The sequence below is a fragment of the Symphalangus syndactylus genome, chromosome 4 (assembly GCF_028878055.3).
Source record: "Symphalangus syndactylus isolate Jambi chromosome 4, NHGRI_mSymSyn1-v2.1_pri, whole genome shotgun sequence".
In the NCBI taxonomy this organism is placed as follows: Eukaryota; Metazoa; Chordata; class Mammalia; order Primates; family Hylobatidae; genus Symphalangus; species Symphalangus syndactylus.
Window position 1 is genome coordinate 85,849,841 of NC_072426.2, and position 71,414 is coordinate 85,921,254.

General features: G+C 48.0%; 2 protein-coding genes across 11 annotated transcripts; one reads left to right on the forward strand and one right to left on the reverse strand.

Moving 5' to 3' along the window:
* The first annotated feature begins 18,869 nt into the window (after nt 1–18,869).
* RBP3 (retinol binding protein 3) lies at nt 18,870–28,412 on the forward strand. Its single transcript, XM_055275424.1, has 4 exons — nt 18,870–22,045; nt 23,848–24,038; nt 25,898–26,040; nt 27,613–28,412. Exons 1-4 carry the CDS (start codon nt 18,992–18,994, stop codon nt 27,966–27,968), a joined length of 3,744 nt encoding a protein of 1,247 aa, XP_055131399.1. The 5' UTR covers nt 18,870–18,991; the 3' UTR covers nt 27,969–28,412.
* Nucleotides 27,982–55,001, reverse strand: ZNF488 (zinc finger protein 488). Of its 10 annotated transcripts, none has more exons than XR_010120522.1 (8): nt 54,891–55,001; nt 52,952–52,997; nt 51,598–51,730; nt 51,333–51,510; nt 50,158–50,276; nt 37,633–39,488; nt 30,523–30,730; nt 27,982–28,360 (listed from the first exon to the last, which is right to left on the reverse strand). XR_010120522.1 is itself a non-coding variant. In XM_055275426.2 (6 exons), the coding sequence occupies exons 4-6, from the start codon at nt 51,375–51,377 to the stop codon at nt 38,357–38,359; spliced, it is 1,296 nt and encodes a 431-aa protein (XP_055131401.1). In that variant the 5' UTR covers nt 51,378–51,510; nt 51,598–51,730; nt 52,952–52,997; nt 54,891–55,001; the 3' UTR covers nt 36,049–38,356. The 10 variants fall into 10 exon arrangements, 2 of the variants coding, with proteins under 2 accessions (XP_055131401.1, XP_055131405.1); XR_010120523.1 differs by having other exon boundaries at nt 29,950–30,730; XR_010120520.1 differs by adding an exon at nt 54,392–54,496 and having other exon boundaries at nt 27,982–30,730.
* Between the last annotated feature and the right edge of the window lie 16,413 nt (nt 55,002–71,414).

Here is a 71,414-nt window from a genome sequence, read left to right on the forward strand (position 1 = left end):
GCACACTGGGGTGAGTGATGTGGTGTGTGCACCCTGGGGTGAGTGATGTGTGTGCACACTGGAGTGAGTGATGTGGTGTGTACACCCTGGGGTGAGTGATGTGTGAGCACACTGGGGTGAGTGATGTGGTGTGTGCACCCTTGGGTGAGTGATGTGAGTGCACCCTGGGGTGAGTGATGTGTGTGCACCCTGGTGTGACTGATGTGGTGTGTGCACACTGGGGTGAGTGATGTGGTGTGTGCACACTGGGGTGAGTGATGTGGTGTGTGCACACTGGGGTGAGTGGAGTGCTCACGTATGGGCTTCTATGTGTGAGGGGGTGGGATGTCTATGTGTAGGGGTTTGCAAGTCAAAGATGACACTTACTTCCCTGCCTTCCTCTACCTCCCCACGTCTGGAGAAGGGGGCCCTGAATTGCCCTAAAAGACAATCCTTAACTCCTCCCCTCCTCTCCAGCCTAACACCACCTTCTTGTTCTCTGCCCCCGGGGGGGCTACCTTGCTGGCCCCACTCCCAGCCTTATATCTCCAGCCAATCTTCTGGGTGGCCCAGCTACAGTGCCACCATCCCCACCCCCCTCCTGATGCTCCTGATGGACCTCTCTGGCTCTGAGGAGGGCCGCAATATTCCTCCTGCATGGTCATCATTGGCCTGGCTCTGAGAGCTGCTGACATCTTTTCTTGAGTCCCCTGGGGAAAAGTCCTGTGCGCCTCTCACCTTGGTCACTCCCGGAGGGCCAACATAATTGGGACAGATGTGCAGTGACAGAACATACAAGGAAACACCCAAGGCATGTTCCCTGGCCTCCGCGTCACTGGGTGATTCTTGTGATCAAATTTCCTCTGCCTGATGACTGCCACGTTCAAGGCTGCATTTGTAATGTTTCCTGAAGTATTTCCCTTGCATTCCATCAGGATAGTAATCTTATCAATGTCACATGGATGAAGAAGCGGAAGTCCAGCAAAGCCAGGGGCCTGTCCCCAGCCATACACTGAGTTGGCAGGATGGCCAGGCTGTCCTCTGCCCCTCATTGTGACCTGACCTCTGTACCACAGCAAGTGGAGAGAGGCTGGGGAATGCCATGTAGAAAGCAGCAGCGAGACACATGGAGAGACAGAGGCAGTAAGGTAATGGGGATGCAGAGAGGCTGCCTGGAGCACCTCTGAGCACCAGCCCTGGCCCAGCGCTGCCTCCAGTGCCTCTAAATAACCAGCAGATGAGTAGGAGTCTTTATCCTACCTTTTACAAACACATAGGAGACAGAAGCACTTGGAGCCCTCACACTTTGCCAGAGCCACAAGCCAGCAACTGCTGGAGCCAGAATTTGAGCTCCAGTTTGTGACACCAAGCCCAGATTCTCTCCTGTAGGGACTACTGTCCTGGTGCTTTCCTCAGTGTCAAAGTTAGTCACACTGAAAGGAAAAATCAAAACGAGGGCATAAAAAAGATAAAACAAACACAATCTATGCTCTCCTGGGCAAATGCTGCTCTACCAGGGTGCTGCCCCATCTTGGGCTCCACCCACACTGGGCTCCACCCTCTCTGGACTCTGCCCTCTCTGGGATCACGCCTCCCTGGGCGTTGCCGTCCCTGGGCACTACTCTCCCTGGGTTGTCTCTGCCCTTGACTCTTCCCTCCCTGGACTCTCCCCTCCCTAGGCTCTTCCCCACCTAGGGACCACCCTCCCTGGGCATTGCCTTTCTTGCCCTGCCAGTGTGAGAATCTCTGGTCAGCCTGGCACCTGTAGGTCACTACTCACTTGAGAAGGAGAGGTCTTGTTAGCAGGTCACTAAACACTGGGGCTGTCCCACTTTCAGAATTCTACCAGAATTGCAAGAGGATAATCCCTGGTCAGTACTTTTGGGAGTGTGCAGCCTTGTCTTTTTCAAGCCTGGCTTAATTCCCCAGCGCAGATGGAAGTGGGAGGCCCTGCCCCACTGAACTCAGAAGCTCTTTTTCCCTGTGGGGCACCAAGGCTTTGGTTCCGTATCTGGTTCTTCTGATCTGCTGTCTCTGCCCTGGACATCAGCTCCTCCTCAGAATCTTCCTTAGATTTCTGCTATGACTGCCCCTGGGGCCTCTTATTCTGGGCCCCTAAGATAGGCCCGCTTGGACCTGGAAGGCTCCACGCCATCATCTCTGGTGGTCCTTACAGCAACCCTCAGGGAGGTGGGTTTGCTCCTCTGCAGATGAGGAAGGGAGGTGGAGGAGGCAGTGCTGGGCACACAGCAGCGGAGCCCGGACCACTGTCACCTCTGGGGCTGCACTCCCTTCCCTGACAGGCCCTGCAGCAGGCCTGGCCTCCAGCTGTGATGGTGCAGAGATGGAGGAGAGGCCAGTAGGACCATGCTGGCCTTTCACCCACAAGGGGCCTGGCTCCGAGAACGCTACAGTGCTCGCAGGCTCCAGTGTGTGGCCCACTAGGCGCTCAGGCTCTGCGCTTGGTTTAATGGTCTGCTCTTGCCATCTTGAAATGTGTAGTAAATTTAGAAGAAGGGGCCCATGTTTTCATTCTGCACTCAGCTCCACCAACGATACAGCCAATTCTAAATGCATGTAGGGGGTGGCATCTTGGTTTCCTAAGTCCCAGAGATACTTGGGAGCTGTTTCAGGCCTCAGGGGTGACTCGGTCTTGGGAAAACAGGAGTCTGAACATTGCTGCTAAGAGCTTTCCCAGGGAGTCCAACAGCCCTGCCTGCCTCCCCAGGTGCAGGGTAAGAAAGCCCTGAGGCTTCTCCAATGTGTCAGCCAAGGTCAGAGAAACTGCTCATCTCTCAAAGACCAGCCTGTGACATCCGTGCAGCAGCGCCTTGGAGGAGGGGTCGGAACTGCTGCCACTTCTTCCCTGGCCTTCTCCCGAAGCACCAAGGAAACCATGCCCAGGGCAGGCCACACCTCAAGCCAATAGGGAACACAGGCGGTTTATGCAGGGTCAGACTGAACAAATCTTCAGAACATTTTTCCTTTCCTTTACAAATTGTAGAATCTGAGCCTTCAAAAAGAGCACCTACTCCAGGCAGAAACCTGCACAGCAGTGGCCTCAGCTTCCCTGGAACACTTTTGGCTCAGCCGCCCACCACTCTCCCAGAAAGCCCGGTTCATGTGAACACGCCCATTTGTCAGGAGGATGTTCTCGAGCCTCAGCCAAAGTCTGTCTCTCCGCAGCACCCTCCCATGAGCTTCTGCTCTGACTCCAGGGTCCCCTTGGTCCTGGAGAGCCATGATATATGACCCATCTCCCTGGAGGGTAGAGGGGGTTAGGCTTGGGCAGAAATGGTCAGGGTTCTAGCCAACCAGGGGCCAGGGGCTGGGTCACTTTCTGGATCAAAGTGAGAAAAATGAAGACAATGAAATATCGTTTGTAAAAGCCAAATACAGTTTCAAGAGTGTCCAAATATCTTCCTGCTTTTTATGAAATAATAGAGACAGTAAGGTAACAGGTTTGTGGGGTTTTTTTTAATAATGTTCAGACTTGGCAAAATAAAATTGTGACAACTCTGCATGATTTTCAAAATGATTGTTTGAGACAGGGTCTCACTATGTTGCCCAGGCTCGAGTGCAGTGATCTTAGCTCACTATAACCTCTAGTTTCTGGGCTCAAGCAATCCTCTCACCTCAGCCTCCCAAGTAGCTGGGACTACTACTACTACACAAGTTCTGACCGGAGCCCAGAGGTGGGAAGACGAGATGAACACAGATGCTAGTCCCACGCAGGCATCGGCACTGGCATACTCTGAGCCCTCAGTGGAAGGCGGCTGCTTTTACTACTAACCAAAGCAATGAAGATCAGATCAACAAGAAGTTTCTATTAAAGAGCCTCCCAATACTCACACTCTCTGAAAGAGAAATCTTGACTCCAAGTCTATATCTTAAAAATTAATATTTAATATGGAAAGATTCAGTATATTAAAATTAAATTAATTTAAAAAATAAGTTTAGCTTTAATTTAGTGTAATTTGATGTTAACTGAACATTGCTTTTCGTAAGGAAAAACAGGAAACTATCTAAAATGACCAACAATAGGATAATAATTTAATGAACTGTGGTTAGTTCCTTCCTCTTTCTTCCTGGACCTGATTTGGGGTGAGGTTAGAGAGCATCCAATTTTTCTCCAGAAGTCACTGAGACATACAGCTGAGGGGCAGCAGGAGATAGAAAGATAACAAGATTGTGTGTGTCTTCAGTTACCCCAGAGACCAGCCTCTTTGCCTCATACAACACAGGTTTGAATTGAAGCACAGCCTGACCAGGAATGACAGCGCCCTCACCCACACCCGCCCTAGACACGTAGCTGGATACATATGTCCACATGGACACACCACACACTACACGTGGACACGTCCACACATGGACACACCATATATAATTTAATATATTACATTACAACTTAATATATTCAATCTTTCCATATTTCATATATTTTTTAAGAGAGAGGCTATAAGTCAAGATTCCTGTTTCAAAGAGTATGAGTATTGCAAGACTCTTTACAGAAACTTCTCACTGATTACATAGACATCACCTGTGTGCATCCATGGACACATCATACATTAACACATGCATGCATGCACGTGTGTGCATGGTATACATATGTGTACCACACATGTGCACACCCACGCAGGCTCACACATGCATGCAACAGGACTTTCTGATGCATTAGGCAACTTTCGAAACTACTAAAAGGCTCAGAGGAAATACCCTCTTCTTGGGCAAACTGAGGCAGAAAGAAAGGAAGAGAAGAAAGGGTGTCTGAGGATGCTGTGGTTTACATTCAGGGCCAAAGTCAGATGTCGAAGAGAGAATTTGCATCAAAGTGTTGTCTGTGTGTGTGCTTAGCCTTATTTATAATTATGGAAAAGCAAATGGAAATGATAATAAGATTCCATTCTATATTCATTAGATTTGCAAAAATGAAGGCGTGTAACAATATAGCATATTGGCACTGGTAAGGGGAGGAACGAGCACTATCATCAGTGGCTGGTGGGACTGTCATGGCTTCAATCATCCTGGAGGACAATTCAGCAGCATCAAGTACAGATGAAACACCTAGAAACTCCATTTATTTACACCCATTCTGGAGAAATGCTTGCACAGGAGCAAACGGGCACTTCAGAGAGAAGCACTGGAGCATCACTTGTAACCATGAAAGGCTGGCCATGGCCTCATAGTGGGTGCCGAGCACCTGCCCAGATCAGGACCCCTTCCCCTGGAATTGCCCTCAATGGCCTATAGGGAGCAACTTGCCCAGGTCCCATCCCATCCCTGAGGACAACCTCCATCCGAGAATGGCATGGGGGGCATGAAGGCTTGGCTCTGGCTTCAATTTGGGGTGACTTTGAAGAGACAACCCCACTACCCTTGGAATTGGCTGAGGTCCGTGGCAGCTGCATCACTCTCAACCTTTCCTTCTGTCTGTGCAGTCCAAGGCCCTCCCCTCCTGACAACTGCAGCTCCCTAGGGTGCCACCTGCATGCTTCCTGCAGCCAGTCCCATCTCAGTCTGTTTCACTGGAAACCAGACCTGTGACAGACCAAATATCCATCAGTCAGTGAAGAGCTGACTAAAGAGTGATACACGGTTATGGTGACATAATGTAGAACCATTAAAAATCATCCTAGTTGACGCACACCCGCATGGCTACATGTCAAAAATATAGTGCTGAGCAAAACGAGCAGGTTGCGGAGTGGCATGTGATATCTGGCACATACATAAAAACCCACAGAGCGTCTGTGTTCCAAGGATATGCTTATGTATAAGGAAGTAGTTCATAAAAGGACCAGAAAGACACACAGCAAATGGCAAGAAGGAGAAGAATGTCAAAAAGACATGTCACTTAATTGATAATGGTCTTTTTTTCTTCTGTGATTTTGTAAAATCCATACGTGGAAAAAAGAATGGAAGTGAATGAGCTGGTGTTGAGAGTAGGTGGTTCTGGGTGACTTTGTCCCCCCATTGCACAGACACCTGCATGCCTGATGTCTCTTACTGACCTGTTAGCTCTTAGGAGAACATGTAGGCAGAAAGCTAGGGAAGAGAGGTCTCAAAGTCCATCTGCACTCCCAGTCTCCTGGTGTTCTGAACTTGTGCATTGACATTTCTCCTCGGTTGGCGGGGGGTGACATCCCTAGTACTAAGGGCATTTGGAGGTCTCAGCATAAGTAAAATGAAGCTGACCCTGGAAATGACTCTTGGAAGCAACAGACTGTCCCCAGGCCAAACTGGACCGGGCACTCTGAGGCTCAGCAGTGGACACAAAAGGAAGGGAGACCCAGCTCAAAAGGCATGAAGCTGCAAACATTTCTCAAATCCCCGACAATGCCCGAGGTGTGACCACCTCATGTGAGCCAGGTGGGGAGTGTGTGAGCACTCAGGACCCCCACATCACACTCAAATCCTGGAGGCCATGCTACACCCCAACCTCTGGCACCTTTTGTGGTCATCTATGTTAGTGCTAGACCATTCTTCTTCCCTTCTCTGGACAATGCTCTCACTAGGCAGTACTTGGGCCACCTCTTCCTCTGGCTCAGTGACCATCATCCTAGTTTGCCTGGCGTGGTTCTGGTTAATGCCTGCTGTTCCTGCATAACTAGTACTAGGGTACTGGACGATGTTATGCAGTATCCCCAGTCAGGGGGAGCTCAGGAGCCAATAGCAGAGGCCAGCTTGAAACAGCGGGGTGGCTGGCAGGGCGCGGAGGGAGAGTTGGCCCTGCCTGTGTTCAAATCCTGACCAGGTCTCATACTGGCTGCATGGTCACAGCCAGGGGAGGTGGCTCACTGGGTCCTTGCTCATGATCCACAAAGTGTCACATACACAAATGTTTCCCGGGCTCTTGGGAAGCCTGTACTTCTGTCCTTGCCTGCTTCTCTTTGTGTGTAATGCTCAGGAAAACATTTGAGCCACTGCGTTCTCTGTCACCTGAAACCTTCATTTTGTTCCTCATTCTTTTTTTCCTTCCTCCTCTTCATTATCTTTCCCACGCTCTCCTAGTGCCGTCGGCCTTTCTAGTCATACCTGAGTTAGAAGTTGCTGCGCGCACACCCCCAGGCCCTCCGTCTGCTGGGCAGCCACAGCCTCCCGAAGGCGAGCCAAGTGCCCGTGGCTCTCAGGGAAAAGATCATAACGCCTGTTCATTGCTGGGGTTCAGACACAAGCACATGTCTGATGGGCTTAGGAGAAACAGCAGGAAGAAACACAAAGAGAGAGGCCACATCATGGAAGAACTTTCCTAAATGAGGATGGCACCCCACACTGCAGTGACTAAGAGTTCAGGCACAGTGAGAGGAGGAACGTATGCTTTAGAGAAACTCTAGTCATTCACACAATGTGTGTGTCTGCCATCAATGAAAAGGTACTTTTTCCTGGAACCTACTTGGAGTTCTGAGAACTCAAGTGCTCCCTAAGTCTGGACTGTTCTCAGAACAGAGAGGCTTAGTATGGGCATAAGAATGGAGTGCCTTGAGAAGCCAGCTTCCGGTCTAAGTGTCGTTTTTATCTGCGAGCTTTATGAGATGTCATTGACAAATAAAATTGCATATATTTACGGTATACAATGTGATGTTTGTGTACACATTGCAAAATGATTGAATCAAGCTAATTAACATATCCATCACCTTACACGTTTTGTGGTGAAAATGTTTAAAATCTACTCTCTTTTAATTTTCAAGTATACAATACGGCATTATAAATCACAGTCATTAGGCTACACAGAAGATTTCTGGAATTTATGTATCTTTTGTACCCTTTGGCCAACATTTTCCCATTTCCCTTTCCTGACTCCTCACCCAGCACCTGATAATCCAGTTTATGTTTAGACTCTGCTACTGACTGTGCTTCTGGAGAAATCTTTTAACCTCTCCAAGCCTCAGATTCTTCTCCTAAGAAACGGCAACCATACTACCTATGATGACTGATTTTATGTCAACTTGACTATCCTGTGGTACCAAGCTGTTTGGTGCAGCACTAGTTTAGATGCTGCTGGGAAGGTATTTAGTGGATGCAATATACTTTTGCTACCAGTAGCCTGTACATGAAGCAGATTATCCGCCATAATGCGGGTGGGTCTCATCTAACCAGTTGAAGGCCTTATGAGCAGTTTCCTAGGAAGAAGCAATTCAGCCTCAAGACTATAACAGAGAAACCCTGTCTGAGTTACCAGCCAGCTGCCTGCCCTGTCAAATTTGGTCTCAAGACTACAGCATCGACTCTTGCCTGAATTTGCAGTCTGCTGGGGCTTGCACAACAGATTTCAGACTTTCCGGCTCCCACAATCACATGAACCTATTCTTTAAAATAAACATCTCCGTTTTACATCTCCCCGTAAGACTCCTTAAAGGGAGGATGTAAAAGGGAGATGTTTATTTTAAAGAATAGGCTCATGATATCTCTGGGTTGTAATGATTAAATGAGAACATGGTGGGACAACTGGATTTCCATATGCAAAAGAATAAATTTGTTTCTTTACCTCATAGCATATACAAAACTTAACTCAAAATGGATCAAGGAACTAAAAATAAGAGCTAAAACTATGAAACCCTTAGAAGAAAACATAAGGGTAAGTCTTCATGAGCCTGGCTTTGGAAAAAGATTCCTAGATACGACATCAAAAGCAAGAGCAATGAGGGCAAAATTAGATAAACTGGACTTCATCAAAATGAAAAACTTTTTTGCTTCAAAGGACATCTTCAAGAAAGTGAAAGATTAATCCACAGAGTGAGAGAGAATACTTGCTAATTACATATATCATCGGGGACTTCAATCTAGCATATATAAAAAACTCTTACAACTCAATAATAAAATGATAAATAACCTAATTTTTAAAATAAGCAAATCATCTAAATAGACATTTCTGCAAGGAAGATACACAAATGGCCAATAAGCACATGAAAAGATGCCCAATATCATTAGTCATCAGGCAGTGCAGATCAATGCTGTAATGAGATACCCCTTCACACCCACTGGGATGGCTATGATCAAAAAGTTGGATAATAATTGTTTGCAAGGTTGTGGAGAAAGCAGAACTCACACATTGCTGGTGGGAGTGCAAAATTATACATTCTCTTTGGAAAACTGGCAGTTCCTCAAAAAGTTAAACATAGAGTTACCATATGACCCAACAATCCCATGCCTAGGCATGTATCCAAGAGAAATGAAAATGTATGTTCACACAAAAACTTATACAGACATTTTTATAGCAGAATTATTCATAATAGCCAAAAGGTGGAAAAAAAACAAATTTGTATCAGTTAATGAATGAATAAATAAAATGTGGCATATGCATAGAATGGAATATTATTCAACCATAAAAAGGAGTGAACTTGAGTCCAGGAGGTCGAGACTGTAGTGAGCCATGGATGAACCTGAAACATGGATGAACCTTGAATACATTTTGCTAAATGAAATAAGCCAGTCACAAAAAATCACATATTATATGATCCTATTCACGTGAAAAATTCCACAACAGGAAAATCTATAGAAATCAAAAGTAGATGAGTGGTTTCTTAGAGCTGGGAGGCAGGGATGTGGGTGTGGATAGTGAGTAAGAGCTGAAGGTTACAGGGTTTTATTTTGAGGTGATGAAAATGTTCTAAAATTATTGATTTTGGTAATGGTCATACATTTCTGTGAATACTAAAAATCATTGAATTATATACTTTAAATGGGTGAATTGTATCTCAAGAAAATCATTAAAGAAAAGATTAAACGAGACAATCTTCATGACAGGGTACAAACAGAAGCGGTAAGTATTTTCCAAAGCCATTCTGCTTTTGTCCCAGGTTTTATGAGTCAAAGCATCTCCTCCAATCCCTCACAGTTAGGCTGTCCTCAGATGCCAGACTCCAGACTTTTCTTCTCAGAGACAGATCCACCGGTGGGGAAACAGATGCCCCTGTAGACCAAGTCCTCTCTGCAGCAAGGCTCAGGACACACAAGCCCAGGTTTCCAAAGCACAGGACTGTCAGGGCAGCGCCCGGCACAGGGCTTCGTGGATGTGGTGCTCCGCTGAGATACCTACCTCAGCATCCCTGCTCAGCTTCTAGAAAGTGCCTAGGGTGCTGATGAAGGAGGACACTCAGGGAGGAAGATGACTCCTGTGAGTGCCTGCTAGGGACCTCCTTGCCTTAGACCACCCTGAGCCCCTGGACCAACATTTCTACTTCCTTGAATCAGTTCCACATCAGACACCTTAGGCAAGAGAGAGAGAAGGCTGCCTCCTGCTGCCTGGCCACGCTTTACACCCCCTGCTCCCTGCATACTCTGTCTTGCCTAGAAGTCGGCCCTCATGTTGAGACCACATCCCTATGAGTGGACCCAGCCTCGCTCCCTGGACTTTAAGCCAGCCCTGGGCCCTGAGCCCTCCCTGTTCTCAGGCCTCCCCGGTGAACCCTGCTTCCCAAACCCTGCAATGTCCTGCTCTCAGATTCCCAAGGCTGTGTTCCACTAACGACTCCCAAGCCCCCTGTGTCATCCCACCTAATGGCCTGGATTCCTGAAGGCCGCCCGGGGTGCTCTGCCTGTTGGGTTCAGGCTTCCCCCTTGCATCTGTCAGTGCAGGGTCCATCTCCTCCGTCTCCTCTAGACTAATGCCCTGCAGTTACTGGAGACACAGCCTTGCCACAGCCACAGGGGTCCTAGTCCCTGCTGGAGCCTCTCTCCCCACCCCACCTCCTGCCACAAGTCCGTGCCTGGGATTACGACACAAACAGGAACCAAAGCTCAGGGCAGTGTGTGTGGAATCCTCTCTCCCTTTAGCAGGTCCATCTCTCCTCAGCTCTGTGCTCTTGAGCAAGTTCTGTGCTCTCCCTAAGCCCCAGCTTCTTCATCCCCAAAGCAGAAGGAGCAGTGGCTCAGGAGAAATGGCCTGGGTGGGGAGTGATGAAGGCATCATCCATAAACACGGCACATGCCCTGCAAATTCAGGCAGCAGGGACCCGACTCCGATCCTGGGTCGCTAGCCTTGTGGTCTTACCTTCCTGTTAAACAGTGTCATTCATGCATTGTCTCCAGATGCAAATTGCTTCCTCATTTCTTTGTGCAAATCAAGCCTTCCAAACCACCTAAGTCCCCGCCCTCCTGTGTTCAGTCTCTAGGATATCTCTGGCCGAAATTTACTGTAACTGTCTGAAAACTTGAATTTCTGCCCTCACTGCACAGAAAAGGTGTCGCGCAGGGAGGGGCAGGACAGCCATGTGCTTCCGAGGGGCTTCCATCCTGCAGAGAAGGGACTTCTATCCTTCCACCAACCACTGTGTGAGTGATGAGCCCCTGGCTGACGGGAACTTGGTCACTATTCTGAACCCATTACACACCTCAGAACTCATCCAGGTTCAAAGGCCCTGGGCTCCGCTGCCTGACACACAGCACCCCCTGGGGGCAGCAGTGGGTAATGCACCCCCATGATTCCAGCTCCTGCCTTCCATCAGGCAAGTGATGTCATCTTTGAGGCTGTGAATACTTTCTAATATAGATCATCAACAGCTGGAATAATCTATGTTCTGATACTTCAGTTATCGTTTTCCTCTGATGACACAAAACTGTGAAATGCTCAGTCGAAAAGTAGGAATAAGGTATAAGCACAACCAGCCCTCCTTTCATGCTTAGCGCAATACTTCTCAGCCCCTCAAGTACTTGAAATAATATCAATTCCATACAAACTTTTCCCAGCAAATAGAAAGAGGGAGGAATAGGAAGAGAAAAAATTACTTTCCAATACTTTTATGAGGTAGACGTTACCTTGATACCAAAACCAAAAGAAAAGAAAACTTGAGAGCGATATTCCTTATAACCATGCAAAAGCCCTCAACAGAATACCAGTACATTAAATCCAGGAACATATTCGAAGGCTAATACATCATGAACGAGTGAGATTTAACCCATAAATGAGTGGCTGGTTCGAGATTAGAAAACTAGTCAATATGATTAACTATATTAACAAACTAAAGAAGAAAAAACATCATGTTAGTAGATGCATCTGACTATATTCAAAACTCATTCATGATTTTTAAAAAATTCTCAAATTACTAGGAATAGAAAAGAATTTTCAACTGATAAAGAGCATTTACCAAAAAAAAATCTACAGCTAACTTTATACTTAATGGTAAACCGGATGTTTTCCCCCTAAGATCATGAACAAGGCACTGGAGACCCTAGCAAGGGCAATAAGGCAAGAATAAAAAATAGCATCTCATGGCGGGCACCTGTAGTCCCAGCTACTCCGGAGGCTGAGGCAGGAGAATGGCGTGAACCCAGGAGGTGGAGCTTGCAGTGAGCCGAGATCACGCCACTGCACTCCAGCCTGGGCAACAGAGCGAGACTCTGTCTCAAAAAAAAAAAAAAAAAAATAGCATCCATAAGTTGTCAATCAAGAAATGCAACATGAACACCCCTTTAGAAAACTCCAAGGAATCTTCCAAATGTATACTAGAATAAATGAAGGAGTTTAGCAAGTTGTAAAATATATGATCAAAACATAATGAATAACTGGACATCAAAATTTAAAGAAAAAAGTGCCATTTACAATAGCACCAAAAAAAAACCCCCCACAAAATACATGGGTATAAACCTAGCAAAATATTTGCATGATCTATATAGTGAAACCACACAACACTGATAAATAAATCAAAGAAGGCCTAAGTAAGTAAAGAAATATAACATATTCACGGGTTGAAAGACTCCGTATTGTTAAGAGGTAAATTGTATGCAAACTCATCTATACATTCAACTCAATCCCAATCAATAATCTGATCGTAAAGTCAATGATTTGAATCAAAAATGTATATGGATAATCAAAGGAACTAGAATAGCCAAAATAATTTTGATAAACAATAACAAAGTTGGTAGATTCAGATTACATAATTTCAAGACATAAACTGTAGTAAACGAGAGTGTGACGTGGGTAGAAAACAGACAAATAGATGAACGCAGTGGAATAGACTGTGTAGAAATAGGCCCACACAAATGCGACCAATTGCTTTTTTATCAAGATGCCAATACACTTCGCTAGAACAAGGAAAGTCTTTTCAACAACTAGCGTGGGGTCAACTGGATATCTACTTAACTGAAAACAGATCATAGACTCACGTGAAACCTAATGCTGTGGAAATTCTAGAGCAAAATACTAAAGGAAAGATTCTGTGGCCTTGAGATCAGCAGATTTCTTAGCTGTGTCACTAAAAGCATGAATCATAAAGGGAAAAAAATGATAAATTTGGATTCATAAAGAAAAACTTTTAATCTTCAAAAGACACTGTTGACAGCATGAAAAGACGAGGGATGGACTGGAAGAAAATATTTGCAACACATACATCAGGCAAAAGACTTACATCCAGAACATAAAAATAACTTTTACCTTATCAATAGTAAGACAAACAACTGCCTCCCTTCCCCAACAAATGAGCAAAAGATTTCACCATAGAAGACATACAAGTGGTCAATGAATACATAATAAGATGCTCAATGCCATTAATTGTTAAGCAAATACAAATTAAAATCACAATGACATGCCACAACATACCTATTTGAATGGCTAAAATTTAAATGCCTCCCCTTATCAATTGTTGCCACTGATGTGGAGGAACCGGCAATCTCTTGCTGCTGGTAGAAATTTAAGTTTTGGAAAACAGTTGAGTCATTTCTTAAAATGTTAAATATACATTCCTATCCTAGGTATTATATTATTCCAGCAAAAAGAAAGACATATATCCACATGAAGACTTGCACTCAAATATCCATATCAGCTTTCTTTTTTTTTTTTTTTAAACAGAGTCACGCTCTGTAGTCCAGGCTGGAGTGCAGTAGTGCAATCTTGGCTCACTGCAACCTCTGCCTCCTGGGTTCAAGAAATTCTCCTGCCTCAGCCTCCCAAGTAGCTGGGATTACAAGCATCTGCCACCATGCCTAGCTAATTTTTGTATTTTTAGTAGAGACTGGGTTTCACCTTGTCGGCCAGGCTGGTCTCGAACTCCTAAACTCAGGTGATCTGCCCACCTCAGCCTCCCAAAGCACTGGGATTACAGCCGTGAGCCACCACACCTGGCTCATATCAGCTTTCTTTGTAATATTCATCACTGGAAGCAACCTGAAGGGCTATCGACAGGTGCATGGATAACAAATTGTGGTCCATCTGTGCAATGGAAGCTACTCAGCAAACAAAATAAATGAACTATTGGTACACTCAACAACCTGGGTGAATCCCACAATCATTATGCTGGGCAAAAGAAAAGAGATTAAAAAATACACATGGTATCATTTCATTTATAGCAAATTCTAGAAGCTACAAGCTAATCTATAGTGTTGGCAGCAAGTAAATCCATGTTTGTCTGGATATGGGAATGCAGAGGGCGACAGCAATATATGTTGCCCAGGTGGTGGCGAGAGTTTCGGGGGGGGTATGCATGTGTCAAAACTGACTAAATGATACACTTCAAATAGGTTCATTATATGTTAATTATACATCAATTAAGTAGTGAAAAAAAGGACTTACTTATTAGGTAATTTAAAAGGTACTGAAAAAAATGCAACAAAGAAAACAAACGTGTATATGCCCTGTGACTCAGCAAGCCCAGGTTTGGGAATTTATCCACAAACAAAAAAGCACCTTAGGCCCTTAAGAACGTGTTTTCAAAAACACTTATCACAATATCACTGAAACAATATTGAAGCAAAAACAGAGACAACTTAAAATATGCCTCACAAAGGGAACAGATCAGTAAATCATCGAGAACTACTACAGGATGAGTATCCCTTATCTGAAAGTTTTGGAGAAAGAAGTGTTTTAGATTTCAGATTCTTTTTGGATTTTGGAATATCTGTATGTACATAATGAGATATCTTGGGAGTGGGACCCTAGTCTAAACACAGTATTTATGCCTCATGTATGCCTTATAACACATAGCCTAAAGGTAACTATATCAATATTTGAAATAATTGTTTTCATGAAACGAAGTTGGTGTTAAGTACTTACGTGTGAAATTTTCCACTTGTGGTGTTGTGTCGGTGCTCAAAAAGTTTCAGGTTTTGGAGCATTTCAGATTTCAGATTTTTAGATTAGGGATCCCCAGACTACAGGTAGCCATTAAAAGGATGAATTTAATGAGTATACTTCAACTGGGAAGGATGTTTGTGTTGTAAGTTTAAGTGAGTAAAACAAAATGCAAATTATCATCTATGCTAATAAAGGGCTGACAATAGGATGGACAAATGGATGGTGTGCCCATAGATGTGTGGATGGATCTCTCCTGTATGTGCACCTCCCTGCGTGTACACAGAGACAGGTGACAATGGCTAGACATTCAAGGCTGATTATTTGTTACTAAAGGAGGCTGGATTTTAAAAGCTTTGGGAGAGGTTTGTTTGCACATTTCTACAGAAATGAGTATGTTTTACTCCTCTGATTTAAGAAAAAAGTAAAATGAAAATACATTAAAATGAATAAAAAGTCAAGGTTCAATTTGCTTTGAAGTGCATCTAAAAATGTGTTCGTTTGCAGGGGAGAGGAGGCTTGTAGGGTAGAGGAGGCTAGTGAGGTGGAGCTGAGATGAGAAAGGGGTAATAAAATGTCTGTGGTAGAATCTAGGGAGGCAACCATTAAACCAAGGTGGCTCTAACTCCCTGATTTCCTAGAAGAGCAAATTGAAACCTAACTCAGACTCATTTACTGTAAGCAGCTAATTTAAAAGAAACCGAAGCTTAAGTCCAGCCAATCTCTGACGGCCAACGGGACATCAGTTGCATGGTCTCGAACTTTCCACCAGCATGTTCCAAATCATGCAAGGGCCGAAACGCTAAGCAGCCAAAGCATCTGTAATATTTATTCCACTTCCGCCTTCACCCTGTGGAAGCCTCCCCTTGTGCTCCCTTGCAGAGCCCCAAACTACCTCTTGTGGGGAGCTACCGGATTCATGAATCGCTGTCTGCTCAGATAAGTTCTTTAAAATGTGAACATGTCAAAGCATTTCTTTAAATGATAGCATATAGATATTTGCTGTACCACTTGAACATTTCCATTATAAAACATTGAGGGGAAAACTAACATAAAACAATAGACAGACGAGGGCTTTGGCCACTGAAAAGACAACATCTGTGATGCAATAGGCAAGACGCTCCTTCCTGTACTGCCCAGCTCCACATGCTCCCTGACCATCCCTGCAGCAGCCCTGATGTGTCATTGTCCTCCTCTTAACCAGCACTGCAGGTGCTGCAGGGCTGGGCTCTGGAGCCTGGGTCTGGGCATTTCTCCTTAGATATGTAGAGGCCCAGGAAAGGTTTGGAGCCTAAGAAGCCCTAGGACTCCAGGTGTCCAGGGCAGCCCCAGACTCTTGGAATGACTTTCCCTAATACCACAGGGGTGTTCTAATCCCAGGCAGAGCCAAGCTGCCCCTCACCAACTCCTATGTCCTCAACTTCCTTTCATAACTTCTGGGATGGTAACACCTCATCCTCCAGCAATACTGAGGCTTTTCTCTTTATTCTGTTTTCCCTTTTGAAGAAGCCAAGGCTCAGAGCAGTCGAGTCACCTAATCATGGTCTCATGTCACCTGATCAAGGTCTCATGTTACCTTATCAAGGTCTCACCCACTCACCTATTCAGTTCTCGCCAGTTCAGTTCAGGGTGGCTTCTAAGCTACCCTCCACAGCTCTGCCCACAGGACATTTGTATAAGTGAGGGGGTGCAGGGCCTTCCAGCCCCCTCCAACTCCAAAACTCAGCCCCCAAGATCAAGTGGACTCTCTGAACCCACCCCGGGCCTACAGTTGTCAGGGACTGGATGGGAAGATGTAGAGCTCTCGGCTTTCACTCTGGGGACTTACCCAGAACATATTCTCCTCATGAGCTAAGGAGGCTGGCTGCCATCTTCTTACATCCCCCCACGGCCTGGGGGCAAGGACACCCTGGCCCCCTGGAGTTTGGAGAACTCTGAGGACAGAACTTGCTCTTCCACCTGCTTGGGCCTTACCCACAGGAGAAGCACTGCCTCTCTACCATGCCCCATCCAACTCAGGCACCCCAGGGACTTGCAACAGACTGATTTTTTCTCATGTCCCTCTTAAGGCTCCGGGCTAGCCACACAAATCAAATCCCAGTGATAGGTCCAGCCATCCTATCCTGGAACTACATCTTAGTAAGACTTCAGGGAATCCTTTCCCCAAAGACAGTCTTACTCCTGTTCTCCCTCAAGCCCTTTCTGGGCCAGAAGCTTTGCCTGGACTCAAGCAATGGCAGACAAGTGCCCTCTGAGGACACAGAAGTGCATGCTCAGAACTGTGATTCTCCAAGTGGAGGCAGAGGAGAAGGCTCAGCCTTCCCAGCAGGGCTAAGGATATGCAAGGAGTGCATTCATCCCGAGGTGCTGGCAGCATCCCAGCCCCACCCCATTCTCATAGTAAATCAGGCTAACTTCCATTGGCTGCATACAGTGGAGTGATGTGACCATATGTCACTTGAGCATTACACAAATCCTAATGAGCTAAAAATATGTTTGTTTTAGCTAATTGACCTCTTTGGCCTTCATAAAGCAGTTGGTAAACATCCTCAGATAATCATTTCCGAAGAGCAGATTGTGGGTCTCAGCTGTGCAGAGAAAGCCCACGTCCCTGAGACCACCTTCTCCAGCTGCCTGCTGAGGCACACAGGGGCGCCTGCCTGCTGCCCGCTCAGCCAAGGCGGTGTTGCTGGAGCCAGCTTGGGACAGCTCTCCCGACACTCTGCCCTGGCCTTGCGACCACTCTCTGGGCCGTAGTTGTCTGTCTGTTAAGTGAGGAAAGGCCCATCTCCAGAGGCATCCAGCGGCAAAGCAGGGCTTCCAGCTTCCGACCCCATAGCAGGACTTCTTGGATTTCTACAGCCAGTCAGTTGCAAGTAGCACCCACACTATTTCTATAAGAAGTGGCAGGAGCTGGGATCTGAAGAGTTCCGCAGTCTACCTTTCCCTGTTTCTTGTGCTTTATGCAGTCGGGAGGAATGATCTGGATTCCATGTGAAGCCTGGGACCACAGAGGCCCAAGACTTCCTGCTTGATTCTCCCTGCTGTGGGCTGAGCCTTCAAGAAGCAGGAGTCCCCTCTAGCCATTAACTCTCAGAGCTAACCTCATCTGAATGGGAACACTAGTCCTGTGATGTCTGGAAGGTGGGCGCCTCTACACTCCACACCCTATGTGGTGGTCCAGACACATCATTCTTGGCATTAGAAAGCTGTAGGGGGACCCGTTCTGTTCCCTGGAGGCATTAAAGGGACATAGAAATAAATCTCAAGATCTGAGGCTAATGCCAGCCTCAGACTCAGCCTCTGCACTGTATGGGCCAATTGTAGCCCCAAGGACTTCCTCTTGCTGCACCCCCTATCTGTCCACACCTAAAATGATGGGCTTCTATTAGTTACAGAACTCTGGCCTGTTTTTTGTTTTTTGTTTTTTTTTTAGCTATGAAACAGAGGTAATATCTAATACAGAGAACTTACCAGTAATGCTTCCTACTTACTGGGTACTGGGAAGAAGTGCTTTATACATATTTTCTCATTTAAGCTACACAATAAGTAATTAAGACATTTCCCTGAGGCCACGGGAAAGACAGTGGCAGAACCAGTTCTCCAAGGAGGACTTGCAAGTTCATAACTGGACTTTGCAAGGCTCTGGTGGAAACTGTCAGCTTGTAAAGGATGGCGCACAGTGTCTGGCATGTAGCAGGAACTAAAATAATGGCAGTGATTAATGTTGTGATATGCAGACACAACACAGCAAGATAAGATGCAATGTACCTTCTGGGTCAAACCACCCTGGCCACTCCTCCCCGATACCCAGGGTTGATGTGCTTGAATTAGACAGGATTAAAGGCTTACTGGAGCTGGAAGCCTTGCCCCAACTCAGGAGTTTAGCCCCAGACCTTCTGTCCACCAGCTGAGAAGGACAAGGGCAGAAGGCAGCTGCACACAGCAGGGCCACGGCCTTGCACACAGTCCAGGGAGCCTTGGTGCAGGAGCCAGGCCTCCCCCTGGGTCCCCATGATGAGAGAATGGGTTCTGCTCATGTCCACGCTGCTCTGTGGCCTGGCTGGCCCCACACACCTGTTCCAGCCAAGCCTGGTGCTGGACATGGCCAAGGTCCTCTTGGATAACTACTGCTTCCCGGAGAACCTGCTGGGCATGCAGGAAGCCATCCAGCAGGCCATCAAGAGCCATGAGATTTTGAGCATCTCAGACCCGCAGACGCTGGCCAGTGTGCTGACAGCCGGGGTGCAGAGCTCCCTGAACGACCCTCGCCTGGTCATCTCCTATGAGCCCAGCACCCCCGAGCCTCCCCCACAAGTCCCAGCACTCACCAGCCTTTCAGAAGAGGAACTGCTTGCCTGGCTGCAAAGGGGCCTCCGCCATGAGGTTCTGGAGGGTAATGTGGGCTACCTGCGGGTGGACAGCGTCCCGGGCCAGGACGTGCTGAGCATGATGGGGGAGTTCCTGGTGGCCCATGTGTGGGGGAATCTCATGGGCACCTCCGCCTTAGTGCTGGATCTCCGGCACTGCACGGGAGGCCAAGTCTCCGGCATTCCCTACATCATCTCCTACCTGCACCCAGGGAACACCATCCTGCACGTGGACACTATCTACAACCGCCCCTCCAACACCACCACGGAGATCTGGACCTTGCCCCAGGTCCTGGGAGAAAGGTACGGTGCCGACAAGGATGTGGTGGTCCTCACCAGCAGCCAGACCAGGGGCGTGGCCGAGGACATCGCGCACATCCTTAAGCAGATGCGCAGGGCCATCGTGGTGGGCGAGCGGACTGGGGGAGGGGCCCTGGACCTCCGGAAGCTGAGGATAGGCGAGTCTGACTTCTTCTTCACGGTGCCCGTGTCCAGGTCCCTGGGGCCACTGGGTGGAGGCAGCCAGACGTGGGAGGGCAGCGGGGTGCTGCCCTGTGTGGGGACGCCGGCCGAGCAGGCCCTGGAGAAAGCCCTGGCCATCCTCACTCTGCGCAGCGCCCTTCCAGGGGTAGTCCACTGCCTCCAGGAGGTCCTGAAGGACTACTACACGCTGGTGGACCGTGTGCCCACCCTGCTGCAGCACCTGGCCACCATGGACTTCTCCACGGTGGTCTCCGAGGAAGATCTGGTCACCAAGCTCAATGCCGGCCTACAGGCTGCGTCTGAGGATCCCAGGCTCCTGGTGAGAGCCATCAGGCCCAGAGAAACTCCTTCTGGGCCCGCGCCCGACGCTGCAGCCGAAGACCCACCAGGGGTGGCCCCAGAGTTGCCTGAGGACGAGGCTATCCGGCAAGCACTGGTGGACTCTGTGTTCCAGGTGTCAGTGCTGCCGGGCAACGTGGGCTACCTGCGCTTCGATAGTTTTGCTGACGCCTCCGTCCTGGGTGTGTTGGCCCCATATGTCCTGCGCCAGGTGTGGGAGCCGCTACAGGACACGGAGCACCTCATCATGGACCTGCGCCACAACCCTGGAGGGCCATCCTCTGCTGTGCCCCTGCTCCTGTCCTACTTCCAGGGCCCTGAGGCCGGCCCCGTGCACCTCTTCACCACTTACGATCGCCGCACCAACATCACGCAGGAGCACTTCAGCCACATGGAGCTCCCGGGCCCACGCTACAGCACCCAGCGTGGGGTGTATCTGCTCACCAGCCACCGCACCGCCACGGCCGCGGAGGAGTTCGCCTTCCTCATGCAGTCGCTGGGCTGGGCCACGCTGGTAGGTGAGATCACTGCGGGCAACCTGCTGCACACCCGCACGGTGCCGCTGCTGGACACACCCGCAGGCAGCCTCGCGCTCACCGTGCCTGTCCTCACCTTCATCGACAATCACGGCGAGGCCTGGCTGGGTGGTGGAGTGGTGCCCGATGCCATCGTGCTGGCCGAGGAGGCCCTGGACAAAGCCCAGGAAGTGCTGGAGTTCCACCAGAGCCTGGGGGCCTTGGTGGAGGGCACAGGGCACCTGCTGGAGGCCCACTATGCTCGGCCAGAGGTCGTGGGGCAGACGAGTGCCCTGCTGCGGGCCAAGCTGGCCCAGGGCGCCTACCGCACAGCTGTGGACTTGGAGTCTCTGGCCTCTCAGCTCACAGCAGACCTCCAGGAGGTGTCTGGGGACCACCGCCTGCTAGTGTTCCACAGCCCTGGCGAGCTGGTGGTAGAGGAAGCACCCCCACCACCCCCTGCTGTCCCCTCTCCAGAGGAGCTCACCTACCTTATTGAGGCCCTGTTCAAGACAGAGGTGCTGCCCGGCCAGCTGGGCTACCTGCGTTTTGACGCCATGGCTGAACTGGAGACAGTGAAGGCCGTCGGGCCACAGCTGGTGCGGCTGGTATGGCAACAGCTGGTGGACACGGCTGCGCTGGTGATCGACCTGCGCTACAACCCTGGCAGCTACTCCACGGCCATCCCGCTGCTCTGCTCCTACTTCTTTGAGGCAGAGCCCCGCCAGCACCTGTATTCTGTCTTTGACAGGGCCACCTCGAAAGTCACGGAGGTGTGGACCTTGCCCCAGGTAGCGGGCCAGCGCTATGGCTCACACAAGGACCTCTACATCCTGATGAGCCACACCAGTGGCTCTGCGGCAGAGGCCTTTGCACACACCATGCAGGACCTGCAGCGGGCCACGGTCATTGGGGAGCCCACGGCCGGAGGGGCACTCTCTGTGGGCATCTACCAGGTGGGCAGCAGCCCCTTATATGCATCCATGCCCACCCAGATGGCCCTGAGTGCCACCACAGGCAAGGCCTGGGACCTGGCTGGTGTGGAGCCCGACATCACTGTGCCCATGAGCGAAGCCCTTTCCACAGCCCAGGACATAGTGGCTCTGCGTGCCAAGGTGCCCACGGTGCTGCAGACAGCTGGGAAGCTGGTGGCTGATAACTACGCCTCTGCCGAGCTGGGGGCCAAGATGGCCGCCAAACTGAGCGGTCTGCAGAGCCGCTACTCCAGGGTGACCTCAGAAGTGGCCCTGGCCGAGATCCTGGGGGCTGACCTGCAGATGCTCTCCGGAGACCCACACCTGAAGGCAGCCCATATCCCTGAGAATGCCAAGGACCGCATTCCTGGAATTGTGCCCATGCAGGTGAGACCAAAGAGAGACCTGGCTGAGCCCAGTCCCGGGAGTGAGTTGACCCATTGTCCGCACATGCGGGGCTCTGGGCACAGTGCGTGACAATGGCTTTTAGATTTGTTCTCATGTTTAAGTTTTGACCAGTCAAGTCCTTTCCTTTTTCTCAACCTGTTCCATCCACTCTCTGTGACCCTGAGGTTGCTGAACACCTCTGTAGAACATTCATATTAGGTTGGTGCAAAAGTACTTTCAGTGGCAAAACCCGCAATTACTTTTGCACCCACCTCACAGGAAGCCAGTTTGAAAGCCAACCAATACTCACAGGAAGCCAATTCGGAAGCTCCTGGGATAGAAGGCATTTCAGCCTTGGCTGGGTGGAAGGTGAGTGTTGGCAGGGCTTCTCATTGTCAGTGTTGGGGAAGAGGCCAACACCTGGCAGAGGTGGCCATGGGCTTCACCAAGTGCCCCACCGCTGGCCGGGAGCTCCATCTAGGCAGCACTCACACCTGCACGCTGTTCTACCTGTGGTTTGCTGCATCGTCACAATTGGGCAGGGCAGCATTTGTCATGGGATCCCTTGCAAGGAGGGTCTGAGACCAGGACTTGGGTGCAGACAGTTTGTCTGGGAGGCGGTTGCTGAAGCAGGCATGAAGGAGGGAGCAGGGAGAGTGAGATGGGAAGCTGACAGGCAGGTGCTTCAAAGCTGTTCTGCTGAAGCCAGGACCCTGACGAGTGTGGGGATGCTCCCCAGCACAGCCCTCTGCAGGCGGGGCCCAGTGGCTCCTGTCCGGCATTGGCCAAGAGTTGCCCTGAGAACATGACTCAGGGTGGGACAGGCTCCCCCTTCTTGGAGAAGGCCCGAGCTGAGGGTGGAAACACAGGGCTGTGCTATAGGACAGCCTGTCGGTGGGGTCGTGTGCAGCTGAAAGCAGAGGGGGCTGAGAGTGCCAAAAGCATCTGCTACGGAATTGTCATCCCCATTTTCTGCAACTGAGGCCCAGAGAGGAGCAGAGGGGAGTGGCCTGAGGCCAGAGAGCTGTGACTGAGGGCAGGGCAGGGCCTGGAGGGCAGTGTCTCTGTCAACGAAGGCTCCTTGCCGGTCAATCTCACCAAGACCTGCCTCCCTCCAGCAGCCTTAGTGAGGGAGGAGGAGGTGCATCCACTTGGGAGTAGCCTGTGCTAGGCTTGCAGAATCCCTAGTTTCCAAATCAACAGCTCCTTCCTTTCCAGTATAGCCAAGGTTCACGATTTGGAGTCAGATGTGGATTCAGATTCTGGCTCCACCACTTACTGACTGTGTGACCTGAGACTAGTTACTTAATCTCTCTGTGCTTCAGCTTTTCCATGAAAAAGATGGGGATCATGTTATCTCCTGTAAGGTGGCTGTGAGGATGATGATAAGCTCTACAAAGTGCTTAGTGCAGGGCCAGGCGCCTGGTAAAGGTAACTAACATGTTCCAATCCTGCCCCAGTGGAGCAGCTTAGAGACGTTAGGAAGTATCTGGTGAGGTTGGAAAGGTCAGAGGGGAGACCATTCCTGGGCCTTCTAGCTCAGGACACCAGGGCATGTGGGTGGCAGACAGGAGCATCCTCTGCAAGGAGGCTGCCCATAGATCACACATGTCCCAATGGCATGTCACATCCCAGACATGCCACTGGGAAAGTCCCTGGTGTCTACTAACTCCTTCAGAAATGTTAGTTCCTGTCCCATGCCCTTAATATTTCCCATGCCACAAAGGCGATCCGCGGCGCCTGCCTTCCTGTGCTCTAAAACTGGCTGCTCCTCCTGACAGTAGGACCTCCACCTCTTACAGATCCCTTCCCCTGAAGTCTTTGAAGAGCTGATCAAGTTTTCCTTCCACACTAACGTGCTTGAGGACAACATTGGCTACTTGAGGTTTGACATGTTTGGGGACGGTGAGCTGCTCACCCAGGTCTCCAGGCTGCTGGTGGAGCACATCTGGAAGAAGATCATGCACACGGATGCCATGATCATCGACATGAGGTCAGTGGCCAGGGGTCGGTGCTTCCTAGCCAGGACGCAGGACTGCCGGGAGACAGTCAAAGCGATGGGCCACAGCAGGGAAGAAAAGGAACCCTACAACACAGCGGAGGACCTGAGGGGGCCAGGCCTCCTGCCTAGCAGGGATCCGGCCAGCTAGCCCAGGCGATCTGCTTTCATTGCAGGTGGGACCCAGCACTGGTAGTTTTTGCAAGCTTCTCCAGTGATTCCAATGTGCATTCCAGATTGAGAATTACCCCAGATTTGCCTGGTCATAGGATTCAGTGGGGACGAGAGGAAGGAGACGTTAAAAACACTGATTCCTGGGCCCCACTGCCCCCTTACTGACTCAGAAGCTCCAGCGGACAGGCCCGATAATCTCTATTTAACAGGCATCCCAGGTGATTCTGATGGTCAGTGGCGTGTGAGACAGCCAGGCCCCCCACCTGGGAGTGCACCTCACGTCATACAAAATCAACTCTTGACAATCCTGGTCATATGAATCCTACAGGCAGAATTTGGAAATCACACAGGGAGAATTTAGAAATTAATCACTATTGTTATCAAAAGAATTCTTTGCATCACCAAATGATGGTCAGAAGGATGTCTTCAGCTAGCCACCTCCCCTCTGTTTCTGTAAAAATATGCCTCATATGTCATGAGTTTACATCATGGACCAGGGGTAGGAGGTGGATGAGCATCCTCAGGCAGTGGCCAGACCTGGCATCCCATGACTCCAGGGTTCATCGGTGGACGTGCCCCGGCACCCTCCATGGGCAGGCCACCTTCCTCAGATAGGACCCTTCCACGCTCCCCTGTTGTCTGAAAGAAGTGGCAGGGGGTGGCGGAGCAGAAGCATTCACCCAGCTCCAGTTCTCTAGCCCTCAGCGCTCACTCACATGGTTCTTAGTGGTCACTAGGTGGCTCTCGGTCCTGCACCCGCTGCTTCTCCTCCCTGGGAGATAAAACATCAGCCCTGGCTCCAGTTCTGTGTGTGTTCACAGCCTGAGCTTGGGGCTCCTGCGGTCTCTGATCATTTTATTCTTTAGAAGTTCTGTTGAGCACCTGAATGACACTCATGCTAAGTCCCTTTCTTCTGAATATGCCAATTACACTTTTTAAAGAGGAGATGGCCCCAGCCTGCAAGTGCACTTTGCTTAAAGACACTTCCACCCCTGAGGTTTGTTGGGAGGTTCAGACACTGACATCACAGGCCCCAAACCCAGCCAGGCCATCCCAGGCCATCAATTGGACGAGGCTCCTTAACACATCACTAGCCCCAGTGGGGAGACAGGGGCCCAACGAGGTCACACAGTGGGACAAGTCTAAATGGCCTGGGAGAAATGCAGGCTCCCCTGCTCCCAATGTGGCTCCACAAGCCTGAATATTTCAATACACTAAGTGCCCTGTTAAGACACCTGAACTAAGACAGCTGGTAGGTGTCATAAGATTGTCACAGAATGCAACTGGGAAAAACAATGTTTCCCAAAATGTGTTCCACTCATAGGCAGATATGGGTGCAGGGGAGCAGTCCATGGTCAATAAATGGGGGAAATTTATCAACCAGTTTCTTACTGCAGGACTTGTCAGGGCCTTTAATATATTAACATGTATTAATTATATAGCAGAAGGAAAGGATAACATATTTGACCACTAAGTTTCTTGTTCTCAAGAGACTAGTACCCTTGGAAATACTCTGGAAAATGCCAACCCATGGAATTCTAGTGCAGTCTAGAGGCACTAGACTGAGGCTGCCAAGAATTAGAACCCTCCACGGGACAAAGATCCTGGCCTCCCCGAGGGGCACACAGGGCCTCACTGTGAGCTCAGCCCTTGAACAGGCTCTGCTTCCCGTCCTTCAGGTTCAACATCGGTGGCCCCACATCCTCCATTCCCATCCTGTGCTCCTACTTCTTTGATGAAGGCCCTCCAGTTCTGCTGGACAAGATCTACAGCCGGCCTGATGACTCCATCAGTGAACTCTGGACACACGCCCAGGTTGTAGGTATGTGGAGAAGCTTTCCCCTTTCTGCTGTCATTCTAGAAGCTTCTGGGAAATCAGGGAAAGACAGCTTGGGTGTAGGGAAAAGTCATAGTAACCAGAATGTAAGGCCCTGTCCTAGTCCGGGCACTAGATGTGCATGATCTGGAATCCCTGAAAAGCATGCATCACTACGCCAGTTTCCTAGAGGAAAAAAAAGGGGGGATTGACTAGGTCAAATATCTTTTCTAGGGTCATGCAGCTAATAAGTGAAACCCAAAATGTGAATATTAGTTTGTCTAATACCAAAATTTCCCCCAGGCTTGGCACCATAATCACCAGCCTGCAGGACAAATGCAGAATTTGAAGGATTCTCCCCGCCCCTCCAACCCCAGTGGGCGTTTCCAGTGCTCACTGTACTTGAGCTCTCAGTCACAGTGCCACAAACTTGCCTGGAAAGGTCATGATGCCGATCGCGCTTCTGTTCCCTGCCCTGGGCCCAGAGCAGTGGCTACAGGAGCAAAGGCAGGCCCTGAGCTTTACAGAACCATGACTCTCAAAGCCCCATTCCAGGGTGGATGGCCTCCATCTGTCTTCCCTGCCCAGTGTGTAAGACCAAGGAACTTGTGCTCCTATCCAACAAGAAAGGACTGGAGAGACTGATAGGGGTGTGCCTGTGACCAGAGAAACACCCCACCATTTTCATGTCCACACTTCTGTAATTCACAGGCATTTTGCTGTAGCTTCTAGGACATACATTCCATAATATTACAAAGTGTAAATACAAATCAGAACCAGGTGAATTCTAAGTTCAAATAGATGTTCAAGACTGGAAGTTAAAGATAGACTCAGTTCCACAGATAGTGAGGTCCCAGAACCACGAGGTCCAATATGGGAGCCACAAGTCACCTGTGGCCACCGAGCATTTGAAATGTGGCTCTCCCAAGTTGAGATGTGCTGGAGGTGTAACGTGCATACCAGATTTTGAAGACATTATGAAAAAAAAGAAAATACCTCATTAATAATTTTATTTGATTACATTTTGAAATGAATGTATTTTGGATGCATTGACTTAAACAAAACATGATTAAAAGTAACACCATGGGTTTCTTTTTGCTTGCTTAACATGGCTACTAGGGAACCTAAAATGACATCTATGGCCAGCATTGTGACTCACATTGCATTCCTGTTGGACAGTGCTGTCCTGGAGGGTTGTTCTTATGACATCACAAATTGGGCTTTTCTGAGTCCAAAGTGAAAAGGAAGTCTGTTCAGTTTAGGTGTTCTCATTATTCATAAAGAGAGAGGATGCCCCTTTCTCAGAAGAGTCAAGCCTTTCCTATCACTTGGCATAAAAAGGCCTCACTGGGAGCTGTCAAGCACTGAAATCATCGGGATTGGGCATGCATTCTTGTCCCCATTTTACGGATGCAGAAATGAAGGCTCAGAGAAGTCAAGTGGCTCACAAGTGGACACAAGGACACAGACCTAAACCCCGGGGCTTCCTCCATCACAGCAGGCCCAGGCAGGATAGAGAAGACAGGTGCTCCAGGGTCCTGACATGACCCCCATCCTGAAGGGCCTTCTGTCTTTCAGGTGAACGCTATGGCTCCAAGAAGAGCATGGTCATTCTGACCAGCAGTGTGACGGCCGGCACCGCGGAGGAGTTCACCTACATCATGAAGAGGCTGGGCCGGGCCCTGGTCATCGGGGAGGTGACCAGCGGGGGCTGCCAGCCACCACAGACCTACCACGTGGATGACACCAACCTCTACCTCACTATCCCCACAGCCCGTTCTGTGGGGGCCTCGGATGGCAGCTCCTGGGAAGGGGTGGGGGTGACACCCCATGTGGTTGTCCCTGCAGAAGAGGCTCTCGCCAGGGCCAAGGAGATGCTCCAGCACAACCAGCTGAGGGTGAAGCGGAGCCCAGGCCTGCAGGACCACCCGTAGGGAAGGGCCCTGTAGGCAGAGCCCCAGGGCAGACAGAAACTCTGGGACACACACCAAGGGCACTCCTGCAGATGGCCCGGCCTGAGGTTCCCAGGGGCAGCAAAGGGGCCTGCTGAGCTCTGGTTAGGTTACAGCTAGAGGTGTGTGTACACACACACACACACACACACACACGCACACACACACGTATATACACATATATATGTGTATGTATATATATGTATATATATATGGCTTTCCAATAGCAAGCTAAATTTTAACAAAGATTCCTTCTAGGTGGTAGAACTTGGGGTGGTATTTTTACCTTTCTTCTTCATACTTTGCTCTTTTTCTTAAATACTCATTAATGTGCATATATCATTATTTTCAGATGCAGCCATCATTATTCCAAACTACAAAATAAAGAAGATAAAATAAATTATATAACCGAGCCATTAATCGCAATTTAGTGATCACTAGTGGTTGTTAAATCTCTTTTTTCATGAGTTCTCCATTCACATTATTTAGCTCTTCTGGATCTGCCCTGCTGGCCTCTATGAACAGCTGATTTTGTTTAAGATGTGGCGCAAGATGCTGTGGGGTCAGCAGGTGGCAAAGATCCCGTGGATCTTAAATAGGGAAAGGGCTGGTGCGGCCCTTCTGCTGGTGATGTACATATGCTGGCTGTATCTCTTCTGAGCCACATGCCAGCTGCATAGCTGGCCACTCTCATCTTCTACCCAGGAGCCAGCTGAGACACAGACAAACTCCACAGCTCACCCGAGGTCACACATCCAGCACGGTGGACCTGTGTCCTTTGGGCCACCCAGCATTTGCAGCACCTTTGGATGATCAGAGGATCACTGCCCATAGGAATCAGCCGGAAACAGTGATGTCAGCCCCGCCTGGGTGGGAAACCAGCCCAGCCACTTCCCCAGCTGAGTGGTTCTGGGCAATTTGTTTCACCTCTCTGGGCCTCAGTTTCTTCATCTGTTCAATGGGAGAAATAATACTATACACTTGGAGCTGTGAGAATGAAGTGAGTTAATCTAGTGCCCAGCCAATGTTAGCTGTCGTAATTTCTCCACTACAAAGCAGAACACCCCGGAAGCCCCACTTTTCCAGCCCTTCTGGCAGTAGGGCATGGGCATGTGGTCCTGCCTTGGTCAACCAGAAGCTCCTGTGCAAGATGTTTAATCTGGAGCAAGTGGCCAGGGAGCCTGGGCAGTGGCCACCTGCCAGAAGCCTAGTGTACAGGGACAACACAGCCATGCCTTGTGCTTAGCAGGGACAGCAGCAGCACCCTCAAGAGGTGCTTCCCAGACTTCCTGGTGTGACTTTGGCTGTGGTCCTGGCAGAGTGACCCATTGTCCCAACCCACTGCTCAGCCAGGTCCCCCAGCCTGCCCATCTAGGACTGGGCACCATCCGGGCTCCTTCATGAAATCGCTGTCTGCTTCCATCCACCAAAGACTTCATTTTTCTATATTGAACAGCACAGTCTGGTGCAGCTGGTTAAAGGGTAGGTGAGATCTGAACCCATAGCTGTACAGTTCCAAAGATCCTTCTGTTTCCACCACATCATGAAGAGACCCTAGGCCTGATCTGGAAAGGGGGTTTGAGATAGAGAGGAGCGAAAGTCCTCTGCGTAGCAAAGTACAGGCTCAGCCTTCCTAAATGCAAGCTTTCTTGCATTGTTACCTGCTTGCAGGCACAAGACTGGAGAAAAAGGAAATGGAAAACAAAATCCCATCAGGTCTCTTTTCTGGTGGGACACCCAGATGGCCAACAGCTGCCTAGAAGTTCAGATGAGCCCTGGGCCCCTTCAACTCTCTATGCCCTGGTCTAAGCTCATGGCCTGCACCCTGCCCAACCCTACTTACCTCCAGCTCACATCTTGCACACAGCCACACCTCCTTCCAGACACTCAGACTCCCTCCTCTCTGTCCCCCCACCTCTCACCCAGTGTCCACCAATGATCAGGACCCAAGATAAGTTAATACCTGAGTTAATGTCACTCTGCTCTGCACCCAGCCTGCCATCTTCTTTCACTTGTCTTGGGGTTCCAGCTTTGTGCCTAAATCCCTGACAGCCTCCTGCCCCATCTCTGTGGCCTGACCTGCAGCTAGGGGTTCATCTTCACTGGAAGGGCATTGTTAGGTGATGCAGACACTTCCGGAAGGTCATATTTATCTGTCCCTCTTGCAGATGTGGTGGAGAGGTAAGTCACCCAGGAACAAGCAGGGGTTCATTTGACTGGCATCTAGGGGTGCTGGAGTGCCCCCAGGAGTCAGCTCAGCCCTGTTGTGACAGCATGTATAATAAGTGGATTATAAAGACCCTGGCAGGGACTCAAAGCTGGCTCTCTGGGGCAAGACAGGCCTAGGAGCTTCCCTATTGTTCACCATCAAAGCCCAGGCCACACTCTGGGCAGCCAAGCCAGAGTCACTACGTAGAGAAAGGAACTCAGGGTATACTGGGCCCATCTCTCCCTGCCTTTCTTTCCCCTCCAGGGCAGATCCCGAGGATGCCAGGCCAGCCACAGGGCAAGTGGTGGAAACAGAGCTGTCTCAGACCTGGTCCCTGGCGCCAGAGAAGACTTGGGGGACCGGATGTTAGCAGCAGTGGCAGGGCATGGGCACAGTCCACTCATGGGCATCTTTGCAGTCTGACGAGGAACTGACAGCACAGAGCTGGGAGGCGTGGTGGGGGTGGTGACTCTGAGTGCTGGGGGCTCATTTCCAGATGCTCTCAGTCAGCAACAAGCCATGCCTCTGCCAGGCTCTGTAAGAAGAGGAAGGAAAAGGTGATCTTCACCTCCAAGTCCTTGCTGGAGACGTGGTGACCCCCATCCAGGGAAGGAGGGACCAGGGACTATTGCAGTGATATGCTTCATCCATAGGGAATGCAAAAGGGCCACATGGGGACTCTTGCGGGCCTCCTGCTTTCAGGTTAGGCTGAAGCAATGAGCTCTTCCTGTGTCCCTGTGTCTGCCCCGCACAGACCCACACAGTAGAAGGCCCTGACTGTGCACCAGAGGGCCCTAGTTACCCACACAGCTGTGATGCGGTGAAACGATGTGACTCAGAAAGAAAAGCAATGCAGCCGGTTCACGCTCCAGGCCAGGAAACCCACCTCCAAGGTCCCTGCCTGGGGGCACCCACCTCCCGTCTCCTGGTTACTATGAGATTTAGCTGCCACCTGGCCTAGGTACCCTCTCTGCTTTGCTGACCAGGGCAGCCAGCACTAAAAATAGCCTCCTAATCCAAGCAGCTTAGAATAGCAATGGGATCAGACGACAGTGGCTTCCTCTGTCTTGCCCCAGGAAAACATGAGATGGCAAGATGAACGGAAAGAAAACATTAGAGAACCCCTCCCATTCTCCCTGCAGGCACTGCCTCCCCAACCCCTTCAAAACCGGTTTCTGGGTCGGGCGTGGTAGCTCAGGCCTGTAATCCCAGTACTTTGGGAGGCCAAGGCGGGCAGATCACCTGAGGTCAGGAGTTCAAGACCAGCCTGGCCAACATGGTGAAATCCCGTCTCTACAAAAATACAAAAATTAGCTGGTCGTGATGGCGGGTGCCTGTAATTCCAGCTACTTGGAAGGCTGAGGCAAGAGACTCACTTGAACCTGGGAGGCTGAAGTTGCAGTGAGCCGAGATCGAGCACTCTGGCCTAGGCAACAGCGCAAGACTCCATCTCCAAAAACAGAACAAAAAAACAAACAAACAAAACGGTTTCTGAAACCTCTTTTCTCTTAGGAAGTGCCACAACCCAACACGTGTTGGAGAATGGCTTATTTTTCATATAAAAGGTTTATTCTATGAGGATCTGATCTTGCTATGCCATCTGTAGTCCTACCACATGACTTCTAAAAACACAACAAAATTAGGCAAATGACAAGCGTGTGTGATTCCCTCTGAAGGGAAGTGGCCTTCAGGAAGGCCTGCTGCCTCCAGATGGCGCCATCACTTTCCAAGGGAATGAGGAGTGCAAGCCTGGCCTGGGGGCTACTCTGGCGACTTTCACCCCTGATAAGGGCTCTCTCTCCGTGCTCACAGGAACAGGGTGGTACGGCTGAGGTTAGAAGCGCCGGGCCCAGCACCGGCGTGTTCCAAAGCTGGGAGCATAACAGAGTAAGGGGTCACTGGCTGGTGGCGACCCTGCACCATCACCACCACTGACATGCTTCCATGAATCCATGCCACTTTGGCCACCCATCAGTGTTTGCAAAACTATTGAGTCAGTTGACAACGAATTTCATATAAAGACCTGAACTCTGGCCTTTCTCAAGGCCTGCATCCAGCCTGGCTGTGCAGTCTTCACCTAGGCATTGAGCTCCCTACCATTGCCACTTACAGGCAGCTCTATCCACTCATTAGCCTGCTTCAATAGACGTTTGAGCTTAGGATCCCTGGCCTAGAGATGCAGGAACTGGCAAGAAGTTGAATTCCAGGAGCCCACCTTTGTAGTGGTTTTACTTCTCTCCCAGGTAAAAACAAAAAGAAAACTTGGCCTTTGTTAAAATTGAGAACCAAAATGAATCTGAATTCAGAATGTCTCAGTTTAGCCTCATTAGCATATTTTGAGGACTTTTATAAATCTGAATTGAATGGCTGCCGCTAGGAGATAATTTATTAAGATAGAATTTGCCATGTTTCCAGCTACTGTAGATATTTTCCCTCCTCTGTTCCACGAGGTCAGTCAAGACTTTCTGCTCATCGACTCAGTGTCTTCGTGTCACATGCCTACCAACAGCTTTGCCAGAAAGCCACCAAGGCCCTAGATCCTAGGAGAATGGAGGATAGAGGCAAAGCTGGCCAGAACAGCAAAGGGACACCCTGGGGCACCAAGTGACAGGGTACAATCTTAAGGTGGGGCATTGAGGAGCTTTTGTGAGCTTGAAAGACAGGTTAGGAATTCAATAGTGACAGGGTGAATATCTTACCAGGACCACAGGACGGGGTGCTAAGCTGATTCAATTAGACATAGAGAATTTAAGGAATGCAGTAATTCTTACCCAGGATTGTAAAACTAATATCCGCTGATGTGATATATTGTGGCAACATCTCATGCCAACTCTTAACTGGCATATAGAAGGTGACTGCCTAGTCCATTTGGGCTGCTATAACAAAATACCATAAACCGGGTGACTTATTAACACAGAAATTTATCACTGACAGTTCTAGAGGCTGGGAAGTCCCAGATCAAGGTGCCAGCAGCTTTGGCGTTTGATGCCATCTTCCTAGTTGGAAGATGGCAACTTTCAGCTGCATTCTCACATGGTGGAAGCAGGGAACTAGGTCTCTGAGGTTTACTTTTATTTTTATTTTTTAGAAACAGGGTCTCACTGTGTTGCCCAGGCTGGAATGCAGTAGCAGAATCATAGCTCACTGCAGCCTTAAACTCCTGAGTTCAAGTAACTCCCCCGCCCACCCCACCCATCTCGGCCTCCTGAGTAGCTGGGACTATAGGCACACACAGCACCATATACAGCTAATTCTTGTATTTTTTGTAGGGAGGGGTGTCTCACTATGTTGCCCAGGCTAGTCTCAAACTCCTGTCCTTGAGCGATCTTTCCACCTCAGCCCCGCAAAGTTCTGGGATTACAGGCATGAGCCACTGCGGCCAGCCACTGGGGTTTCTTTCTTTTTTTTTTCCCGAGACAGTCTTTCTCTGTCACCCAGGCTGGAGTGCAGTGGTGCAATATTGGCTCACTGCAACCTCCACTTCCCGGGTTCAAGCAATTCTCCTGCCTCAGCCTCCCGAATAGCTAGAATTACAGGTGCCCACCACCACACCCAGCTAATTGTGTGTGTGTGTGTGTGTGTGTGTGTGTGTGTATTTTTACTACAGATGGCATTTCAACATATTGGCCAGCCTGGTCTCAAACTCCTGACCTCATAATCTGCCCCTCTTGGCCCCCCAAAGTGCTGGGATTACAGACATGAGCCACTGCGCCCAGCCTCTTTTGTAAGGGCACTAATTCCAACCTCCCAAAAGCCCCGCCTCCTAATACCATTACCTCAGGGGTTAGGATTTTAAATAAGTTTTGGGAGACACAAACATTCAGACCATGGAAGTGGTAGAGAGAGCTTGGGCAAAACCATGATTTAACATGTCTACTCTTCAGGAGATACAGGAGGGCAGAAATGGAGAAGGGCTAAGAGAGGATTTGACTCCCAAAGAGACTCTGGGAACCCAGCCTGGTGATAATTAGAGACCGCAATATTAACAAGCTGTAAACCCATCACTTCCACAAATCACTTTTGAGTTTGTCCATTTAAATGGCTGGCTGTGAGCAATTTGGATCTACATCCATTTTTACCAAAATTAACTCCAACTTAAAAATCAGAGTTGGAGAAGATAGTGTGTTGTTTTTTATAACTTCGAATTTTCCTAAATGCCTATCCTGCTTGGGAATGGTGTAACTGGTTGAGGTTAGTAATAATTACATGTGAGGCTGTTCTAGTCACGTGCAGTGTAAACTGTCACTTGGCCTAGCTGAGGTTCCTCATGGATTGTGGATGGGGCAAGGTCCAGCCCTCTCAGTGGTTCTAACCTTGACCTCACCACCACTTGTCCTGCAACACTGAGCACATCAGCTCATGTCTGTGGACCTCAAAGTCCAATGTTGTACAGGGAGGGGGTGGTCTAGAAATCTAAAATCCCTTCAGTTCTAAGTGTCTATCATGTTTTGGCACATGTCTGCCTTTCAAAGAGATTTCACAGAAATTGCAAACCAATCACTTAAGCCAGAGAAGGACAATTGTGCACAGCACTTGATAGATCCTAAAACCCTCCCGAGAAGCTGATTTGAGATGTGGCAAGTGCCAGGCCAGAACCAGGCTTCTCACTCATTCATTCATTCATTCAACAAATGTTTGTTGAACACCTACTATGTGCCTACATTTCTGTAGATGCCAGCAATGCTGCAGGTAAAAAAAACCCACCAAAAATCCCTCACAGAGCTTACATTCTAGTGATAGGAGACACAGTGAGCAAGATAAATCAGTGAAAGACTTAGTATGCAAGATAGTGACAGTGCTGGAGAGAAGGGCGATAGGAAAGTGTGTGTGTTTACAAGCAGCAGGTGTGAGTTGAAATTTGAGACAGGGAGCCTACACCTGCTGCTGTCCCAGTTCCTGAACCATCCACAATGCCACCTGACCACACTGGGCTGGGCAGACAAGTGGCAGGCTAAAAAGGACACGAGCTCAATCTGGGGTCCTGGAGTCTTATTCTTGCACTGATGCTCCCGAGCCCATGGTCTTAGGAAAGTCCTTGACCTCTTGGAGTTTAATGTCATCTGCAGTAGAGTGGGAATTATTAATAATAATCTGCCTCCTGGCTACTGCGTGTCAAATGCATAGTGTGGGGCCTCATGCCGAGACCTTGAGTTGCCCTTTCCTGCCTCACCTGAGACAGCACACGGGGAGGCTCCCGTAGCTTCGGCTGCCTTCTGTGCTCAGCCTCTCCATGTGTAAATGATACCCCCACACAGCACCTAAAGGGGCTGGCAAGGCTGAGCTTTCCTTGTCTTGTCTTAGCAAGCAAGGGACCTCCCAGTGTCCCTGTGGGAATGATGATGCGTTATTGGCACCTGCAGGGAGCACCCTTCCCTCTTCTAAATGTGGAAGACAATGAGCTCAGGGGGTTCAGACTCCCTTCTCCAGGCCACGCTCCCCACTGCAGCTGGAAAGCACCCCCAAAGTGCCTCTCTGAGCCAAGCCCTCAGTCCCCTCGGTCCAAACCGCTCTCCCGTGAGGCCCTACTATCCCTACCCCTCCATCTCCTCCTCACACCCTGACACAATTGCAGACTCTGGACTGCTCTTTCTCCTCAGCCACTGCTCCCCTGCCTGCACCACCAAATCACCAGCACATACTTGTCTTTGAGGCTCAGCTCAAAGTGCCCAGGGATGCTGAATAAATGAATGGAAATGGACGCACTCACTCAATCCCTTGCCAGGCCAGGGAGACAGTGTAAGTGAAGGAAGCTCAGTACACATGGACCCTTCCAGCTGCATGGCAGCCTCCTGCAACCCTCCACAGCCAAAGGAAGATTGCACACATATTCAGACCCAGCTTCTCACAAAGAAATTATTTCCACAATATTTATTATGCACCAACAATATGGCATGCCCTGTTCTGGGCACCAGGGATGCACAGTAAACACACCAATCTCTATTCCCAAGGAGGTGACAGTGTGGACGCAGCAAATCAACAAGACGACAAACAGAAAGATAGTTGCAGATGGTGAGACATGCTGTGAAGGAAGCAACAGGGTGATGCAGCTGAGAGAGACAGAGGCTGCAGGGCTGCTTTATGGGGAATCTGGGAGACCTCTCTAAGGAGCTGACCTGTGAGAAGAAGCCCTGTGGAACCACAGCAGGAGCAGCAGCATGAAGAGCTAGACAGAAAATGCTGAATGAAGCCCAGGCTTGAGAAACGGCACGAGAGCTGCAGTCAGAACACGGGAGCAGACAGCAGAACAGCAGCGAGGTGGTATAGCAGGGTCCCCTCTGCCCACCGTCACCTGTGGGCCTCATAAGGGCAAGCTCAGCCCATGATGGTAGCAGGTATAGCTTCAGGGAAGTGTCAGAAACGCTGGAAGTGTTATAGCATCATCTGCAATTGACTCATTGTAGAAATGGAAAGGAAACAGCTCTTGCCTCCCAGGGCTATTGTAGGACTCACTGGAAAATCTGTATTCTTCCAGTGCTTATGCTACTGCCTGGCACACAGAGAGAGTGAAATGAGTGCTTAAAATTAACATGAGGCAGGGACTTGTTCATGAAGCAGCTGGCAGGTCTTGCTGGGGTTAGGCCTGTAAGTGTGAAGGGCAGCCACAGGGTTGGAGGCATCATCCGAGTTACACTTTCAGAAGATTATCTGGTTGTGTGTGTGTGGACAATGGATGGGTGCATGGTGAGAGGCAGGAATGGAGGGAGCGAGGACATCAGAGCAGCCAGGTGGGAGTGCTGCTGCCTGGAAGGGTGGACAGAGGAGAGCAAGAGAAGAGGTGCAGTCTGGGGGGCTGGCTGAGATCCCCACCTGCTCACCCTGGCTTATTCCCAGCCACAAGCCTGAGCTCTGTGCCGGGGACTCACTGGAGGGCTGGAAACCGCATATCAAAAGAACAATATCTGACAGTGAGGTGGAAACTAGTGCAAAAACGACACTGGCTTGGAAATTCCCCACAAAGGGCTTTCATGCAGACTGACCTGTGCAATGTCAAAGAGTGTGGCCTGGGCTCCACACATCCTTAGGAACAAGGGCTGATGCGGGTACCTACAACAGCTACTGACCGAAACGCAGTAGATAATAAATGGTACCTAGAATGCTCCCCAGCCTCACGATGTGGAAGCCTAGTTTTTGCACATGTCCTATTCTTGGAAGGTAAAAGGGCATGTGTGTAGGTGGTGGGGAGGGGGTTCTATTTCCCTTATTCATATGCTCGCAGTGTGAAGAACTATGGACCAGGTGTTGGCTGGAATTACCTGTCCCAATTCCTCACCCTCCTGTGGAGGGGATGGATGCTCACTCCCTTGTCATAGCTTCACCAAGGGCAGCCTACACTTTTCCACTCCTCAATATTGGGCCTGGTCCTGCCACTTGTATGGGCTGAGAGGACGTTGGCAATGTGACCCAATTAGAGGCTTGAGGTGTGCTTGTTAGACTCACCCTCTTGTATTCTTGGCATAACCGCGAGAGAAGCATGCTCGCTCTGGGTAGTTCACCAGCCGAGGAAGAAAATGAATATGACTTGATCAAATCTGAGACTTGCTGCCAAGCCGCCAAGCTCAGCTTAACCTGAGCCAACCCACAGACTCATGACTTGGACAGATGCTTTCACTTATCTGCCATGGAGATCTTGTTAATAACAATAGCTAACTAGTACAGACGTCATCACAAACCTTGTTGACTCAGTGCTCAGGGTCTGCAGGCAGAATGCTGGCCACTTTCCACACACCTTTCATGTGACCTGAACGCCAACCTAAGACACAGTGTTATCATCTCCATTTCACAGATGAGAAAATGGGGACTCAGCAGGTTAAAGCTCTTTGTCCAGGGTCACAGCTAGTATGTGAAAGAGCCCAGATTCGAATCCAGGCTCGTGTGCCTCCAAAGCCCATGATGTGTGCCAGGAGTTTTCCCTGCTCTCTGTGCCTGTTAGGGCCTCTACCCTGGATTTGCAAAGCCCATCACTTTATTTCAGGACTTCATTTCCTTCAAAACACATCATGCAGGTATGGCTTTTTCAAATTATGCCTGAGCTGTTTATCCATGAATGCCAAAAGCAGCAGCTCTGCAAAGGACCATGACAGCCCCCTCAAGGCAGGCCCAGGGAGCCCCCCTCTGCCAAAGGCTGGCTGCCGCACCCGGCAGGTCATTCTGCGGCCACCTGCTAGCTGTGAGAAGTCATGTGCCGGGAGAGGTGGTGGCGCTCCCGGAAGTGCTCCTGGCACACAGGGCAGGTGAGGGCCTCTTCTCTCCGCTTCTGAGAATGTGGGTCAGGCCCCGTATGCTCCTTTTTGTGGTGGGATCGCATATGAAAGACCAGGTCGGATGTTAGGCGAAAGGACAGGTTGCACTTTGCACACCAGTTCTGGGTGGACAAGCCCAGGGAGGTGAGGGTGGGTGGCAGGAGGGCCCACGAAGTGGTGGAGGATGATGAGGGTGGGGGCACCTGGGCCCGGGTGTGCTCCAGCCACAGTGTAGGGGCACCCAGGAAAGTGCTACAGAGTGGAGCATTCTGTGGCAATGCTTGCAAGTTCCAGAAATCACCAACCAAAAGCTTGGGAGTTGAAAGTCGACCCCAACAAGCGAGGTCTGCGGTGTTGAGGAGTCCAGACAGCTCCCCCAGGGCGTCTGCAGATTCCCCTGCAGGGAAGACTGAGGTTGGCTCAGGCCTCTCTGCTGGTCGCTTGGTTGGTTTGCTAAAGGCGCTTCTCTGCTCACCTCGTGCTCTGCTGGGCCACACAGAGAAGACTTTGCTGCCAGCTGGGTCTCTGGGGATGTCCTGGGTCAGCTGTGGGGCACCAGGCTGGCCTGTGGGATCATCGTGCTCCCTCTCCTGGGCCTGAGCATCCACCTGCCAGTCCTTCATCCTCGGCAGCTCCGTGAAGGCGCTCTGCCTCTGCTCTCCAAGTGCCTTCGGGGGCAGCGGCTTGCCAGGTCGGGGCTTGCCTGGGGCTGCCAACAGTGCCAGCTCCGCACTGCCCACATCCCGGCCCGCCCTGCCCACAGCAGCCTCAGGGCCCAGGCGATTCGTCTTCTCGAGCAGCACTGGCTTGCAGCCTCGGCCCAGCTCAGGTTCGCTAAGTTGCCATCTGTTTTCAGCTGATGGGCTCAACGGGGCTCCCTTCCCAGCTGCCATGGTGATCACCAGGGGTGGGGCCACAGGATAAGCAAGGTAGCCACTCTGGCAGCCATCAGTCTTTGGGGGTTTGGGGTTCTGGAGGGCTTGGCCCAGCAAGGAGCCATGAGACATGGAAGCTCCCTGTGACACTGGGCTGGACACACTCGGCCACAGGGCCCTGCAGAGAGAGGAAGTGACAGGCAGTGAGATGGGCATTCATCACTCAGGCACAGTGCATCATGAGCTGGTATCAGACAGGACCCTGACACTCAGGCCTCCTCCGCTGTCTGTGGGATGGGTGTGCTGACTGCACCACCTCTCAGGAGACAAGGAGCATGGATGGCACTGTCCTCCAGGGCCCACCTCCCTGAGGCAGAGTAGGGACTAAGGTCTCTACTGAAAATGCCCATGGGCAGCAGCCTCTACAGCTCAGTAGAGAGAAACGCAGGGTTCCCCTGTCAGAAGTGGTTCCTGGGGATTAACAAGGCATGAAATGGAGAGTCTGGAGGGGAAGGGAAAGAGCCTGCTCTGGGGGCTGTGTTAGGGCTTTGGGGGCCCTTCAGAAGTTTCTGGGTCATCTGTCAACAAGTAGACTCCATCATGAGGAAGCCACACACCCTCAGCCCCTGCTCCATGCTCGAGCTCCCTCTGGCCCTGGCTGAGTGCTGAGGGCACAGGGAGGCTGCAGCATCAGGGTCGCAGTGTTGGAGGACCATGGACTTCATGGTCTTTGCTCCTCACGCAGCCCTCTCTGTCCCGGCCCTAATGTCAACCCATTGCTCCTCGGGCTACCAGACCTGCCTCCCGGCCTGGTGGCCCCTTTGTCCACATCACATTCCCTGTCACCTTCTACATGGTCTCCAATTTTCTCAGGGCCATGCATCTTGTGAGAGTCATGTGTCCCCACTCTTCCCCCAACTCCCAAGTACACGTGGACAGCTTCATTCCCATCGTACCTGTGAACTCATTCCAAAATGCACCTCAGGCACAGCCTCCCCTTGAGGCTTCCCCAGTGCTGTCAGACACAGACAACACTCCCTCTTCCGTGCCATCACTGTCCTGGGCACCAAAGGCCTGCATGCACCACGTGCAACATTATATTTACTTGTTTGTGGTCTGCTAGAGGCAAACTCTAAGAACCCAAATATGTCAATTCACCTTCACATCTGCAGTACTTAATCATGCCTGCAACAGGACAGGAGGAGCTCAGGAAGCCTTTGCTGAATCAGTGAATGAATGAATGACAGGACAGCAACTGTCAGAAAGAAGTCAACTTTCTCCTCCCAAAGAGTGTGAGCTATGACCTGCTCCTCCACAGAGAGGAGAATGTGAGCCCACCATATTCCCATAGGACCAAGGGAGGAGACATCCGCATGGTGAGAAGGGCGAGGAACCGACTGCAGCCTGCCTCTGAGCTTCTCCACCTCCTGCTCCTTCCCTGTGCTCCTTGCCGGGCACTTGGCCCCTGCCCAGTCCACAGCTCAGGCGCAGGTGGGGAAACCAGTAGCTGTGGCAGAAGGGTACGCTTTGCTTTCCAACTCTGGTGTAAGATCAGACTATGAAGCCCCACTAAGGGCGTCCAATCTATTCCCATTTCCTCATCTCCCCTTGGTTCCAACCCCAGTGAGAACCCACCCAGCTTTTCCTTAGGGAAATTGCCCAGCAGCCTGTATTCTCAGAGCTCTCTGAGAATACAGCTGATTGGCCTGTGGGTGCCAAGAGTCACCTTAAGGGTGGAGGTCACACAAGGGCCTGGAACTCTGAAAGTACTCTCCCTCAGGCACTGGACTAACAACAGTCTGACCATGGCTGGAAGAGGCAGGCTGAGGGGTCAGATCTGCCTAACAGGAGAGGGAAATGAAGTATGGTTTATAGTGGTGAAAGCAACAAGCAAGTAAATGCATAACTCCAGAGACATGGTGAACTAAGCAGGATGCATATGCAAGACGAAGCCCTGTGCAGCCTCGGGCAGTGATGCTCGCTATGCTTATGAACGAATGCTGAGGAGGCAAAGGGACAAAAAGATTATAGATTTGGTGTAACCTATTCTATGCACACACACACACAAAATGCATACACCAAAGGAAAAACCCCAGGAGGAAACACAGAAAATGACCACCAGGTCATTTGTTCATTGATTCCCTCTTCAGTTCATTCCGCAAGCATTCACTGAGAGCATCCAGCATGCGGGCCCTGCGCGAGGTGCGGTAGTGACAGTGGTGATGAGGCAGTCCTGAGTTCAGCTGTACAGAACACAGGGACCTGCACATGTGCCAGTGTTGCAAACAGGCAGTGGTGGCCTCTAAACTGAGCTCTGAGGACCCAGAAGGGGCTGCCCAGGGTTCACAAGAAGCTTGCATGGGGCCTGTGGTGTGGAGAACCTCAGAGCTCTCTGGGGAACTGAGCCTAACACAGTTCTGCAGCGGGAGAGTGCCCGGGGAGGAGCAGGATCCAGAAGCCAAAATAAAATGGACCTGACTGTTTTTAGAAAGAAATGATTCATTTTTTAAGTGTGGCTATAAAGACTATGCAATAGTATGGGAAAAAAAGCTTATAATACAATGTTAGTGTCAGATATAAATATGTTGTAAAACAAAACAGAAGAAAAGCCTATCTACCAAATAAACAAAAACATGAAAGAAAACATACCAAAGCAATAGATATGTGAAAAGTAATTTTTACTATGTACATACACCATATAACATATAGTATACATAGTATGTGTACATAATATACCATATAATACGCTATATATGAAATGTGCTATATCCTATGATGATGCTGGTATCATGGAATTTGGGGGAGTTTTTTCTCAACTTTCCAATATTTTCAAACTACTCTAGTCTTATTTTAGCATTTTGTTTTGTTCTGCAGTCAACTGTTTTAAAGGCGGCAGTGCCCTTTTCTGCCTGGTCGGGGTCAGAATTCTGTAAGGGATTCTCACAGCCCAGTGGAGCTGAAGCCTCTGTGACTTCAGAGATGCTACTTTCCTAACTGCTCCAGGAAATAATTCTGAGGTGAATTCCTCCCGCTGTCTACTCTCCTTTGGAAAAGAGGAGTCCTAGCCCCCACGATGGAGTGCTCTGGCTGGAGTCTCCCGGGAGTGGAGGGGCCTGCCCAGTGGGTGGGCTATTTCTCATGGGGGCTTCACAGTCTGTTTCACACTGCCTAGAGAGACCTCTCCTCTGCCAAGCCTGGAGCTGAGCATTCCCTGGGCCACAGGAACAAAAGGAGAGCTTTGGAAGAAGGGTGAAATGCCTGGGCACTCGGGTCAGATCAGATCAGCTTTTAGGCAAAGTGCATTTCATTTTCTGTTCATTCATTCACTCAGTAAACATGCACAAAGCACCTACTATGTGCCAGGCTCCAGTCTACATAAGACTGGTGACTCTCAACACTGACTGAATTCTAAGTAGTTGGAAATGGCTGGAGAGTCAGGTGAGTGTGCAGTGTGGCCCGCAGTGTGGCCTGGAGAATGCATGTGGAATTCAGAACAGGAAGGTCCCCTGTGGAGGCCCAGAGAAAACTTCAGGGCTGGATGCAGTCCTGAAACAGCAGCCCTGGCCCTGCCCATGCTTGAATGCGGGACGAGAACCTGAAATGTGGGGACAAAGAGCAACTGGCCGAGAATAGAGCCGCTGGTGATGCTCAGGGGAGGGACACCCTCCTGTCAGCCCTCCCCACACACCCCTTCCATGCACCAGCCTGTCTCCAGTAACATGTGGCAAGGTCTTTGCTGGAAGCTCAAGCCTCCTCTGCTTTCTAAGCATGGAGAAGACAGAGACCAGTGTGAAGCACAGGTCAAGAAAAAAAATAAAGAGAAGGAGAAAACAGAGAAAATGCATAAAGATTCTTAGCTCTAAACCTTCTTCCACCTCCATCATTGCCCCAAATTCCTCCAGGGCTCTCTGTCATGAAAATTTCAGAAAGTGCATGAGAAAACTTTGCAAACGAAGTCAGGGGTCACAGGCAGGGGAAAGTACTGGTCTCAGACTAGGCCAGATAAAGAAAAATATCAAGGACATCAGGACAGCACCGACCTTGCCCACAGGACGTCTGCCGCAGTGAGCTGCCACGCGCCTGGCCTAAGTGAGAGGTGGACAAACTCCCCTAGCAGCCATCATCTGGGAGTTCAACCTCATGTGTGTCCAGGGCTCTTGATGGGTGATGGAGGGATGGGCAGAGGCTGCTTCATCCCCCCTGGAATCAGGCACCTCCTGCCAGGTGTTTACACAGATGTGAGGAAGGAAGGAGGCCACACCTATGGCAGACTGAGCTCTGTGGTTTACTCTGCCTTGGTGTGTCATGGGGTCACTGACCCCCATCACACTAGATTTTTCCAACCCCAGCAAGCACGCAGAACTCAGCCACCCGCACGGAGTCTCAAAAATAAAGGCTCTAGTGCTTGGCAAGTAAGAAATTAGGTCTATGCATGTGGCAAAAGTTAGACACAGTGAGCTTTGCTGGTTTTTCCCTCTGTTTTCCTTCCTCGGCAACATTCTTAAGAGAAAAATCAAAATAGTAATTACAACAAAAATGTCCTTGTTATCCTTCAGAAAGCACAACACTGTATTTTCTTTACTCTAATGACTATTGTATCTATTTCCAAGCTTCAGACTATTAATAATACACAGGAACACCAAGAAGCAAAATAAAACAGAAAGACACAAAAAGTAGAATGGGAAAGACGTGGGTTCGAATCTCACCTCCACGCATTTATTATGGAGATTCAGTTGTGTAATGCAACTTCTCTGAATACTGGGCAATCGTGAAATGAGTGGGAAAATAATGCATTTAAATAGGAAAATAATATCCAGAAGGAGGCTCCCACCTCGCCTGGCCCATGTCAGTGCCTCAGGAACGTTCATTTATTTCTTCGTGGTCAAGGGACAGGAACAAAATGTAAGGCATGGAGAAGTAAACAAAAGAATCAATGACTGTACAGAGCCATGCTGCTGGGACACGGGACACCTTCTCCAAGCCCATGATGGAGACAGGCAAAGTCTTCCATAGACGGAACATCACTCTCCTAACTAAAATACCTGCATTCTCAAAGATACAAAATGTGCCACTTTCTTAACTGAATAAATGCAGGCAGCATGGCGAGGAAGGACGGCCCAGCAGGCCTTGCCCAGTGTACCCTGAGAGAACACCAAACATTCCGCTCTTAGGTGCTCCACCCACCTACACTGTTTTATTCCCATGCCTTCACTAGATGTTGAAATGTGCTGCCAAATCAAACCTAGACGTAAGACAAACCAAAATAACAAGGAAAACTTGCTGGTTAAGACTGAGAAACAGCGTGGGGTGGGCAAAAGTTAAGATGCTTGCGTATGAGTCTCAACTTCACTGTTTCTAGACGGCCTTGGGCAGGTCCTTGTCCTTCAAAGATCTTGCTCAGCTGCAAAATGAGGAGGCTGGACCAGGTGGCCTCTATGGTCCTAAATACCATAAGGCGCCGAGTGACATCTTTATGTGGCATTATGATGCATCTCTTGTGATCAGTCTGGTTTTTTAGACATTATTTTGACAAGCTAAAGGGCAAAAAATGCGGATCTAATAATCAACTGTGCCACAGTGTGATACTTCTGTCAGCCATAGCCATACCCAGACTAAGTTGCTCTTCTAACGTTCATGAATATTCAAACACAAACAGGACTGTGGACTCCTTCTAAAAGAGGTAGATTAACAGGTCCCAGGAGCAGATCCCTGGTTACCTTGACACTCCACAGTGATTTCTCACATCCCTTAGGTTCCAGCAATCAGGGCTTCCTACCTGCAGACAGCAGCCTCCACCCGGGTAGTTTAAACAGAAAGGAACTTATTAAAGGCTATCATGCAGCTCATTAAATCTCTGTGAGAGCCAGAGACCAAGCTTGGGTGCTCTCCAAGGGTCAGGATAGCCAGAAAAAAAGCCTAACCATGCCCTGGCACTGTCTAGTAGAAACTCTGCTGGTACCAGCACCCATCACAAGGGACCAAACTCCTACAAACTCCACCACAGCCACCCCACAAGACCAGATGTCCCTGCCACTGTGACTGACAGATATCACCTGCCTGCCAAAGACTTCAGCTCATGGGACTCGACTGCACATCCAGGGCTGGGTGATGTACCTGGCTGCTTGTGGGGATCTATGTCAAAGGCCTGCACCCTGGCTGCAAAGGAGTCTGGGAAACACGGATTTAGCATCCCAACCTCTGCAGTGCAGGAAAGCCAAGTGAGATGGGGTTAGAAGCGGTTGTTGACTGAACCAATGACAGTATCTGTTACTGTGGCACTTAATAAAGCTCACCCCCTGAGGAAACTGAGCGGACACAGCCGTGCAACTCTGTCTGAAGGTTTTCCTCTCTGCCTGCACTTGATTTTCTTGGCATGCAGCCAGTGGTGTGCTGGAGCCAGCTCACAGCAGCTTGTGAGATGATCAGGAATGTTTCCAGTTAGCTGTTTTAACTCAGACTTTATTCAAAACTAAACTATACAAACTTACAGTCAAAGAAATTGTATTAAAAACACAGGCAATACATACTCAGAACCCATCACTTCCTAGTCATTCTACTACACGTTCCCATCGCCTACGCTGTGGACGCTGCTGCACCTGCTGGTGCGGGGGCTTGCCATGGTCCACTCCTCACGCCATGTCCAGGGACATCGTGAGGGGCCAGGAATCAGGAAATCAGCCAGAATGGGATTATTTATGGAAATGCTATAAATCAAGGCTTGATTTCTTGTTTTGTTCATTGCCTGGACTTAAGAAAGTAATGGGAAAAAATTGTCAATAATGCAGATTAAACTGAAATTGTTGTCTTGTCGATAGCTGTTGTATTTTGAATAGCTCACAAAAAGCTGAGGGACTATTCTTCTAGTATTCCAAAACTATTATGTGATTTAGGAAAGAAGTTATTTAGATCGCTGACAAACAAGTGAAGTTCTGACATATGTTCATTGTTCCACTTTCATATTACACTTCATTGTAAATGAAAATATCACCCAAAATCCATGTTGGAGCTACATGCTGAGAACCAGCTGTTAAACACTTACCACATGCCACAGCGTGTACCCCATACACTTTCTAATTCTGGGCACCAGAATAATCAGAGAGACCCTACTGGAAGAGGCAGGAGGCCTCCAAAGGGCAGAAAGATACAAAGAAAAGAGAGGGCAGAGAGAACGGCACACGCGAATGCCAGGCAGTGACAAGAGTGGGTCAGACGTAAATCAAGAGTGTTTGTGAGGACTGTTTATGGGTAAGATCACATGGTCTAGCCACAGGGACCCACACCACATCTCTTAGGGGAGACAGTCATTCTTTTATTCTGTGATAACAGGATGAATAGCATGGAAGTATTGCTCCACATGCAGTGAGAGAGAAAAACACCTCTTCGTAACAGGACCTGGGACGGAGACAAGCCCACTTGAGTGGTTTGGGAGAAATGCTTCAAGATCAGGGATGGACCATGGACTGCCTGGGTTGCCTGAGGAATGTCCCATTGACGAGGTGATATTATCTCTGGGTGTTGATGGATGAATACGAGTTCACCAATCAGGGATGGTAAGATGGCACAGGCAAAGTCCTAGTGGAAAAGAAGGGCTGGGTATATTTCAGTCGTGAGGAAAAGGCTGAGGGGCAGGAATTCGGTGAGACAGAGAGGATCCCTATAAACGACCACTTTTCATTCACACTAAGCCAGGTCAGACCCAATTGTGAAATTCAACCCTGTCGAGGGAGGTATGGGAGAATAAGGAGAGAGAGTTAGTGTGGGAGCCAGGAATTTGCCCAGCTCTTTGCTCCGAAGAGCTCTGGGCTCCTTGACATCCATTTGCACTCATATCCTCCATGAAGGGTGTACTCCCACTGTGCGAAGTCAGAGAACTCCCCACCCCATCCTCCTTCTCCCGCAGCCCTAGCACAAATGGAGGGGCTGAGGCAGTCACACTATGCCCAGCCTTCCAGACCACCAGATCCAGCAGAATGGGGGCTCAAGCCTGAGGGTCCTCACTGGTTCCCAGTGCAGACACCTACAGAGGAGCCTGTGGCCAAACTCACACTCAGAGACATGAAATTATAGAGGTCCTCCAGGGGAAATTATAACCCAGTGCTATTTCCCTCCAGAGCTTGCAGCTCTACCCTTGCGTGCAGACTTGAGGTGACCCTCAAGAAGCAGCCCAGAAAGCAAAACAACTGGGCTGCATCTGCGAGCTGCTCACACCAAAACACCGTCAGGGCTGCCGCACTGACTCGGGGCGCAGAGACTACCTTCAGCAGCCTGCCTGGCCGGAGTCAGTGTTGCCCCTACCACCTACTGGACCGTTGGTCCCTGGGGAGAGACAGCCTGTGTCTGGCCTATCTCTGCAACCCCCACAGGGCATCTCAGGAAGAGTGGGGTGGACTGCAGGGTCCTCCTTTGCCCCAGGTTTTTATACCAGCTGACAGGAAAGGAGGAATATGCAACCTCTATGACAAGAGCAGTCAGATGGCTTGGTTCTGTTTTATGGTACTCAGCATCCTTCCTAACCAAACTCAGTTTCAGTTTGAGAAGCTGCTTATGTGTGTCTGGTACTGGAACTCTCTGAATAGCTCAATCCTGGTCTTTTTTGAGCTTATTTCTCCAGTTCTTCCTCTGACACTGTGATCTACCTGCCACCATAACCTTCTAATTAATTCCTTCTTGACAAAGTTGGCCAGAGTCCATCGCTGTGGTTTGCATCCAAAGAATCCTGATTGCTATGGATGTGACAACTCACCTCAGCTCGGAGTGCTATGCCTCCAGGACTCTGTCATGGAACAATAACAATCACACACAGACACACACACACACACACACACACACACACACACACAAGGCTGCCACCTAGAGGCGCTGGCAATATCACACACACATACACACACACACACACACACACACACACACACACGGTGGCTACCCAGAGGCGCTGGCAATATCACACACACACACACACACACACACACAGCTGCCACCTAGAGGCACCGGCAAGATCACACACACACACACACACACACACACACACACACACACACGGCGGCTACCCGGAGGTGCCGGCTCAGCCCTGCCCCTGCATCTGTCAGCATCTAGCAGCAGCTGCCACATTCACAGAGCACACAGGGCTTCTGCCTGCCAGCTCTGACTTAATTCGACTGCATTTGCACCCTGGTTGAGGGCAGTTTTCCTTCCTTGCTGGTTGCCATACTTATTTTTTCTCCTGACCCTCAGGAGTGCCAGGCCACTTCAGGTACCTGGGGACAGGGTTCTGCAGGCATAGGGGCACAGAAGGACAAACGTTGGAGCAATGCACATGCAGGCTTGGCAGGATGGGTCTGGCTGTGCCTGGCCCCCACCCCTACACTAGGGGGCAGCCACCTCACCGCCTGGCCCTGACCCTAGAGAGAGCATGTGTAACCTCATCTCCACTCGCCAGAAGTGCTCACTCTTGGTTCTCCCCACACATGAATCCCCTCGCTTCTCTGCTCCCCTGGCAGAGCTTCGCGAACTGTCTGCCTGTGCCAAACTGGACCTCCATGGATGGACCAGCTTTCAGCCTCACCCTGGAAGTGCCCATGGTGTGGAAGGGAAGACATGCACTGACCACATGTAAAGGTGGCACCCATGGGGAGGTGGCATCAGCCTTGCTGGGATGCCTTCATCCCTACCCGCTCTCACCAGCCCCACCCTCAAGTTCTGGAAACTAGAACTCAAGCTCTTCAAGTGCCCCCTCCACTGGTGAGAGGTACTGGCAGAGCCAGACTCCACTCAGCATTCCAGAATTTTCATCCTTAGAAAATATTTATCCCAGGGCTCAGGGAGAATCTAGGAGTGGATGAGAGCCTCCATGGCTTGCTATGCATAAATACAGCCTGGGCCAAATCAGCTTCTTCCTCTCCCTGCTTCCCGCCCAGCCATGAAAGGATGTACCTGCATCCAGTCACTTCCTGCAGGAGCTCTCAAGGAGATGAGACAGAGAGGCCAACCCTCTCATGGAGTGAAAGCATGGGATAAATCAGAGAGAAAGCAAGAAAAGTGAACGTAAAACCTCAGCATGCCCTTTTGTCACAAGCTTTTGACTAGCTCCTGTGGAATCTCGCCACCCCGCCTTGCCCTACAGACCACCCCGTGTGACTTCTGGAAGTCCAGGTCCTTTGCCGCATGAAGAGGATGCAAACCACGTGGTGCAGCAGGCTCCGCACCACTCCTGATGCCCTTTTTGAGTGGATTCCTCAGCGGGGTGCCTGATGTCAGAGAAGAATGTCGGCCAGTGTCTCCCAAAGAGGCAGAGGCTCCTCCCATCACTCCTCCCTGTGATCCTGAGCAAAGCACTCAGCCTCTCTGAGCCTCAGGTTTCCATCTGTAAAATGGGCTCGGGCTAAGCTGTCTCTCCAGAGAAACCCAGACCTACTCATGTATGACTAATTGGATGAAGCCAGTTCTCCTTTACAGCAGGATGGAACATTTGCTATCAGGATGCTTCAGCGTATCAGAATAGAAGTCACCATTTATCGGCTACGTAAGTGTCTACATGACAAACAATAGTATTAACAAATGAAATAAGGCACCTTGTTCATTTCATTTTCATAAAAACCATATGAGGGAAGCTATGTGTCTCAATTCAGATGCACTTATCTCCAATCTGCCAAATGCCATCCTGATAAACTCAGGGCAGCATCTCAGCTTTCAGAGACCATTGTGGATCCGGACACTGCCAACTGCTGAATTAAATATCCCACCCAGCTTCACACTCCATCAATGTTAACATCCAGATCTTAATAAGGAGCAGGAGGACGGAGAAAATGAGGAGATGAAACTAGGAACTAGCTGGGGACCTTTCATCCCACCTGGGACCACGGAGGGTCACCGCTGTGGCATGCATCAGCACTGCATGGAGTAAGGTCAGTGAGGCCAGGGCACAGGACGTCCTCCAGAACCCCGACGGAACAAGGGCCAGACCAAAGACCTGCAAGGTGGAAAATGACGTGAGTCTGGCATGACTTGTCCCCAGGGAGCCCCCGCCAGCTCCTCATGCACGTCTCTCCTTTGCCCACAGACTCACAGCCTTCTTAGTCTAGGATCTTTCCCAGGGCCAACAACAGATTTGAGTCTCTTCCACCTCCAGGCTTCATCTCCAACACCTCTCAGACAGCACCTCAGATGGGGGAATCTCATTCCAGGTCATGCTATACCCTGGCCAGGGCATTCTCTGGGTCAGAGTTCTGAGCACACACACTGCAGCCCAGCGCTACCTGGCTCCTGCTTTCCTCCGGGGACCTGCCTGCGCCCTTTGCACCTGCAGATCCTCCTCTGTCCAGACCGCTGTGGGCACAGAGGAGCTGTGCCTTCCTCCCCTTCACAGACACCAGCTGCCCTAGATGGCGATGGATCTATGAAGCCCTTGTTCTCCTTGCTCCGAACATGATATGAAAAGATGCTTTGTGGTCGTCAGCTCTCCTCAGTAGGTTCAGTTCACACCCGGGCTCTCACCCCCTGACACTCTTTACTGGCCCTCGTCACTCTGTCATTGTGAGTGTCCTGGGAAGGGCTCCTCTTGTCCTCCTTGGCTCTTGTCCCTCTGACCTCAGCAATCTTTCTGAGCCGCACAGATGTCTCTCATTGCCACCCCATGTCTTTCCTACTTGAAACAAAACATATTTAATTCCAGGACTCACCTACCACTTTCAGAGCCCTCAGATCATGTGAATCACAGAAATCAAGTGATGATCTTTGAAACTTTCTGAAACTGAGCTCCCCAAGTCTACAAGGGATCTAACCATGCCTGGCCTTCCCCACCAACAAAGGGCACATCTCCCCAAGGCTTCCAACCAACCTGGGCCATCAACCAGGGTCCCCTATTGCCCAACTCAGCAGGTGCTGCATCCTGGGAGATGAAGCCTCACCCACCCCACAGTGTTAGGAGCTTGTGGTTCTCGGTTTATCACCCATCCTCTGGGCCTTGACTGCACACTGATCATTCACTCATCTGGGAACCACTGGCCACATTCTCCCACATTATCACCTTAACCAGGTTGTCTCGGGTAACCTTCGAGCCTTCCATCCACATAGATTTTAAGTGCACGGGCTCCAGGGTCGGAGGCCAGCTCTGCTCTATCCAACCTGTGACCTTGGGCAAGGCGTGGGTCCTCTCCAGGCCTGTTTTCTGATCTATAAAGAGGGTCACCTTGGTGTTTTCTTCACTGGGTTGTTGGAAAGATTAGAAGGATTAATATAGAGAAAGTGCTAAGGAACCTGGCTCAGTAAACATTAGGGGTATCACTTCTTACCGCACTGAGTGCAAAGGGACAGAGTCCACCCCACGGCAGCCTTCCCATTACTCCTGAGCTCTCAGGAACCAGTGCACAACAGTGTTTAATGAATGACCAAACAGCCTGGGCATTTTTCTCCTTCCCGCTCCACCTACAGAAGAAAGAACTCTTGGCAAACAGCTGGATAACCTCTTTTTCCTGGGATGTCTGAAGTCACTCCCTAACCCAAGCCAACTGGCCAGCCTCAAGCTGTTCTGAGCTGCAGGTCAGGCACCAGATCTTATTCAGAGACACCATGTACCCCCACTGCTCCCCCCAACAGTGCTTTGCTGCATCTGCCTTTCTTTTCAGCTAAAACATGCAAGAGCAGAAAATACCTCCTGTCTTCTAATCCTTTGGTATCCCTAGTCTCTGCAGAGGCTTCCCAGACCCTTTTGGAAGATTCCAGAGGACAATCATCTATGGGCCTTTTCTGCATTTGGATTGTGAGGTCCTGGGGTCTCCTAAGAAAGGGAATACACCTGTTTCCAGGAATCCTCCTGGCTCTGGCACACTGAGGAAATTCAACACTGAAGGTGATCCAGGCTTTCCCAGAGGCTGGCTGGTGGCACTGGGGAGATGAGCAATTCCTGGTCAGCCCCTACCAATTCTGTGGCCAGCTATGCCTGGATCCCTGTAGCAGCAATGCCTGCTGCATTCCAGGAAAGCCAAGTGCAGGAGACTGCGGACACAGCCAGTACCCATGGAAGCAGGGAGAGTGGCCCTAGTACAACATAACTTGGCCACGTGGACCCTCATAGGGGTGGATGCGATCTCATCACCCACTCAGATGCCTGAGACTGTGCAGAAGCAGGGCCAGTGAAAGCAGAGGAAAGATCCAGTGCTTCAATGGGGCCCTGCTGTGCAGATCGAGAGTCTGCCATGGATATGACTGAGGATGGCCAGGACATAGAACAAGGAGCAGTGTTCTGCCAAACAATGCCAATAGGCAATGGCTGGTGCTGTGTGGAGTGATATTTTAGACGTTATATGTGCCAGGGCTGCAGCAACATGGAAGTCACATAATGAGACTGAATTAGCCCTGGTCACTCAGGCTCCAGGGCACTATTTGTGTTCCAAATCCACCCTGCCACCACCTGCCAGACCTCAGACAAACACTCTGGGCCTCCGTCTCTTCATAAGTAAAACAAGAATGGTGATCTTCACTTCAGGCACTCACGGACAGGACTCAACAGGGCTCTGTGCACGCCAGATAGCAAGAGCACAAGGAACAGCAGCTCTTTTCCTAATACAGCTAGAGAATAAAGGTGGAGCCTGAGAGGGTGGTCCCAATTCTACTGGCAGCCTTCAGGGAAAAAGTCCACGATTTTACCTCAACTACTCCTTCTGACCTTCCCAGGTTCCAACAAGAGCATCATCTAAGGATAAAAAGACAATGATGTTGTTACAGAGGCACAGACCACTAATGAGGAAAAATAAGTTTAAAAATATTTAAATTTGTCTTTTTTTTTTAAATAATTGGTGTGATTATATGTTTCAAACAAAAGTTGCCACCTCTTGGATGTCTGAAAAGAAATCTGCCCAGCAAAGCAGACATGATGATTCTAAACCATTTGCAAAGTCTTTTACCCCTCCCCCCCAGAATCCTCATATGTTGGGGATCAGGGATTAGACATAAAGGCAATTTAACTTTTTAAACCAGAAAAAAGCCCCACAAATCACAGTTCCATGCACATACCTATGAATTTATCCAAAATATCTAGCATATACAAATTCTTTCACTGAACACACTGCAATGTGCCTTCATCATACTTAATTTCTGTTTAATTCTGTGTGATTTATCTATGGCCAAATTTCCATTTCTGTATCAATCAAAAGTAAATTAGTTGAATTTCCATTAAAGGTCATAATAAACTACAATATCATGTTAACTTATTTCCAAGAAGCGAAAGCTTCAAGCTTTATTGGTAATTAAGATCTTTACAAACAAACAAGGGCTCTTTAATAACTTAGTGCATATATATTATGTATTTGTGTATGTTTGAACATATAAATATGTATGTGTCATAAAAATCATTAAAAACTAAACCACATATCTCTGATAAGATTACATTTTAACCAAGAAACAAAAAATTGCCTCGATATAGTTCTATTTTATCCCTCAAAAAGAACGAGGCTTGATTTTCTAGAGTTCATCCCTTATGCATCTATGACAATCTTTGATACTAACAGGAAATATTTTCCCCTTGGCCCTCCTATCTAATGGACATAAAATCATTACTTTCAAATGCCATAATTACTGCCATAAAATGTCTAATGTCTCCCTCAGGAGTAATTAAGTAATTTCATTTCTGTACATCAGTGGCATTGGCAACTACATATTTTAGAAATTTACTGTTAATTTCTTATTTCCAGGCTCCCTCAAATGTTTCAGGTGCAAAGCTCTGGCCTCCCACTCTCTTCCTGCAACCCTGCTCTGAATCCTGTCCCCTCCCTCCCCTGCACCTGGCATTGCATAGCCTGCCCAGAAGGCAGGTGTGGGTGGGAACATCCCCTAAATGCTTCTGCAAGGCTTAGCTTCCTGCTGTGCTGTCTGTGTCTATTAGTAAAGGCAAAATGTCAAGGAAAGGATTCAATCAACCCCTTGTCTCTAAAACCAGGTATGTTATTTCAGCTTATTCTAAAAACTCATTATAATGTGATCATTTGGTATTGTTTTGTTTCCTAGGAAAAGCAGTGAACAGGTTACATGTCCAGATCTTTGGATATAATCTGTTGGAGAAAGGATCTGGGGCTGATGCATAGTTCTTACCCTACTGCCCAGCGCAAGCCCGGGCTGAGAACAGCAGAGCAATACAGGATAAACCCCGGGAGAGACAGAGGGAGGAACGAAAACTACTGCAGCCTGAAAGTCACCCTAGGAGAAAAAAAAATCATAGGCAGAATTCCTGAGTGCTGAAAAAACAGGGGGGAGAGGGGGAAGGTAGGGGAGAAGAATAAACAAAGAGAGGAAAAGAGAGAGGGAGAGAGAGAGACTGACACAGAAGTAAATGAAAACAGGAAGACAATAAAGAAGAGACAGAGGAGAAAAAGTGAGAGAAGAGAAGGGGAACAGAAACGGGGATGGGACTCGGAGACGACGTGGGAGAGAGCTAGAGGAAGCTGGCGACACCGGGAAGGAAAGGACCCCACAGTCAAAGGCAGGACTCAACAACCCTGTCCTGGGGAAAGGCTGCTGTGGAAGTGAGATGGACCCCGCCGCCCGCGCCCGTTCGCGGCTCTGTCCCTGCAGACAGGAGGGCGCGCCTCACCTGGGCTCTCTGGAGATGTGGAGCAAGAGGTGCTGGTGCAGCACAGCCTCCTCCTGGCCAAGAGCACAGCGCGTGGCTCTGAGCTTGGCGCTGGAGCCCTGAGGGCGGCCAGGGCCCGCCCCCAAGCCGCTCCCGCCTTCGGGGCGTGGCCTGGGCGTCGCCCACCCCCAGGGAAGCTCCAGCCTTCGGGGCGGGGCTTGCGGGTGGGCGGCCCCAGCAGGGGAGGGCGCCTCTGGCCAAAGAACCCGCAACCCCGGGAGAAAACCCCCTTCTGACCCCCTTCTGACCTTCCGACTTTCTGACCTTCTCCGGCTCAGCTCCACGGAGACGCCCCCAGCTAGCTTGGTCAGGGCCGGGCGCCATCGCCTGCGGGAGGGCGAGGGCGTCCTTTGGAGGCGGTGCCTGCTCTCGCCGACGCCCTCTGGTCCTGGGCGCCCGACTTCTCGCTCCTGGGCCCGCGGGGCCTCGGCGATGCGGGCGAGGGCTGCGCGCGGTGCCTGCGGCTCCAGTCTGCGCCGAGGACCCCCACGGCCTCCTGGCCCTCTTTCCCCCCGCAGCCTGGCGGCCCCTCGATCCGCACCTCCTCCCGCCGGAATCGCCCAGTTCCCCCCGGGAGCGCCCGCCGCCTCTGCTCCCCAGACCTCAGCTGTGACCACGCAACGCTCTGCCAGGAAGGCGAGCTCCGCGACTCGGGCCATGGTGGAAAATGACAGTTCAAGTGCGTTAAAATTAAGAACTTATACTTTGATTAAAAAACAACAAACGGAGTGAAAAAGCAAGCCACACACTGAAAGAAGATACTTGAAGCAATTGATAAAGGATTAGTATCCAGGATATATACTTTTAATGAATTAGTGTGAAAGAGAGGAACACCCAAAGCAAAGAGTGGACACAGACATGAATAGGCACTTCAAAGAGGAACCATTAACGACCAAAATCATGTGAACGGACGAAGTCTCTAGAGTAATTAGAAAATGCAAATTAAGACCACAAGGAGATGTTTAATCATTAGGCATAAATGGTAAAATATGATAATAACAACTGTCATGGAAGGCATGAAGCAAGGGAACCGTAATATGCTGGGGAGAAGTACACCCAATGTCATTGATTATAAAAGACCACTAATTTAGGATATTCTATTATACTAAATACAACTCCAAAAGAGGGGAAACAAACTGACAACCAACTAACTCAAATGCTTTTCATCACTTGCAATTTTTAAGTTATATAAAGAAAGATCTATTTTAGACTGTATTAATCCATTCTCACACTGCTATAAAGAACTGCCTGAGACTGGATAATTTATAAAGGAAAGAGGTTTAATTGACTCACAGTTCAGTGTGGCTGTGGAGGCCTCGGGAAACTTACAATCATGGTGGAAGGGGAAGCAAAATAGGTCCTTCTTCACAGGGTGGCAGGAAGGAGAAGAATGAGAGAAGTGCAGAGTGAAGGGGGTAAAAGCCCCTCACAAACCCACTAGATTGCCTGAGAACTCACTCACTATCACGAGAACAGCACAGGGCAACCACCCCCATGATTCAATCACCTCCCACTAAGTCCCTCCCCCTACATATGGGGATTACAATTAGGATTACAATTCAAGATTAGATTTGGGTGGGGAAACAGAGGCAGGCCATATTATTCCACCCCTGGTCCCTCCCAAATCTCATGTCCTCATATTTCAAAACACAATCATGCCTTTCCAACAGTCTGCCAAAGTCTTAACTCATTCCAGCATTAACCCAAAAGTCCAAGTTCAAAGTCTCATCTGAGACAAGGCAAGTCCTTTCCACCCATGAACCTGTAAAATCAAAAGAAAGTTAGTTATTTCCTAGATATAATGCAAGTACAGGCATTGAGTAAATACACCCATTCCAAATGGGAGAAATTGGCCAAAACAAAGGGACTACAGGCCCCATGCAAGTTTGAAACCCAATAGGGCAGTCATTAAACCTTACAGTTCCAAAATGACCTCCTTTGACTCCATGTCTCACACCCAGGTCATGCTGGTGCAAGATGTGGGCTGCCACGGCCTTGGGCAGCTCTGGCCCTGTGACTTTACAGGGTACAGCCACCCTCCCAGCTGCTTTCTTGGGCTGCCTTTGAGTGCCTGTGGCTTTTCCAGGCACAAGGTGCAAGTTGTCCGTGGATCTACCATTCTTGGATTTGAAGGGCAGTTGTCCTCTTCTCACAGCTCCACTAGGCAGTGCCCAAGTGGGGACTCTGTGAGGGAGCTCCAGCCCCACATTTCCCTTCTGCACTGCCCTAAAAGAGGTTCTCCATCAGGGCCCTGCCCTCGTAACAACTTCTGCCTGTTCATCCAGGTGTTTCCACACATCCTCTGAAATCTAGGCAGAGATTCCCCAACCTCAATTCTTTTTTTTTTTTTTTTCCTGACATGGAGTCTCACTCTGTTGCCCAGGCTGGAGTGCAGTGGCATGATCTCAGCTCACTGTGACCTCTACCTCCTGGGTTTAAGTGATTCTCCACTTCAGCCTCCCAGGTAGCTGGGATTACAGGCACCTGCCACCATGCCAGGCTAATTTTTCTATTTTTAGTACAGACAGAGTTTCACCATGTTGGCCAGGCTGGTCTTGAACTCCTGGCCTCAGGAGATCCACTGGCCTTGGCCTCCCAAGGTGCTGGGATTACAGGCTCACGTGAGCCACCACACCTGGCCCCAAACCTCAATTCTTGACTTCTGTGCACCCACAGGCCCAACACCATGTGCAAGCTTCCAAGGCTTGGGGCTTGAACCCTCTGAAACAATGGCTCAAGTTGTACCTTGGCCCCTTTAACCACCGCAGGAGCTGAAGCAACTGAGATGCAGGGCACTATGTTCCAAGGCTGCATAGAGGAGATGAGAGCCAATGGCCAATGAGCCTGGCCCACAAAACCATTTTTACCTCCTAGGTCTCTGGGCCTGTGATGGGAGGAGCTGCTGTAGATCTCTGAGATGACCTGGAGACATTTTCCCCATTGTCCTCATGATTAACATTCATCTCTTCATTATTTATGCAAATTTCTGCAGCAGGCTTGAATTTCCCCCAGAAAATGGGTTTTGCATTGCTATCACATCTTCAGGCTGCAAATTTTCTAAACTTTTATGCTGTGCTTCCTCTTGAACCCTTTGTTGCTTAGAAATTTCTTCCCCCAGATACCCTAAATCATCTCTCTCAAGTTCAAAGTTCCACAGACCTCCAGGGCAGGGGCAAAATGCCACCAGCCTCTTTGTTAAAACATAGCAAGAAGCACCTTTATCCTAGTTCCCAACAAGTTACTTATCTCCATCTGAGACCACCTCAGCCTGGACTTCATTATACATATCACTATCAGCATTTTGGTGAAAGCCATTCAACAAGTCTCTAGGAAGTTCCAAACTTTCCCACATCATCCTGCCTGTTTTCTTGTGGGCCCTCCAAACTGTTCCAATCTCTGCCTGTTACCCAGTTCCAAAGTCACTTCCACATTTTTTGATATCTTTACAGCAGCACCCCACTACCTGATACCAATTTATTGCACTAGTCTGTTCTCATGCCGCTGTAAAGAACTGCTCAAAACTGGGCAATTTATAAAGGAAAGAGAGATTTAATTGACTCACAGTTCAGCATGGCTGGGGAGGCCTCAGGAAACTTACAGTCGTGGCGAAAGGGGAGGCAAACACGTCCTTCACATGATGGCAGGAAGGAGAAGAATGAGAGAAATGCAGAATGAAGGGGGGGAAGCCCCTCACAAAATCATCAGATCTCATGCGAACTCACTATCACGAGAACAGCACATCACCTCCATGATTCGACCACTTCCTATGAGGTCCCTCACTCAACACGTGGGGGTTACAATTTGAATTATAATTCAAGATGAGATTTGGGTAGGAACACAGAGCCAGAACATATACACTTGCTAGAAATTTTCTAAAATTATATGCCACTCTTGTGCATACAAAAATGGAGAAAATAAAATTGATTAAGGTATTTCTACAAATGTTTTACAGTAACACTCTGACTTCTGAATCCCGCTGGAATCCCACTTGGTTGTGCCAATGTTTTTCCACACACTATACCCTCTCTGCCATTCAAAGCCGTGGTCATACAGCAGTTTTGACACTGGGATGTGAACTCATTCACACTCCTGCCCTAGAGATGGGGCCTGTGTTCCCTCCCATTGACTCTTGGTATCCCACTGACTGCTTGGATTAATAGAGTACGGTGGAATTGACACTGTGTGATTCCCAAGGTGATGCCATAAAAGGCTCTACAATTCCTCCTTGTACCTCTGGTAGAATTCGGCTGTGAATCCACCTGGTCCTGGACTTTTTTTGGTTGGTAAGCTATTGATTATTGCCACAATTTCAGAGCCTGTTATTGGTCTATTCAGAGATTGAACTTCTTCCTGGTTTAGTCTTGGGAGGGTGTATGTGTCGAGGAATTTATCCATTTCTTCTAGATTTTCTAGTTTATTTGCATAGATGTGTTCGTAGTATTCTCTGATGGTAGATTGTATTTCTGTGGGATCGATGGTGATATCCCCTTTATCATTTTTTATTGCATCTATTTGATTCTTCTCTGTTTTCTTCTTTATTAGTCTTGCTAGCAGTCTATCAATTTTGTTGATCTTTTCAAAAAACCAGCTCCTGGATTCAGTAATTTTCTGAAGGGTTTTTTGTGTCTCTATATCCTTCAGTTCTGCTCTGATTTTAGTTATTTCTTGCCTTCTGCTAGCTTTTGAATGTATTTTCTCTTGCTTTTCTAGTTCTTTTAATTGTGATGTTAGGGTGTCAATTTTTGATCTTTCCTGTTTCCTCTTGTGGGCATTTAGTGCTATAAATTTCCCTCTACACACTGCTTTGAATGTGTCCCAGAGATTCTGGTATGTTGTGTCTTTGTTCTCGTTGGTTTCAAAGAATATCTTTATTTCTGCCTTCATTTCGTTATGTACCCAGTAGTCATTCAGGAGCAGGTTGTTCAGTTTCCATGCAGTTGAGCGGTTTTGAGTAAGTTTCTTAATCCTGAGTTCGAGTTTTATTGCACTGTGGTCTGAGAGACAGTTGTTATAATTTCTGTTCTTTTACATTTGCTGAGGAGTGCTTTACTTCCAACTATGTGGTCAATTTTGGAATAGGTGTGGTGTGGTGCTGAAAAAAATGTATATTCTGTTGATTTAGGGTGGAGAGTTCTGTAGATGTCTATTAGGTCTGCTTGGTGCAGAGCTGAGTTCAATTCCTGGGTATCTTTGTTAACTTTCTGTCTTATTGATCTGTCTAATGTTGACAGTGGGTGTTAAAGTCTCCCATTATTATTGTGTGGGAGTCTAAATCTCTTTGTAAGTCACTAAGGACTTGCTTTATGAATCTGGTTGCTCCTGTATTGGGTACCATTCCTTCTGAAACTATTCCATGGAAACTAATCAATAGAAAAAGAGGGAATCCTCCCTAACTCATTTTATGAGGCCAGCATCATCCTGATACCAAAGCCTGGCAGAGACATTACCAAAAAAGAGAATTTTAGACCAATATCCTCGATGAACATTGATGCAAAAATCCTCAATAAAATACTGGCAAACTGAATCCAGCAGCACATCAAAAAGCTTATCCACCATGATCAAGTGGGCTTCATCCCTGGGATGCAAGGCTGGTTCAACATACACAAATCAATATATGTAATTCAGCATATAAACAGAACCAAAGACAAAAACCACATGATTATCTCAATAGATGCAGAAAAGGCCTTTGACAAAATTCAACAATGCCTCATGCTAAAAACTCTCAATAATTTAGGTATTGATGGGACGTATCTCAAAATAATAAGAGCTATCTATGACAAACCCACAGCCAATATCATACTGAATGGGCAAAAACTGGAAGCATTCCCTTTGAAAACTGGCACAAGACAGGGATGCCCTCTCTCACCACTCCTATTCAACATAGTGCTGGAAGTTCTGGCCAGGGCAATCAGGCAGGAGAAGGAAATAAAGGGTATTCGACTAGGAAAAGAGGAAGTCAAATTGTCCCTGTTTGCAGATGACAGGATTGTATATCTAGAAAACCCCACTGTTTCGGCCCCAAATCTCCTTAAGCTGATAAGCAACTTCAGCAGTCTCAGGATACAAAATCAATGTACAAAAATCACAAGCATTCTTGTACACCAATCACAGACAGAGCCAAATCATGAGTGAACTTCCATTCACAATTGCTTCAAAGAGAAGAAAATACCTAGGAACCCAACTTACAAGGGATGTGAAGGACCTCTTCAAGGAGAACTACAAACCACTGCTCAATGAAATAAAAGAGGATACAAACAAATGGAAGAACATTTCATGCTCATGGGTTGGAAGAATCAATATCATGAAAATGGCCATACTGCCCAAGGTAATTTATAGATTCAATGCCATCCCCATCAAGCTACCAATGACTTTCTTCACAGAATTGGAAAAAACTACTTTAAAGTTCATATGGAAGCAAAAAAGAGCCCCCATCGCCAAGTCAATCCTAAGCCAAAAGAACAAAGATGGAGGCATCACCCTACCTGACTTCAAACTATACTACAAGGCTACAGTAACCAAAACAGCATGGTACTGGTACCACAACAGAGACATAGATCAATGGAAGAGAATAGAGCCCTCAGAAATAATGCCACATATCTACAACTACCTGATCTTTGACAAACCTGACAAAAACAAGCAATGGGGAAAGGATTCCCTATTTAATAAATGGTGCTGGGAAAACTGGCTAGCCATATGTAGAAAGCTGAAACTGGATCCCTTCCTTATACCTTATACAAAAATTAATTCAAGATGGATTAAAGACTTACATGTTAGACCTAAAACCATAAAAACCCTAGAAGAAAACCTAGGCAATACCATTCAGGACATAGGCATGGGCAAGGACTTCATGTCTAAAATGCCAAAAGCAATGGCAACAAAAGCCAAAATTGACAAATGGGATCTAATTAAACTAAAGAGCTTCTGCACAGCAAAAGAAACTACCATCAGAGTGAACAGGCAACCTACAAAATGGGAGAAAATTTTTGCAACCTACTCATCTGACAAAGGGCTAATATCCAGAATCTACAATGAACTCAAACAAACTTACAAGAAAAAAACAAACAGCCCCATCAAAAAGTGGGCAAAGGATATGACCAGACACTTCTCAAAAGAAGACATTTATGCAGCCAAAAAACACATGAAAAAATGCTCATCATCACTGGCCATCAGAGAAATGCAAATCAAAACCACAATGAGATACCATCTCATACCAGTTAGAATGGCCATCATTAAAAAGTCAGGAAACAACAGGTGCTGGAGAGGAAGTGGAGAAATAGGAACACTTTTACACTGTTTTTGGGACTGTCAACTAGTTCAACCACTGTGGAAGTCAGTGTGGCAATTCCTCAGGGATCTAGAACTAGAAATACCATTTGACCCAGCCATCCCATTACTGGGTATATACCCAAAGGATTATAAATCATGCTGCCATAAAGACACAGGCACATGTATGTTTATTGCGGCACTATTCACAATAGCAAAGAGTTGGAACCAACCCAAATGTCCAACAACGATAGACTGGATAAAGAAAATGTGGCATATACACCATGGAATACTATGCAGCCATAAAAAGTGATGAGTTCATGTCCTTTGTAGGGACATGGATGAAACTGGAAACCATCATTCTCAGTAAACTATCGCAAGGACAAAAAACCAAACACTGCATGTTCTCACTCATAGGTGGGAATTGAACAATGAGAACACATGGACGCAGGAAGGGGAACATCACACTCTGGGGACTGTTGTGGGGTGGGGGAGGGGGGAGGGATAGCATTAGGAGATATACCTAATGCTAAATGACACGTTAATGGGTGCAGCACACCAACATAGCACATGTATACATATATAACAAACCTGCACATTGTGCACATGTACCCTAAAATTTAAAGTATAATAATAATAAAATTAAATTTAAAAAAAGAAAAGAAAAAAAAAGGCTCTTCAATTTCTGACTTGCTCCCTGAAAATACTTACTCTTGGAACTCCGAGCCACCTGTTAAAGCCCAAGCACCTTTAAGCCACCATGCTGAGAGGAAGCCCAGGTCATACAGGGAGGCCACATGCAGAGTCTCCATTCACAGTTCTAGCTGAGCCCAGCTTTTGAGTCCTCCTGCCAGAACCCACACTTGTGAGTGGAGGAGCCTCCAGAAATTCCAGTGTCCAATCCTTCAAGTCATGTCGGGCTGCTCAAGCCTTCCCATCAGGGGCTCCAGACATGTGGAGCCCTCCCCACTCTGCCCTGAGTGTCTGACCCTCAGAACCTGTGAGTGTGATAAAATGGGCCTTGTTCTGTGTCCCTAAGTGTGGGGTGGCCTGGTGCACAGCAGTAGAGAACCAGAATGTCCCTCATTCAAAGGACACTGGTAACACTGCAGTTTCCATCTCCCGCCAGGTCTGCCATCCCCTGGGGGACCTCAGTATCATGCAAATGACCTCTCACTGCCAACATTCTGGCCTCCCAGTCCTTGACCTCCTCACCCACAGTGATGTCCTCACCTAAGTCACCTGAGCTAACTCTCCCAGTAAACAAAAAGGCAGGATCTTGGGGGCAGGTGGTGGTTTAAGGGACACTGTCAGGGCTATTGTAAGGGAAATAGAGGTTTTGTCTTACACCCCCTTTATAGATCCTATGACTCCCCCTGGTGTTGTCAACATGCAGGACATTGGGCAGAGCTGCAGGTCACAGTCACCATGTCACCCTTCCTGTCAATCATAACAGAGAATTCTGCCCCCAGGGTAGGGGGATAGCCAGGCAGGTAGCTGGAGGCAAGTCTCTCAAAGCCAGCTGCTGACCCTAGTCTCTGTAACCTGGGCAGTTTCCAGGTGGAGGACCTCGATGTGCACTGGTGACAGAGCATGAGGGTTGCAGCCCCTGGGCACAGGGGGAGGCAGCAGAGAAGGTGGCCAGAGGTAGCCTGTGCTCAGCCCACCAGGGCCCTGGCACAGGGACCCAAGAGTGAGGTGGGGTCACAGGAGCAGCCAGAAAATGGGGAGCTGCTGCCATAGTGAACCCTTCTTGGCACTCTTCTTGCTGTTGCTGCTGCCTTCTCTGCCACTTAGTTTGGGGAGCTTCAAGTACTAAAGCCCTGGCTGGAGAATCTTCTACCACCACCCACACGCAGTCTCCATAAACTTCCAAGACTACCAAGACCGGAGTGCAATCCATGGCTAAGGCCACAAGGAGAAGATTCTGAAATACTGCAATATAAGCGCTCCTTCTACAACTTGGAGAGCCACGTGACAGTCTCTGCACTTTCAGGAACAGTCTGGTCTGTCTTGGGTTGGCCCTGGGAAAGCTGGGATGTGCATTAGGCACCTTCTGGCTCTCAAAGAAGGAAAGGGGGCCAGTGTTAAGCCTTGGAGAAATTGTCTTGGTTCCCTTTCCCACTCCTCCTGCTGGGTGGGAATACACTCTATGCTTACTCACTAGTAGCAGTGGTGCAATCTTCAGGAGAATGTTGAAGCCCTTTCTGGTCTCCAAAGCCCTTCCCCTGCACTCCTGGCAACCTCACTACAATCCTGGACTGTGAGTAGCTCAGGTATTTTTATATCTGGCTTCCTGGTCAGGGGTGACCCCTGGAGGTTGGAGAAGTACCCAGAGGCAGGTGGTGGGACAAGACTCAGGCTTCCTGTGCTGGGCTGTTTCCAGCATCGCAGGTTGAACTCCCTCTGATGTTTATAGTTTCCCCTGTATGCTGATGCTTGGGGAACAAAGACCCCAACTCACCAGTTCCTAAGCAAAGCCAGCAATGGTGGGGGCTCCCTGCCTCCTGGAAGTCCCTCCTCCCTGTTCAGCTTAGGGACTTCCAAGATGCCCTGGACAGGTCTTGCCCCTTGATCCTTAGGGGTGGTGATTCTCCTCTTGGGCATCTGATTGGACTTGAACAAAGGATGGACTTCATGGGGGCCTGGCAGCCTTTTTGAGTCTATTGTTCCAGAGTGGCAGTAAGGGTCCAAAGGGTCCTCTCAGCTGCCCTCTGCTACAAGTCCTCTACCCACTCCCCTAGTGTTCTGCGTGGGACCCCAGTGAGGGCACAGCTCAGGCCTGGGATGGATGGGGAAGGTCTCTGGGTGCAGGTGGGGAATGTGAAATAACATTCAGCACTTGCCGCATGCCAAGCAGGGTGCTGAGCACATCCAACCCCCCAAGGAGCTAGCCATGCTTACGTGCTAGGTAGGGAGGCACAAGGTGTTCCAGCCTGTGCACAGGGTAAGGACTGGATGGGCCTCTGGGTCCTGGCTGAGCCCTCTTGTCCTTCCATTCTCCAGTGCTCCCAACTTCCGGCACTGGATGGCAGGTGCTGGCTGGCTGCCCCACACATCGGCCTGCCCCAGGCTGCCATTGCACCAGATGTTGCTGCCCATGAGATTCCAGAGGCCTCTCCCCAAACCGCTCAGGACCCCAACAGCTCACTGGACTCCCTAGCTAGGTGGTGGCCCCAGAGGGCTTTTGTGGTCCAACCTCAGTAAATGCAGGTGATGGGAAGATGGGGTGGGGAAGCTGTGGGTTTTTGCCTGAATCATGTTCCCTCTGCTCTGTCTTGTTTGCTGGATTTCAAGATTCATAGTTCAGAGAGTGCTTAGGGCCTGGAGACTGTGAGGGCCTCAAAGCTGGTCAAGCTCAATCTCTTCCCATCCCGCTTGGGGCAGGGACCCCTTATCTCTGCTCACAGAACCCCATGACCTGGGGCACACATCCTCCTGAGCCAGCCCACTCTTTTGGAGAGATACTTCCTTGCACAAAGCACCATTTTTATACTTCCCCAAAAATGACCTCATCTAGAATAAATAGGCTTCATTGTCCTCTTATTAATGCAGGAAATTTCCTTTTTATTTCATTTTGTTTTCCTGCTTAATACTGTTGTGTTCCCCAGGAATGTTTCCTGCTCCAGGCTGACAAGTCCTCAGTCTCCGTGCCTTCCTCACCTACTGGCTTCCTTGCTCACTTCCTTCAGCCTGGGCCTCTGATTTCAGGCTGACCTAGTGACCGTGCACTGGGGGCCTGCGCTGTGGGGTCCCCTGCACCAGCCCACGTTTCCCGCTTATCTTTACCACCAGCCGTGAAGTAGGGGTGGGGACGATGTTTAGCCCTGGGGAGAGGAGGAAACTGGCTCAGAGAGGTTAAGTAGCATGCCCTAGACATTTAGCGGATTCAAACTTGGGTCTTATAACTTGTGTCTACCTGATCCACAATCCATGCTATTAGATTTTTTAAGTTATTAATTGTGATAAAATATATACAACATAAAATCGGCCATTTTAACTAGTTTTAAGTGTACCATTCCTTGACATTAAGTACATTCACAGTTTTGCACCCATCACCACCATGCATCTCCAGAATTTTCTCATCCTCACATACTGAAAGTCTCTACTCACTGAACAATTACTACCCATTTCTCCCTCTTCCGACCCGTGGTAATCTCTATTCTGTTTCCTGTATGTATGAATTGTCCACCGCAGGTATCTCACGTAAGTGGAGTTATACAATATATTCACACAAACATACAATATTTGACTTTTTCTATCTGACCTATTTCACTTAGCAAAAGGTTTTCAAGGTACATCCATGTTATGCCATCTATCAAATTTCATTCGTTTCTATGGCTGAATAATATTTCTCTGCATGTATATGTACCACTTTTTGTTTACCCATTCATGTGTTGATGAACACTTGGGTTAGTTTACCATCTGGCTATTGTGAATAATGCTGCTATGAATACTGGCAAACACATATCTGTTTGAGTTTCTGCTGTCACTTCTTTTGGGTATATACATATTTACAAGTGGAATTCATGGATCATATGGTAATTCTATGTTTAACTTTCCGAGGAACTGCCAAGCCGTCTACCACAGTGGATGCACCATTTTACGCTCCTAGCAACCATGCACAATGGGTCCAATTTTTCTACAGTCTCTCCAACACTTGTTATTTTATCTTTTTTGATAATAGCCATCCCAATGGATGTGAAGTTGTATCTCATTGTGGTTTTCACTGGCATTTCCTTAATGACTAGTGATGTTGAGCCTCTTTTCATGTGCTTATTGGACATTTGTATATCTTCTTTGGAGAAATGTCTACTTAAGTCTTTTGCTTAATTTTTGTTGGACTTGTTTGATTTTTGTTGTTGATATGTAGGAGTTCTTTATATATTACGGATATTAATCTCTTATCAGATACTTAATTTGCAAATGTTCTTTTCCATTCTGTGGACTGTCTTTTCACTTTCTTGATACTCTCCTTTGATGCATAAAAATGTAATTAGCATGGACAAAGTTCAGTTTTTGACTTTTTTCTTTCTTTATCTGTGCTTTTGGTGTCATATTCAAAAAATTATTATCAAATCCAATGTCATAAAGGTGTTCTCCTATGTTCTCTACTAAGATTTTTGTAGTTTTATCTCATATATTTAGATTTTGATTCATTTTGGGTTAACTTCTGTAATGGCATATAGTAAGGGTCCAGTTTCATTCTTTTGCATGTGGATATGCAGTTTTTACAGCACCATTTGTTGAACCTACTGTCCTTTTCCAGATTAGATAGTCTTGGCAACATTTTTAAAAAATCAATCAACCATATACATAAAGGTTTATTTCTATGCTTTCTATACTGTTCATTGGTCTGTATATCTCTCTTTAAACCAGTACTACATTGTTTTGATTGCTGTGGCTTTGTAATAAATATTGAAATCAGAAAACACAATTACTCTGCTTTCTCCTTTTGAAGATTTTTTGAGGGGCTAAGGGGTAGTATTTGTAATCTCTTGAGATTCCATGTGAATTTTGTATCGATTTTTCTATTTCTGCAACAAAAATGCTGTTGAGATTTTGGTAAAGATTACACTAAATCTGTAGATGTCTTTGGCTAGTATTGTCAGTCTAACAATATTAAGCCTTCTAATCTTTAAACATAAAATGTCTTTCGATTTATTTCTATCTTTAAATTCTTTTAACAATGTTTCGTGGTTCTCAGTATACCTATTTTTGCCTCCTTCACTTAATTTATTCCTCAGTATTTTATTTGTGAGGTGCTATTGTAAATAGAATTGTTATCTTAATTTCACTTGATTTTTTATTGTTAGTCTATAGAAATGCAACTAATTTTTGCATGTCAATTTTGTATCTTGCTACTTTACTAAATTTATTTATTAGCTCTTACAGTTTTTTGTGGAATCTTTAGGGTTTTCACATGTAAGATCATATCATTCATAAACAGGGACAATTTTGCCTCTTCTTTGCAATTTGGATGCCTTTTATTTTTATTTCCTGCCTAACTGCTCTGGCTTAAATTTCCATACTATGTTGAATGGACACAATGAAAATGGACATCTTTGTATTGCTCTTGATCTTAGGGGAAACATTTTTTATCTTTCAGCATTGAGTATTTTAGCTGTGTATTTTCACATACGGCCTTTTTCATGTTGAAGAATTTTTCTCTATTCTTAATTTGAGTGTCTTAATCAAAACAGGTATTGAATTTTATCAAATACTTTTCTTTATCAATGGAGATCATGCAGTTGTCTTAATTCTACTAATGAAGTGTGTAATACTGATTTTTTAATGTTGAATCATTTTTAAATTATGGAAATAAATCTCATTTGTTGGGGATATACAAATCTTTTAATAAACTGTGGAATTCAGTTTGCAGTATTTTGTCGAGGATTTTTACACTAATATTGATAAGGGATTTTGGTGTATAGCTTTCTTACAGTGTCTTTGTGTGGCTTTTGTATTAGTGCAGTGCTGGCCTTTATAGATTTCGTTTAGAAGTGTTCCATCACCTACAGATTTTTGGAAGAGTTTGCAAAGGATTTTTCCTTACATATTTGGCAGAATTTACCAGTGAAGCCATCTGGTCCTGGACTTTTCTTTGTTGAGAGGTTTTTATAACTAATTCAATCTCCTTACTATTATAGGTCTGTTCTGATTTTCTATTTCTTCACAATTTTTTTAAATTTTTTATTTTTCATCAACTTTTATTTTAAGTTCCGGGGTACACGTGCAGGATGTGCAGATTTGTTACATAGGTAAATGTATGCCGTGGTAGTTTGCTGCACAGATCATCCCATCACCTAGGTAGTAACCCCAGCATCCATGAGCTGTTCTTTCTGACGCTCTCCCTCCAACAGGCTCCAGTGTGTGTTTGTTCACCCTCATGTGTCCATGTGTTCTTATCATTCAGCTCCCACTTATGAGTGAGAACATGTGGTGTTTAGTTTTCTGTTCCTGCATTAGTTTGCTAAGGATAATAGCTTCCATCTCCATCCATGTCCCTGCAAAAGACATGATCTCATTCGTTTTTATGGCAACATATTATTCCATGGTGTATATGTACCACATTTTCTTTTTCCAGTCTATCGTTCATAAGCATTTTGGTTGATTTCATGTCTTTGTTGTTGTGAATAGTGCTGCAATGAATATACACAGGCATGTATCTTTAAAGTAGAATGATTTATATACCTTTGGGCATACAGCCAGTAATGCTATTGCTGGGTCAAATGGTATTTCTGCCTCTAGGTCTTTGAGGTATCACCACACTGTCTTCCACAATGGTTGAACTAATTTACACTCCCATCGACAGTGTAAAAACATTTCTTTTTGTCTTTAACCTCGCCAGCATCTGTTGTTTTTTGACTTTTAAATAATCGCCATTCTGACTGGCATCAGATAGTATCTCACTGTGGTTTTGATTTGCGTTTCTCTAATGATCAGTGATGTTGAGCTTTTTTTCATACGTTTGTTGGCTGCATGAATGTCTTCTCTTGAGAAGTGTCTGTTCATGTCCTTTGCCCACTTTTTAATGGGGTTGTTTGTTTTTTTCTTGTAAATTTGTTTAAGTTCCTTGTAGACTCTGGATATTTAACCTTTGTCAGATGGATAGATTGCAAAAATTTTCTCCCATTCTGCAGGTTGTCTGTTCACTCTGATGATAGTTTCTTTTGTCAAGTTTTTCTTCTGTTGCAATTATTTTTGATGTTTTCGTCATCAAATCTTTGCCCGTGCCTATGTCCAAGTGGTATTGCCTAGGTTTTCTTATAGAGTTTTGGGTTTTACATTTAAGTATTTAATCCATCTTGAATTAATTTTTGTATAAAGTGTAAGAAAGGGGTGCAGTTTCAATTTTCTGCATATGGTTAGCCAGCTATCCCAGCAACATTTATTAAATAGGGAATTTATTCCCCTTTGCTTGTTTTTGACAGTTTTGTCAAAGATCAGATGGTTGTAGGTGTGGTCTTATTTCTGAAAATGAGAGTGGGAAAATGACTACCAATTTAACAGTAATAAAAAATATTATAATGACATACTATGAACATCTGAACACCAACAAATAGAATTTAATAGATGAAATGGGATAATTCCTAGAAACACACAGTCTATCAAAATCTAATCATGTTCTTTATGAGCACCCAGATTCATAAGAACACACAAATTCATAAAAAACATTTTATCTATTTAATTCCATTTGTTGGTGTACAGATGTTCATTATATGTGCTTATAATCTTTTTTATTTCTGTTAAATTGGTAGTCATAGTCCCACTCTCATTTTCTGATTTTAGTAATTTGAGTAACCCTTCTTTTATTCTAAGTCATCCAAGATAGAAGTTTGTCAATTTTGTTGATCTTTCCAAAAAAAAAAAAACACACACACAGACTTTTGGTTTCATTGATATTCTCTATTTTTCTGTTCTCTTTTTCTTTTATCTCTGCTGTAATATTTTTTTTTCCTTTGCTATCTTTGGGTATAATTTTCTTTTGGTTTTCTAGTTACATAAGATGTAAAGTCAGTTTATTGATTGAAGAGCTTTTCTAACTTGTTCATTTAGAGTTATAAATTACCCTCTTAGCACTGCTTTCCTTGCATCTCATAGGTTTTAGAATGTTGTGTTTTCATAGTCATTAATCTCAAGGTACAGACTGTCCCTGACTTATGATTGTTCCATTAATGACTTTTCAACTTAGCAGTGGGTTTAATGGGATATATCTCCATTGTATGCCAAGAAGCATTTGTATTTTCTAATACTCTTTGTGATTTCTTCTTTGTCCTTTTGTTTATTTGAGAGTATTTTGTTTGATTTCCACATATTGGTGAATTTTTTAGTTTTCCCTCTGGTATTTATTTCTAGTTTATTCCATTGTGATTGGAAAAAATGTTCTGTATGATTTAAAACTTTCTAGATTTTTTAAGACTTGTTTTGTGGCCTAACATGTGATCTATCCTGGAGAATATCCCATGTGCACTTGAGAAAAACATGTATTCTGCTATCTTTGAGCAGAAGGTTTTGTATATGTGTGTTATGTACACTTAGTTAAAAGAGATGTTCAAGTCCTCTATTTTCTTGTTTCTATCTTTTCTTACATTCTATCTGATTCTATACTTGATTAAAGTAGGGTACTGAAGTCTCCAACTATTAACGTAAGTCTTTCTATTTCTCCCTTTAATTCTGTCAACATTTGTTTAATAAATTTCATAGCTCTGATTTTTGGTA

Coding starts and splice junctions, on each gene's coding strand:
- RBP3 (XM_055275424.1), top strand. CDS start 18,992: ATGATGAGAGAATGGGTTCTGCTCATGTCCACGCTGCTCTGTGGCCTG. Junction 24,039..25,897: donor GCCATGATCATCGACATGAG/GTCAGTGGCCAG, acceptor CCCGTCCTTCAG/GTTCAACATCGGTGGCCCCA. Junction 26,041..27,612: donor GACACACGCCCAGGTTGTAG/GTATGTGGAGAA, acceptor TCTGTCTTTCAG/GTGAACGCTATGGCTCCAAG.
- ZNF488 (XM_055275426.2), bottom strand. CDS start 51,377: ATGTGGATGGAAGGCTCGAAGGTTACCCGAGACAACCTGGTTAAG. Junction 50,277..51,332: donor CCCGAGACAACCTGGTTAAG/GTGATAATGTGG, acceptor TCCACCTTGCAG/GTCTTTGGTCTGGCCCTTGT. Junction 39,489..50,157: donor GTGACCCTCCGTGGTCCCAG/GTGGGATGAAAG, acceptor CTCTCTCTGCAG/GGCCCTGTGGCCGAGTGTGT.